Consider the following 60948-nt stretch of genomic DNA (forward strand, 5'->3'; position numbering starts at 1 on the left):
TAGCAGCGCACCCGGAACTACGCAGCCCCATCCCCAAGCCCCCCCCCCACCCCCCATTGGAACACGCCTTGCCCCTGTACAGTACCGTTTCTATTATACATAGGAAGCCTGAGCGGCGTGGCCTCAATGCAGCCCCTCTTCGCTGTGTTGTGTCTTTGTGCTGTGCTTGATCGTTACGTAGGTTGGGTGCGCAGCCAGACAGCCGCTACGAAGCCCCGCCAATGGCAGCTGAGCGCTTGACACAGGAGATGCAACACAGACTTTGTGTGTGTGTGTGTGCGCGCGCACGCCAGTGCGTCAACCATAACCATTGCGGCTTGCTTGGTCCTTTGTTAGTGGGGTGACGCTACCCCTCCTGATCCTCAACCAAGCATTTGCTTTGACAAGATCTTGGGGCTCTGGTGTGTGCGCTTTCATTTCGAAAGCAAGCGGCGCTAAACAAAGCATGCTGGCTCTTGAATGGAGTTGTTGGGTGGCTCTTAGAAGAGCCTTTGGGTTGTTTTTTTGAGCCGGGAGCTCGGGTCCCAGGGGGGCTCAGGCGGCCGCCCTCACTTGGCGCTGGTGTACTTGGTGACGGCCTTTGTGCCCTCGGACACAGCGTGCTTGGCCAGCTCACCCGGCAGCAGGAGGCGCACGGCGGTCTGGATCTCCCTGGAGGTGATGGTATGCCTCTTGTTGTAGAGTGTCAGGCGGGAGGCTTCCCCGGCGATGCGCTCAAAGATGTCATTGACAAAGGAGTTCATGATGCCCATGGCCTTGGAGGAGATGCCGGTGTCGGGGTGCACCTGCTTCATCACCTTGTAGATGTAGATAGCATAGCTCTCCTTCCTGCACCTCTTGCGCTTCTTCCCGTCCTTCTTGGGCGGCTTTGAGAGCGCTTTCTTGGAGCCCTTCTTGGGAGCTGGGGCGGACTTGGCTGGCTCAGGCATGGTCGGCAGCAACGATGTTCACTCTCTGGAAGAGCGGGAGAAACAAGTAAAGCCCTCCCCCAAACCGCTCTCTTTTATAGGGTGTGTGTGTTAATCGGCTGCTGCCGCTCCCTGCCTAACATTGGTCGGTATCGGTCGGCACGTACTGCCTGTGGGTGTGCCCCAGGCCCGCCCGCCCGCCCGCCTGAGCTCTGATTGGCTGACCGCAATCCTTCCCTCGACCAATGGGTGTTCACCCAGAGGCTAGGTGTCCTCCAATCGGAGCGTTCTGCCTAGTCTTTATATGCCCCGTCTCCCCGGGCCCAGGCATTATTTTCTCTTCGAACTGACAGAGAGTTCCCACTCGCATCAGCATGTCTGGACGTGGAAAGCAAGGAGGCAAGGCCCGCGCCAAGGCCAAGACTCGCTCCTCCCGGGCTGGCCTGCAGTTCCCAGTCGGCCGTGTGCACCGGCTGCTGCGGAAGGGGAACTACGCTGAACGGGTTGGGGCTGGCGCCCCCGTCTATCTGGCCGCCGTGCTCGAGTATCTGACTGCCGAAATCCTTGAGCTGGCCGGCAACGCCGCCCGAGACAACAAGAAGACACGTATCATCCCCAGACACCTGCAGCTCGCCATCCGCAATGACGAGGAGCTCAACAAGCTCCTGGGCAAGGTCACCATCGCCCAGGGAGGAGTGCTGCCCAACATCCAGGCCGTGCTGCTGCCCAAGAAGACCGAGGGCCACAAGGCAGGGGGCAAAGCCAGCAAGTAACCGCCCATCCTCGTAAAAAAAAAAAAAACACAACAACCAAAACCCCAAGGGCTCTTTTCAGAGCCGCCCACAAACTCTGCCAAAGAGCTCAGTATCTTGACCAGTAGCGTAGTCTGCTCTTTCGAAGTTGCCATTTTTGCTCTTTCTTTTCTTTCCAATACCCCGGGCACATTCAGTCACTGGCCTGGCTTCCTTGCCCGAGGGCTCAGCAACACTAACGGCTGGTGGGTGTGTGGGGGGGGGAGGGGAGGGAGGGGGGGGGGGGGGGGGAGAAAGAGAAAAGAAAATAATAAACACGCGCGCTTTGTTGCTTCCCCGAAGCATGCCGCCTGCTGGCTTCCACGGTGTCCTTCCATGCAGCGTTGGCAAAAAAGAGCACAGTGGGGGGCAGACCTTTCCACGGGTGCTTGGGTGGCAGCTTCCACCTAAGTAGTAGAAGAGAGAGCCTCGTGGCTTTCCTGTGTGTGGATAGACGCATTCCCGGGGTCGAAACGTCCGAATTCGGATGGCGTCTGCCAAAGCGCAAAAGGGCAGAAAAAAAGAAAACTGCCTTGGCACCTTTCCAGTCGCATGGGCAAGCTCTTTCGTTAGCAGGTCCTCAGACCTGAAAGAAGCGCGGGCTGGCGACAAACGGCTGGCAAGCGCGGGCATTTTGAAATGCTGAGGCCCGGCCCACACAAGGCCCGGCCCAGTCTGTGACGCGCAATTGAGCTGGTGTGTTGGGAGCTCTCCCCCTGGTCCGCCGGGGGCCTATATAAGTAGCTGATTCTGCCGTGCGATCACAGTCTCAGCTCGTTTGTGAGGGAGAGAAGAGCCATCATGTCTGGACGTGGCAAAGGAGGGAAAGGACTCGGCAAGGGCGGCGCCAAGAGGCACAGGAAAGTGCTCCGAGATAACATTCAGGGAATTACCAAGCCCGCCATCCGCCGCCTGGCTCGCCGTGGCGGAGTCAAGCGCATCTCCGGCCTCATCTACGAGGAGACCCGTGGGGTGCTGAAGGTCTTCCTGGAGAACGTGATCCGGGATGCCGTCACCTACACCGAGCACGCCAAGAGGAAGACGGTCACCGCAATGGATGTCGTCTATGCCCTGAAGCGCCAGGGTCGCACTCTTTACGGATTCGGGGGTTGAGGACACCCGCAGCAGCACCACCACCACCACCACCACAAACCCCAAAGGCTCTTTTAAGAGCCGCCCACACTATCATTAACAGAGCTGCATGCTTGCGTGTGTGTCAGGAGGAAATGCGCCCAGCAATGCCTGCTGCATTTTGGCCTCCCACTTGATAGCTGCTTGTTTGGCCCGTGAACGCACCCGTACGAGAGCATAGAAACACTTGTGTATCGGCGCGTTATAAATGCCACATCATATACCATATCATATATCATATCATATATAGGCCTATTTACGGATGGTCCGAGCGTTCCCGGGCCCACACACTCTGCTCGTTTTTGCCACTCCATTACATGGGTAGCAGAAGGAGGTGGCCTGTTGTGGTTTGGCCGACTGGAAGCCTGAGCGCAGGTAAAGTTCCCAAGAGGGGAACACTGCGAACACGGTTTGCTGCAAAAGTACCCATGCCCTTTCCTGGCCACGTGGAGGCTGGGCATGGGGACCCTGGCCCTGAATGTTGTCGGGTAAGCAGAGGCTGGCCGTACCTCTCACGGGGCATGTGGCGGTAGGTCAGCCTTGTGGAGACTTGCATTACCGGGTGCTGGCCACATCTGCTAGAGTTGGGAAATGTGGAGGATCCACAGTTGCCTCTGCTGGGTTTTACCTTCAGACCTTTCCGCCCTTCCACCACCACTACAGGCCCAATGTGCTTCGAAGGGCAGGCTTGAGCAATTCTGTTCAACCCAGGTCCTTGTGGGGAGGCCCAACCTCTGTGAATGTTTTCAGTGCTCTTTTATGTTGCTTTAACCCCGTCCCGTTGATGGTCGAGGGGCCTGAAGGGCTTTAAAATGTATTGTTTCGGCACCATTGCCCCCAGCAAAATGCCGGCCCCTTGTCTCCCTTCTGTTCAGCTGACTCTACACCACTGTGGGATGTAAGGTCACCCTGCTGCCCTCTCTTAACGGAAGAAGTTACTGCAGCCCAGCTGGCCAAGAGTGCAAGAGCCAGGGTTCTGCAGATAGCTGCCAGAAGAGATACATTGTACACCGTGTTCCAAGAAGGAATGGCAAGCGAGGGGAGGAGGCTGACTGGGGACTCCACTCATTACCCTAAGTGAGAAGCGCTGAGGCTGCTGGGAGGGAGGCACGAACATCAACCAAGGTTCCGGGAAAGGTCTGAACGCGATATCAAGACCGCCCGGCCCTCTCGCCCAAAAGGGCTCTCATTTCACCTTCCATGTTACTTTGGTCCTCAGGCTAAGACCTATTGCAAACCTCGCTCTAACTTGCCCAGGAGCTGTGCCCGTTGGGGCCTGCTGGGCCTTTGCCCGTCGGGCAAAGCCCGTCGGGCAAAGAACGGCGTTTGTCAGGCGTTCGTCAGAGGCGGTCGTCGGGGCAGGGGCCAAAGAACCCTGCTCCTTTCACCCAGAGGCCTACCCCGCTGTCTCTTGGAAAACCCTAACTTTCCCTATCTTCTAAGAGGGGTTTCCTTGTCTCACTACGGAGACTGTCGGGATGTCCAGGAAAAGAAAAAGTCTGCCGTCCTGTGTCAGACACCCATTTCCTTCCCCGACACCTATAACTAAACTAAAGGGCTTGTGAGTCTTCTCGGTGCAGAAGGGCGCCTCTCTTCTTCTGGAGAGAGGGCTCCCATTCCAATGAAGAAACAGGCTGTTCCTCGAGGGAATGGCTCCCTCCCTCAGGCCGCCATCCTTTTCCAAGGGGAACGAAAACAAAGTTCCAAGAAAAGAAGAGTCTTAAAGCGGACTACAAGTTCTTGGTTCAACTCAAAGTTAAAAAGAAACACCAGCATTCCTTAACGACCATGGTTGCTGTCTTCACACTTGGATGCCTGGAGAGGGTTTCCCCTCTTCAGGGGTGGTTCTACTTCTACCCTAGGGGGTTATGCCTCTCTTCCCCAGGATCTTGTTCAGGCTTCCTTCTGTGTGCTGTCCATCGCGTAACACCAGATAGGATGCCTTTTCAGCCCCGGCTAGGTGGTGGCGGGGGGCAGGGCGGGGGGGGCAGAGGGGGGGTAGGGGTAATCACATGCCCTTTGTCCCCTGGTTCAGGCTTCTCACAACGCCAGAGGAAATGGCTCCATTTCGCGACACCAGAGGGAAAAGCTCCCTTCCCCTGGTCTCTCTCAGGCTTCTCACGGTACCAGAGGAAATGACTCACTTCGCCCTGGCTCTTTCTCGGGCTACCCTGCTGATCGTGCGGCAGACCGGATTCACTAGCCTGCCCGGCACTGCTATGGCCAATATGCACTTGCTGTAACTCTTTTTCACCCCACTTGCCAGAGCCCAGCACAGCCCCATGTCGGCGCATGGTGTGGTTCGGAAAGCCGCCCACCAGCCCCAGCCCCAGCCCCCCCCTCCCTCACACACACAGACAGGCCCACATGATTTTATTTCTTGTTGATTCAATTCATCGAGGGCCTGCTGCCATCGGTTTGCTCTCCTTCCAGCTCCAGATGAAAGAGCCCATCGGGCAATCGGGGTGGCCGTGCAACATGGGGTCCGACCTCCACCCTGACACTGTGGCACCAGCCGGGCGAGCGCTTCGAAGTGGATGCAAGGGGACTCCCTAACAAGCCTTGCGCGTGTGCGCGTACACACACACTCACACTCATACACTCACTCACTCACTCACTCACACACACACACACACACACACACACACACACACCCCCTCCCCACACACCCCCCCACACATCTCCCCACACACACGCGCGCAACCCCCCGCACCCGCAGTAGTACCCCTACGGAACACACAGTGCTGCCCCTGCTACACACGCACCCCTGACTCACATGCAACTCTGCAAACTGCACTTGAATGGGCATTATTTACACTGGTATAGCAGCGCACCCGGAACTACGCAGCCCCATCCCCAAGCCCCCCCCCCACCCCCCATTGGAACACGCCTTGCCCCTGTACAGTACCGTTTCTATTATACATAGGAAGCCTGAGCGGCGTGGCCTCAATGCAGCCCCTCTTCGCTGTGTTGTGTCTTTGTGCTGTGCTTGATCGTTACGTAGGTTGGGTGCGCAGCCAGACAGCCGCTACGAAGCCCCGCCAATGGCAGCTGAGCGCTTGACACAGGAGATGCAACACAGACTTTGTGTGTGTGTGTGTGCGCGCGCACGCCAGTGCGTCAACCATAACCATTGCGGCTTGCTTGGTCCTTTGTTAGTGGGGTGACGCTACCCCTCCTGATCCTCAACCAAGCATTTGCTTTGACAAGATCTTGGGGCTCTGGTGTGTGCGCTTTCATTTCGAAAGCAAGCGGCGCTAAACAAAGCATGCTGGCTCTTGAATGGAGTTGTTGGGTGGCTCTTAGAAGAGCCTTTGGGTTGTTTTTTTGAGCCGGGAGCTCGGGTCCCAGGGGGGCTCAGGCGGCCGCCCTCACTTGGCGCTGGTGTACTTGGTGACGGCCTTTGTGCCCTCGGACACAGCGTGCTTGGCCAGCTCACCCGGCAGCAGGAGGCGCACGGCGGTCTGGATCTCCCTGGAGGTGATGGTATGCCTCTTGTTGTAGAGTGTCAGGCGGGAGGCTTCCCCGGCGATGCGCTCAAAGATGTCATTGACAAAGGAGTTCATGATGCCCATGGCCTTGGAGGAGATGCCGGTGTCGGGGTGCACCTGCTTCATCACCTTGTAGATGTAGATAGCATAGCTCTCCTTCCTGCACCTCTTGCGCTTCTTCCCGTCCTTCTTGGGCGGCTTTGAGAGCGCTTTCTTGGAGCCCTTCTTGGGAGCTGGGGCGGACTTGGCTGGCTCAGGCATGGTCGGCAGCAACGATGTTCACTCTCTGGAAGAGCGGGAGAAACAAGTAAAGCCCTCCCCCAAACCGCTCTCTTTTATAGGGTGTGTGTGTTAATCGGCTGCTGCCGCTCCCTGCCTAACATTGGTCGGTATCGGTCGGCACGTACTGCCTGTGGGTGTGCCCCAGGCCCGCCCGCCCGCCCGCCTGAGCTCTGATTGGCTGACCGCAATCCTTCCCTCGACCAATGGGTGTTCACCCAGAGGCTAGGTGTCCTCCAATCGGAGCGTTCTGCCTAGTCTTTATATGCCCCGTCTCCCCGGGCCCAGGCATTATTTTCTCTTCGAACTGACAGAGAGTTCCCACTCGCATCAGCATGTCTGGACGTGGAAAGCAAGGAGGCAAGGCCCGCGCCAAGGCCAAGACTCGCTCCTCCCGGGCTGGCCTGCAGTTCCCAGTCGGCCGTGTGCACCGGCTGCTGCGGAAGGGGAACTACGCTGAACGGGTTGGGGCTGGCGCCCCCGTCTATCTGGCCGCCGTGCTCGAGTATCTGACTGCCGAAATCCTTGAGCTGGCCGGCAACGCCGCCCGAGACAACAAGAAGACACGTATCATCCCCAGACACCTGCAGCTCGCCATCCGCAATGACGAGGAGCTCAACAAGCTCCTGGGCAAGGTCACCATCGCCCAGGGAGGAGTGCTGCCCAACATCCAGGCCGTGCTGCTGCCCAAGAAGACCGAGGGCCACAAGGCAGGGGGCAAAGCCAGCAAGTAACCGCCCATCCTCGTAAAAAAAAAAAAAACACAACAACCAAAACCCCAAGGGCTCTTTTCAGAGCCGCCCACAAACTCTGCCAAAGAGCTCAGTATCTTGACCAGTAGCGTAGTCTGCTCTTTCGAAGTTGCCATTTTTGCTCTTTCTTTTCTTTCCAATACCCCGGGCACATTCAGTCACTGGCCTGGCTTCCTTGCCCGAGGGCTCAGCAACACTAACGGCTGGTGGGTGTGTGGGGGGGGGAGGGGAGGGAGGCGGGGGGGGGGGGGGGGGGAGAAAGAGAAAAGAAAATAATAAACACGCGCGCTTTGTTGCTTCCCCGAAGCATGCCGCCTGCTGGCTTCCACGGTGTCCTTCCATGCAGCGTTGGCAAAAAAGAGCACAGTGGGGGGCAGACCTTTCCACGGGTGCTTGGGTGGCAGCTTCCACCTAAGTAGTAGAAGAGAGAGCCTCGTGGCTTTCCTGTGTGTGGATAGACGCATTCCCGGGGTCGAAACGTCCGAATTCGGATGGCGTCTGCCAAAGCGCAAAAGGGCAGAAAAAAAGCAAACTGCCTTGGCACCTTTCCAGTCGCATGGGCAAGCTCTTTCGTTAGCAGGTCCTCAGACCTGAAAGAAGCGCGGGCTGGCGACAAACGGCTGGCAAGCGCGGGCATTTTGAAATGCTGAGGCCCGGCCAACACAAGGCCCGGCCCAGTCTGTGACGCGCAATTGAGCTGGTGTGTTGGGAGCTCTCCCCCTGGTCCGCCGGGGGCCTATATAAGTAGCTGATTCTGCCGTGCCACCACAGTCTCAGCTCGTTTGTGAGGGAGAGAAGAGCCATCATGTCTGGACGTGGCAAAGGAGGGAAAGGACTCGGCAAGGGCGGCGCCAAGAGGCACAGGAAAGTGCTCCGAGATAACATTCAGGGAATTACCAAGCCCGCCATCCGCCGCCTGGCTCGCCGTGGCGGAGTCAAGCGCATCTCCGGCCTCATCTACGAGGAGACCCGTGGGGTGCTGAAGGTCTTCCTGGAGAACGTGATCCGGGATGCCGTCACCTACACCGAGCACGCCAAGAGGAAGACGGTCACCGCAATGGATGTCGTCTATGCCCTGAAGCGCCAGGGTCGCACTCTTTACGGATTCGGGGGTTGAGGACACCCGCAGCAGCACCACCACCACCACCACCACAAACCCCAAAGGCTCTTTTAAGAGCCGCCCACACTATCATTAACAGAGCTGCATGCTTGCGTGTGTGTCAGGAGGAAATGCGCCCAGCAATGCCTGCTGCATTTTGGCCTCCCACTTGATAGCTGCTTGTTTGGCCCGTGAACGCACCCGTACGAGAGCATAGAAACACTTGTGTATCGGCGCGTTATAAATGCCACATCATATACCATATCATATATCATATCATATATAGGCCTATTTACGGATGGTCCGAGCGTTCCCGGGCCCACACACTCTGCTCGTTTTTGCCACTCCATTACATGGGTAGCAGAAGGAGGTGGCCTGTTGTGGTTTGGCCGACTGGAAGCCTGAGCGCAGGTAAAGTTCCCAAGAGGGGAACACTGCGAACACGGTTTGCTGCAAAAGTACCCATGCCCTTTCCTGGCCACGTGGAGGCTGGGCATGGGGACCCTGGCCCTGAATGTTGTCGGGTAAGCAGAGGCTGGCCGTACCTCTCACGGGGCATGTGGCGGTAGGTCAGCCTTGTGGAGACTTGCATTACCGGGTGCTGGCCACATCTGCTAGAGTTGGGAAATGTGGAGGATCCACAGTTGCCTCTGCTGGGTTTTACCTTCAGACCTTTCCGCCCTTCCACCACCACTACAGGCCCAATGTGCTTCGAAGGGCAGGCTTGAGCAATTCTGTTCAACCCAGGTCCTTGTGGGGAGGCCCAACCTCTGTGAATGTTTTCAGTGCTCTTTTATGTTGCTTTAACCCCGTCCCGTTGATGGTCGAGGGGCCTGAAGGGCTTTAAAATGTATTGTTTCGGCACCATTGCCCCCAGCAAAATGCCGGCCCCTTGTCTCCCTTCTGTTCAGCTGACTCTACACCACTGTGGGATGTAAGGTCACCCTGCTGCCCTCTCTTAACGGAAGAAGTTACTGCAGCCCAGCTGGCCAAGAGTGCAAGAGCCAGGGTTCTGCAGATAGCTGCCAGAAGAGATACATTGTACACCGTGTTCCAAGAAGGAATGGCAAGCGAGGGGAGGAGGCTGACTGGGGACTCCACTCATTACCCTAAGTGAGAAGCGCTGAGGCTGCTGGGAGGGAGGCACGAACATCAACCAAGGTTCCGGGAAAGGTCTGAACGCGATATCAAGACCGCCCGGCCCTCTCGCCCAAAAGGGCTCTCATTTCACCTTCCATGTTACTTTGGTCCTCAGGCTAAGACCTATTGCAAACCTCGCTCTAACTTGCCCAGGAGCTGTGCCCGTTGGGGCCTGCTGGGCCTTTGCCCGTCGGGCAAAGCCCGTCGGGCAAAGAACGGCGTTTGTCAGGCGTTCGTCAGAGGCGGTCGTCGGGGCAGGGGCCAAAGAACCCTGCTCCTTTCACCCAGAGGCCTACCCCGCTGTCTCTTGGAAAACCCTAACTTTCCCTATCTTCTAAGAGGGGTTTCCTTGTCTCACTACGGAGACTGTCGGGATGTCCAGGAAAAGAAAAAGTCTGCCGTCCTGTGTCAGACACCCATTTCCTTCCCCGACACCTATAACTAAACTAAAGGGCTTGTGAGTCTTCTCGGTGCAGAAGGGCGCCTCTCTTCTTCTGGAGAGAGGGCTCCCATTCCAATGAAGAAACAGGCTGTTCCTCGAGGGAATGGCTCCCTCCCTCAGGCCGCCATCCTTTTCCAAGGGGAACGAAAACAAAGTTCCAAGAAAAGAAGAGTCTTAAAGCGGACTACAAGTTCTTGGTTCAACTCAAAGTTAAAAAGAAACACCAGCATTCCTTAACGACCATGGTTGCTGTCTTCACACTTGGATGCCTGGAGAGGGTTTCCCCTCTTCAGGGGTGGTTCTACTTCTACCCTAGGGGGTTATGCCTCTCTTCCCCAGGATCTTGTTCAGGCTTCCTTCTGTGTGCTGTCCATCGCGTAACACCAGATAGGATGCCTTTTCAGCCCCGGCTAGGTGGTGGCGGGGGGCAGGGCGGGGGGGGGGGGCAGAGGGGGGGTAGGGGTAATCACATGCCCTTTGTCCCCTGGTTCAGGCTTCTCACAACGCCAGAGGAAATGGCTCCATTTCGCGACACCAGAGGGAAAAGCTCCCTTCCCCTGGTCTCTCTCAGGCTTCTCACGGTACCAGAGGAAATGACTCACTTCGCCCTGGCTCTTTCTCGGGCTACCCTGCTGATCGTGCGGCAGACCGGATTCACTAGCCTGCCCGGCACTGCTATGGCCAATATGCACTTGCTGTAACTCTTTTTCACCCCACTTGCCAGAGCCCAGCACAGCCCCATGTCGGCGCATGGTGTGGTTCGGAAAGCCGCCCACCAGCCCCAGCCCCAGCCCCCCCCTCCCTCACACACACAGACAGGCCCACATGATTTTATTTCTTGTTGATTCAATTCATCGAGGGCCTGCTGCCATCGGTTTGCTCTCCTTCCAGCTCCAGATGAAAGAGCCCATCGGGCAATCGGGGTGGCCGTGCAACATGGGGTCCGACCTCCACCCTGACACTGTGGCACCAGCCGGGCGAGCGCTTCGAAGTGGATGCAAGGGGACTCCCTAACAAGCCTTGCGCGTGTGCGCGTACACACACACTCACACTCATACACTCACTCACTCACACACACACACACACACACACACACACACACACCCCCTCCCCACACACCCCCCCACACATCTCCCCACACACACGCGCGCAACCCCCCGCACCCGCAGTAGTACCCCTACGGAACACACAGTGCTGCCCCTGCTACACACGCACCCCTGACTCACATGCAACTCTGCAAACTGCACTTGAATGGGCATTATTTACACTGGTATAGCAGCGCACCCGGAACTACGCAGCCCCATCCCCAAGCCCCCCCCCCACCCCCCATTGGAACACGCCTTGCCCCTGTACAGTACCGTTTCTATTATACATAGGAAGCCTGAGCGGCGTGGCCTCAATGCAGCCCCTCTTCGCTGTGTTGTGTCTTTGTGCTGTGCTTGATCGTTACGTAGGTTGGGTGCGCAGCCAGACAGCCGCTACGAAGCCCCGCCAATGGCAGCTGAGCGCTTGACACAGGAGATGCAACACAGACTTTGTGTGTGTGTGTGTGCGCGCGCACGCCAGTGCGTCAACCATAACCATTGCGGCTTGCTTGGTCCTTTGTTAGTGGGGTGACGCTACCCCTCCTGATCCTCAACCAAGCATTTGCTTTGACAAGATCTTGGGGCTCTGGTGTGTGCGCTTTCATTTCGAAAGCAAGCGGCGCTAAACAAAGCATGCTGGCTCTTGAATGGAGTTGTTGGGTGGCTCTTAGAAGAGCCTTTGGGTTGTTTTTTTGAGCCGGGAGCTCGGGTCCCAGGGGGGCTCAGGCGGCCGCCCTCACTTGGCGCTGGTGTACTTGGTGACGGCCTTTGTGCCCTCGGACACAGCGTGCTTGGCCAGCTCACCCGGCAGCAGGAGGCGCACGGCGGTCTGGATCTCCCTGGAGGTGATGGTATGCCTCTTGTTGTAGAGTGTCAGGCGGGAGGCTTCCCCGGCGATGCGCTCAAAGATGTCATTGACAAAGGAGTTCATGATGCCCATGGCCTTGGAGGAGATGCCGGTGTCGGGGTGCACCTGCTTCATCACCTTGTAGATGTAGATAGCATAGCTCTCCTTCCTGCACCTCTTGCGCTTCTTCCCGTCCTTCTTGGGCGGCTTTGAGAGCGCTTTCTTGGAGCCCTTCTTGGGAGCTGGGGCGGACTTGGCTGGCTCAGGCATGGTCGGCAGCAACGATGTTCACTCTCTGGAAGAGCGGGAGAAACAAGTAAAGCCCTCCCCCAAACCGCTCTCTTTTATAGGGTGTGTGTGTTAATCGGCTGCTGCCGCTCCCTGCCTAACATTGGTCGGTATCGGTCGGCACGTACTGCCTGTGGGTGTGCCCCAGGCCCGCCCGCCCGCCCGCCTGAGCTCTGATTGGCTGACCGCAATCCTTCCCTCGACCAATGGGTGTTCACCCAGAGGCTAGGTGTCCTCCAATCGGAGCGTTCTGCCTAGTCTTTATATGCCCCGTCTCCCCGGGCCCAGGCATTATTTTCTCTTCGAACTGACAGAGAGTTCCCACTCGCATCAGCATGTCTGGACGTGGAAAGCAAGGAGGCAAGGCCCGCGCCAAGGCCAAGACTCGCTCCTCCCGGGCTGGCCTGCAGTTCCCAGTCGGCCGTGTGCACCGGCTGCTGCGGAAGGGGAACTACGCTGAACGGGTTGGGGCTGGCGCCCCCGTCTATCTGGCCGCCGTGCTCGAGTATCTGACTGCCGAAATCCTTGAGCTGGCCGGCAACGCCGCCCGAGACAACAAGAAGACACGTATCATCCCCAGACACCTGCAGCTCGCCATCCGCAATGACGAGGAGCTCAACAAGCTCCTGGGCAAGGTCACCATCGCCCAGGGAGGAGTGCTGCCCAACATCCAGGCCGTGCTGCTGCCCAAGAAGACCGAGGGCCACAAGGCAGGGGGCAAAGCCAGCAAGTAACCGCCCATCCTCGTAAAAAAAAAAAAAACACAACCAAAACCCCAAGGGCTCTTTTCAGAGCCGCCCACAAACTCTGCCAAAGAGCTCAGTATCTTGACCAGTAGCGTAGTCTGCTCTTTCGAAGTTGCCATTTTTGCTCTTTCTTTTCTTTCCAATACCCCGGGCACATTCAGTCACTGGCCTGGCTTCCTTGCCCGAGGGCTCAGCAACACTAACGGCTGGTGGGTGTGTGGGGGGGGGAGGGGAGGGAGGTGGGGGGGGGGGGGGGGGGGAGAAAGAGAAAAGAAAATAATAAACACGCGCGCTTTGTTGCTTCCCCGAAGCATGCCGCCTGCTGGCTTCCACGGTGTCCTTCCATGCAGCGTTGGCAAAAAAGAGCACAGTGGGGGGCAGACCTTTCCACGGGTGCTTGGGTGGCAGCTTCCACCTAAGTAGTAGAAGAGAGAGCCTCGTGGCTTTCCTGTGTGTGGATAGACGCATTCCCGGGGTCGAAACGTCCGAATTCGGATGGCGTCTGCCAAAGCGCAAAAGGGCAGAAAAAAAGAAAACTGCCTTGGCACCTTTCCAGTCGCATGGGCAAGCTCTTTCGTTAGCAGGTCCTCAGACCTGAAAGAAGCGCGGGCTGGCGACAAACGGCTGGCAAGCGCGGGCATTTTGAAATGCTGAGGCCCGGCCCACACAAGGCCCGGCCCAGTCTGTGACGCGCAATTGAGCTGGTGTGTTGGGAGCTCTCCCCCTGGTCCGCCGGGGGCCTATATAAGTAGCTGATTCTGCCGTGCCACCACAGTCTCAGCTCGTTTGTGAGGGAGAGAAGAGCCATCATGTCTGGACGTGGCAAAGGAGGGAAAGGACTCGGCAAGGGCGGCGCCAAGAGGCACAGGAAAGTGCTCCGAGATAACATTCAGGGAATTACCAAGCCCGCCATCCGCCGCCTGGCTCGCCGTGGCGGAGTCAAGCGCATCTCCGGCCTCATCTACGAGGAGACCCGTGGGGTGCTGAAGGTCTTCCTGGAGAACGTGATCCGGGATGCCGTCACCTACACCGAGCACGCCAAGAGGAAGACGGTCACCGCAATGGATGTCGTCTATGCCCTGAAGCGCCAGGGTCGCACTCTTTACGGATTCGGGGGTTGAGGACACCCGCAGCAGCACCACCACCACCACCACCACAAACCCCAAAGGCTCTTTTAAGAGCCGCCCACACTATCATTAACAGAGCTGCATGCTTGCGTGTGTGTCAGGAGGAAATGCGCCCAGCAATGCCTGCTGCATTTTGGCCTCCCACTTGATAGCTGCTTGTTTGGCCCGTGAACGCACCCGTACGAGAGCATAGAAACACTTGTGTATCGGCGCGTTATAAATGCCACATCATATACCATATCATATATCATATCATATATAGGCCTATTTACGGATGGTCCGAGCGTTCCCGGGCCCACACACTCTGCTCGTTTTTGCCACTCCATTACATGGGTAGCAGAAGGAGGTGGCCTGTTGTGGTTTGGCCGACTGGAAGCCTGAGCGCAGGTAAAGTTCCCAAGAGGGGAACACTGCGAACACGGTTTGCTGCAAAAGTACCCATGCCCTTTCCTGGCCACGTGGAGGCTGGGCATGGGGACCCTGGCCCTGAATGTTGTCGGGTAAGCAGAGGCTGGCCGTACCTCTCACGGGGCATGTGGCGGTAGGTCAGCCTTGTGGAGACTTGCATTACCGGGTGCTGGCCACATCTGCTAGAGTTGGGAAATGTGGAGGATCCACAGTTGCCTCTGCTGGGTTTTACCTTCAGACCTTTCCGCCCTTCCACCACCACTACAGGCCCAATGTGCTTCGAAGGGCAGGCTTGAGCAATTCTGTTCAACCCAGGTCCTTGTGGGGAGGCCCAACCTCTGTGAATGTTTTCAGTGCTCTTTTATGTTGCTTTAACCCCGTCCCGTTGATGGTCGAGGGGCCTGAAGGGCTTTAAAATGTATTGTTTCGGCACCATTGCCCCCAGCAAAATGCCGGCCCCTTGTCTCCCTTCTGTTCAGCTGACTCTACACCACTGTGGGATGTAAGGTCACCCTGCTGCCCTCTCTTAACGGAAGAAGTTACTGCAGCCCAGCTGGCCAAGAGTGCAAGAGCCAGGGTTCTGCAGATAGCTGCCAGAAGAGATACATTGTACACCGTGTTCCAAGAAGGAATGGCAAGCGAGGGGAGGAGGCTGACTGGGGACTCCACTCATTACCCTAAGTGAGAAGCGCTGAGGCTGCTGGGAGGGAGGCACGAACATCAACCAAGGTTCCGGGAAAGGTCTGAACGCGATATCAAGACCGCCCGGCCCTCTCGCCCAAAAGGGCTCTCATTTCACCTTCCATGTTACTTTGGTCCTCAGGCTAAGACCTATTGCAAACCTCGCTCTAACTTGCCCAGGAGCTGTGCCCGTTGGGGCCTGCTGGGCCTTTGCCCGTCGGGCAAAGCCCGTCGGGCAAAGAACGGCGTTTGTCAGGCGTTCGTCAGAGGCGGTCGTCGGGGCAGGGGCCAAAGAACCCTGCTCCTTTCACCCAGAGGCCTACCCCGCTGTCTCTTGGAAAACCCTAACTTTCCCTATCTTCTAAGAGGGGTTTCCTTGTCTCACTACGGAGACTGTCGGGATGTCCAGGAAAAGAAAAAGTCTGCCGTCCTGTGTCAGACACCCATTTCCTTCCCCGACACCTATAACTAAACTAAAGGGCTTGTGAGTCTTCTCGGTGCAGAAGGGCGCCTCTCTTCTTCTGGAGAGAGGGCTCCCATTCCAATGAAGAAACAGGCTGTTCCTCGAGGGAATGGCTCCCTCCCTCAGGCCGCCATCCTTTTCCAAGGGGAACGAAAACAAAGTTCCAAGAAAAGAAGAGTCTTAAAGCGGACTACAAGTTCTTGGTTCAACTCAAAGTTAAAAAGAAACACCAGCATTCCTTAACGACCATGGTTGCTGTCTTCACACTTGGATGCCTGGAGAGGGTTTCCCCTCTTCAGGGGTGGTTCTACTTCTACCCTAGGGGGTTATGCCTCTCTTCCCCAGGATCTTGTTCAGGCTTCCTTCTGTGTGCTGTCCATCGCGTAACACCAGATAGGATGCCTTTTCAGCCCCGGCTAGGTGGTGGCGGGGGGCAGGGCGGGGGGGGGGGGGCAGAGGGGGGGTAGGGGTAATCACATGCCCTTTGTCCCCTGGTTCAGGCTTCTCACAACGCCAGAGGAAATGGCTCCATTTCGCGACACCAGAGGGAAAAGCTCCCTTCCCCTGGTCTCTCTCAGGCTTCTCACGGTACCAGAGGAAATGACTCACTTCGCCCTGGCTCTTTCTCGGGCTACCCTGCTGATCGTGCGGCAGACCGGATTCACTAGCCTGCCCGGCACTGCTATGGCCAATATGCACTTGCTGTAACTCTTTTTCACCCCACTTGCCAGAGCCCAGCACAGCCCCATGTCGGCGCATGGTGTGGTTCGGAAAGCCGCCCACCAGCCCCAGCCCCAGCCCCCCCCTCCCTCACACACACAGACAGGCCCACATGATTTTATTTCTTGTTGATTCAATTCATCGAGGGCCTGCTGCCATCGGTTTGCTCTCCTTCCAGCTCCAGATGAAAGAGCCCATCGGGCAATCGGGGTGGCCGTGCAACATGGGGTCCGACCTCCACCCTGACACTGTGGCACCAGCCGGGCGAGCGCTTCGAAGTGGATGCAAGGGGACTCCCTAACAAGCCTTGCGCGTGTGCGCGTACACACACACTCACACTCATACACTCACTCACTCACACACACACACACACACACACACACACACACACCCCCTCCCCACACACCCCCCCACACATCTCCCCACACACACGCGCGCAACCCCCCGCACCCGCAGTAGTACCCCTACGGAACACACAGTGCTGCCCCTGCTACACACGCACCCCTGACTCACATGCAACTCTGCAAACTGCACTTGAATGGGCATTATTTACACTGGTATAGCAGCGCACCCGGAACTACGCAGCCCCATCCCCAAGCCCCCCCCCCACCCCCCATTGGAACACGCCTTGCCCCTGTACAGTACCGTTTCTATTATACATAGGAAGCCTGAGCGGCGTGGCCTCAATGCAGCCCCTCTTCGCTGTGTTGTGTCTTTGTGCTGTGCTTGATCGTTACGTAGGTTGGGTGCGCAGCCAGACAGCCGCTACGAAGCCCCGCCAATGGCAGCTGAGCGCTTGACACAGGAGATGCAACACAGACTTTGTGTGTGTGTGTGTGCGCGCGCACGCCAGTGCGTCAACCATAACCATTGCGGCTTGCTTGGTCCTTTGTTAGTGGGGTGACGCTACCCCTCCTGATCCTCAACCAAGCATTTGCTTTGACAAGATCTTGGGGCTCTGGTGTGTGCGCTTTCATTTCGAAAGCAAGCGGCGCTAAACAAAGCATGCTGGCTCTTGAATGGAGTTGTTGGGTGGCTCTTAGAAGAGCCTTTGGGTTGTTTTTTTGAGCCGGGAGCTCGGGTCCCAGGGGGGCTCAGGCGGCCGCCCTCACTTGGCGCTGGTGTACTTGGTGACGGCCTTTGTGCCCTCGGACACAGCGTGCTTGGCCAGCTCACCCGGCAGCAGGAGGCGCACGGCGGTCTGGATCTCCCTGGAGGTGATGGTATGCCTCTTGTTGTAGAGTGTCAGGCGGGAGGCTTCCCCGGCGATGCGCTCAAAGATGTCATTGACAAAGGAGTTCATGATGCCCATGGCCTTGGAGGAGATGCCGGTGTCGGGGTGCACCTGCTTCATCACCTTGTAGATGTAGATAGCATAGCTCTCCTTCCTGCACCTCTTGCGCTTCTTCCCGTCCTTCTTGGGCGGCTTTGAGAGCGCTTTCTTGGAGCCCTTCTTGGGAGCTGGGGCGGACTTGGCTGGCTCAGGCATGGTCGGCAGCAACGATGTTCACTCTCTGGAAGAGCGGGAGAAACAAGTAAAGCCCTCCCCCAAACCGCTCTCTTTTATAGGGTGTGTGTGTTAATCGGCTGCTGCCGCTCCCTGCCTAACATTGGTCGGTATCGGTCGGCACGTACTGCCTGTGGGTGTGCCCCAGGCCCGCCCGCCCGCCCGCCTGAGCTCTGATTGGCTGACCGCAATCCTTCCCTCGACCAATGGGTGTTCACCCAGAGGCTAGGTGTCCTCCAATCGGAGCGTTCTGCCTAGTCTTTATATGCCCCGTCTCCCCGGGCCCAGGCATTATTTTCTCTTCGAACTGACAGAGAGTTCCCACTCGCATCAGCATGTCTGGACGTGGAAAGCAAGGAGGCAAGGCCCGCGCCAAGGCCAAGACTCGCTCCTCCCGGGCTGGCCTGCAGTTCCCAGTCGGCCGTGTGCACCGGCTGCTGCGGAAGGGGAACTACGCTGAACGGGTTGGGGCTGGCGCCCCCGTCTATCTGGCCGCCGTGCTCGAGTATCTGACTGCCGAAATCCTTGAGCTGGCCGGCAACGCCGCCCGAGACAACAAGAAGACACGTATCATCCCCAGACACCTGCAGCTCGCCATCCGCAATGACGAGGAGCTCAACAAGCTCCTGGGCAAGGTCACCATCGCCCAGGGAGGAGTGCTGCCCAACATCCAGGCCGTGCTGCTGCCCAAGAAGACCGAGGGCCACAAGGCAGGGGGCAAAGCCAGCAAGTAACCGCCCATCCTCGTAAAAAAAAAAAAAACACAACCAAAACCCCAAGGGCTCTTTTCAGAGCCGCCCACAAACTCTGCCAAAGAGCTCAGTATCTTGACCAGTAGCGTAGTCTGCTCTTTCGAAGTTGCCATTTTTGCTCTTTCTTTTCTTTCCAATACCCCGGGCACATTCAGTCACTGGCCTGGCTTCCTTGCCCGAGGGCTCAGCAACACTAACGGCTGGTGGGTGTGTGGGGGGGGGAGGGGAGGGAGGTGGGGGGGGGGGGGGGGGGGAGAAAGAGAAAAGAAAATAATAAACACGCGCGCTTTGTTGCTTCCCCGAAGCATGCCGCCTGCTGGCTTCCACGGTGTCCTTCCATGCAGCGTTGGCAAAAAAGAGCACAGTGGGGGGCAGACCTTTCCACGGGTGCTTGGGTGGCAGCTTCCACCTAAGTAGTAGAAGAGAGAGCCTCGTGGCTTTCCTGTGTGTGGATAGACGCATTCCCGGGGTCGAAACGTCCGAATTCGGATGGCGTCTGCCAAAGCGCAAAAGGGCAGAAAAAAAGAAAACTGCCTTGGCACCTTTCCAGTCGCATGGGCAAGCTCTTTCGTTAGCAGGTCCTCAGACCTGAAAGAAGCGCGGGCTGGCGACAAACGGCTGGCAAGCGCGGGCATTTTGAAATGCTGAGGCCCGGCCCACACAAGGCCCGGCCCAGTCTGTGACGCGCAATTGAGCTGGTGTGTTGGGAGCTCTCCCCCTGGTCCGCCGGGGGCCTATATAAGTAGCTGATTCTGCCGTGCCACCACAGTCTCAGCTCGTTTGTGAGGGAGAGAAGAGCCATCATGTCTGGACGTGGCAAAGGAGGGAAAGGACTCGGCAAGGGCGGCGCCAAGAGGCACAGGAAAGTGCTCCGAGATAACATTCAGGGAATTACCAAGCCCGCCATCCGCCGCCTGGCTCGCCGTGGCGGAGTCAAGCGCATCTCCGGCCTCATCTACGAGGAGACCCGTGGGGTGCTGAAGGTCTTCCTGGAGAACGTGATCCGGGATGCCGTCACCTACACCGAGCACGCCAAGAGGAAGACGGTCACCGCAATGGATGTCGTCTATGCCCTGAAGCGCCAGGGTCGCACTCTTTACGGATTCGGGGGTTGAGGACACCCGCAGCAGCACCACCACCACCACCACCACAAACCCCAAAGGCTCTTTTAAGAGCCGCCCACACTATCATTAACAGAGCTGCATGCTTGCGTGTGTGTCAGGAGGAAATGCGCCCAGCAATGCCTGCTGCATTTTGGCCTCCCACTTGATAGCTGCTTGTTTGGCCCGTGAACGCACCCGTACGAGAGCATAGAAACACTTGTGTATCGGCGCGTTATAAATGCCACATCATATACCATATCATATATCATATCATATATAGGCCTATTTACGGATGGTCCGAGCGTTCCCGGGCCCACACACTCTGCTCGTTTTTGCCACTCCATTACATGGGTAGCAGAAGGAGGTGGCCTGTTGTGGTTTGGCCGACTGGAAGCCTGAGCGCAGGTAAAGTTCCCAAGAGGGGAACACTGCGAACACGGTTTGCTGCAAAAGTACCCATGCCCTTTCCTGGCCACGTGGAGGCTGGGCATGGGGACCCTGGCCCTGAATGTTGTCGGGTAAGCAGAGGCTGGCCGTACCTCTCACGGGGCATGTGGCGGTAGGTCAGCCTTGTGGAGACTTGCATTACCGGGTGCTGGCCACATCTGCTAGAGTTGGGAAATGTGGAGGATCCACAGTTGCCTCTGCTGGGTTTTACCTTCAGACCTTTCCGCCCTTCCACCACCACTACAGGCCCAATGTGCTTCGAAGGGCAGGCTTGAGCAATTCTGTTCAACCCAGGTCCTTGTGGGGAGGCCCAACCTCTGTGAATGTTTTCAGTGCTCTTTTATGTTGCTTTAACCCCGTCCCGTTGATGGTCGAGGGGCCTGAAGGGCTTTAAAATGTATTGTTTCGGCACCATTGCCCCCAGCAAAATGCCGGCCCCTTGTCTCCCTTCTGTTCAGCTGACTCTACACCACTGTGGGATGTAAGGTCACCCTGCTGCCCTCTCTTAACGGAAGAAGTTACTGCAGCCCAGCTGGCCAAGAGTGCAAGAGCCAGGGTTCTGCAGATAGCTGCCAGAAGAGATACATTGTACACCGTGTTCCAAGAAGGAATGGCAAGCGAGGGGAGGAGGCTGACTGGGGACTCCACTCATTACCCTAAGTGAGAAGCGCTGAGGCTGCTGGGAGGGAGGCACGAACATCAACCAAGGTTCCGGGAAAGGTCTGAACGCGATATCAAGACCGCCCGGCCCTCTCGCCCAAAAGGGCTCTCATTTCACCTTCCATGTTACTTTGGTCCTCAGGCTAAGACCTATTGCAAACCTCGCTCTAACTTGCCCAGGAGCTGTGCCCGTTGGGGCCTGCTGGGCCTTTGCCCGTCGGGCAAAGCCCGTCGGGCAAAGCCCGTCGGGCAAAGAACGGCGTTTGTCAGGCGTTCGTCAGAGGCGGTCGTCGGGGCAGGGGCCAAAGAACCCTGCTCCTTTCACCCAGAGGCCTACCCCGCTGTCTCTTAGAAAACCCTAACTTTCCCTATCTTCTAAGAGGGGTTTCCTTGTCTCACTACGGAGACTGTCGGGATGTCCAGGAAAAGAAAAAGTCTGCCGTCCTGTGTCAGACACCCATTTCCTTCCCCGACACCTATAACTAAACTAAAGGGCTTGTGAGTCTTCTCGGTGCAGAAGGGCGCCTCTCTTCTTCTGGAGAGAGGGCTCCCATTCCAATGAAGAAACAGGCTGTTCCTCGAGGGAATGGCTCCCTCCCTCAGGCCGCCATCCTTTTCCAAGGGGAACGAAAACAAAGTTCCAAGAAAAGAAGAGTCTTAAAGCGGACTACAAGTTCTTGGTTCAACTCAAAGTTAAAAAGAAACACCAGCATTCCTTAACGACCATGGTTGCTGTCTTCACACTTGGATGCCTGGAGAGGGTTTCCCCTCTTCAGGGGTGGTTCTACTTCTACCCTAGGGGGTTATGCCTCTCTTCCCCAGGATCTTGTTCAGGCTTCCTTCTGTGTGCTGTCCATCGCGTAACACCAGATAGGATGCCTTTTCAGCCCCGGCTAGGTGGTGGCGGGGGGCAGGGCGGGGGGGGGGCAGAGGGGGGGTAGGGGTAATCACATGCCCTTTGTCCCCTGGTTCAGGCTTCTCACAACGCCAGAGGAAATGGCTCCATTTCGCGACACCAGAGGGAAAAGCTCCCTTCCCCTGGTCTCTCTCAGGCTTCTCACGGTACCAGAGGAAATGACTCACTTCGCCCTGGCTCTTTCTCGGGCTACCCTGCTGATCGTGCGGCAGACCGGATTCACTAGCCTGCCCGGCACTGCTATGGCCAATATGCACTTGCTGTAACTCTTTTTCACCCCACTTGCCAGAGCCCAGCACAGCCCCATGTCGGCGCATGGTGTGGTTCGGAAAGCCGCCCACCAGCCCCAGCCCCAGCCCCAGCCCCCCCCTCCCTCACACACACAGACAGGCCCACATGATTTTATTTCTTGTTGATTCAATTCATCGAGGGCCTGCTGCCATCGGTTTGCTCTCCTTCCAGCTCCAGATGAAAGAGCCCATCGGGCAATCGGGGTGGCCGTGCAACATGGGGTCCGACCTCCACCCTGACACTGTGGCACCAGCCGGGCGAGCGCTTCGAAGTGGATGCAAGGGGACTCCCTAACAAGCCTTGCGCGTGTGCGCGTACACACACACTCACACTCATACACTCACTCACTCACTCACTCACACACACACACACACACACACACACACACACACCCCCTCCCCACACACCCCCCCACACATCTCCCCACACACACGCGCGCAACCCCCCGCACCCGCAGTAGTACCCCTACGGAACACACAGTGCTGCCCCTGCTACACACGCACCCCTGACTCACATGCAACTCTGCAAACTGCACTTGAATGGGCATTATTTACACTGGTATAGCAGCGCACCCGGAACTACGCAGCCCCATCCCCAAGCCCCCCCCCCACCCCCCATTGGAACACGCCTTGCCCCTGTACAGTACCGTTTCTATTATACATAGGAAGCCTGAGCGGCGTGGCCTCAATGCAGCCCCTCTTCGCTGTGTTGTGTCTTTGTGCTGTGCTTGATCGTTACGTAGGTTGGGTGCGCAGCCAGACAGCCGCTACGAAGCCCCGCCAATGGCAGCTGAGCGCTTGACACAGGAGATGCAACACAGACTTTGTGTGTGTGTGTGTGCGCGCGCACGCCAGTGCGTCAACCATAACCATTGCGGCTTGCTTGGTCCTTTGTTAGTGGGGTGACGCTACCCCTCCTGATCCTCAACCAAGCATTTGCTTTGACAAGATCTTGGGGCTCTGGTGTGTGCGCTTTCATTTCGAAAGCAAGCGGCGCTAAACAAAGCATGCTGGCTCTTGAATGGAGTTGTTGGGTGGCTCTTAGAAGAGCCTTTGGGTTGTTTTTTTGAGCCGGGAGCTCGGGTCCCAGGGGGGCTCAGGCGGCCGCCCTCACTTGGCGCTGGTGTACTTGGTGACGGCCTTTGTGCCCTCGGACACAGCGTGCTTGGCCAGCTCACCCGGCAGCAGGAGGCGCACGGCGGTCTGGATCTCCCTGGAGGTGATGGTATGCCTCTTGTTGTAGAGTGTCAGGCGGGAGGCTTCCCCGGCGATGCGCTCAAAGATGTCATTGACAAAGGAGTTCATGATGCCCATGGCCTTGGAGGAGATGCCGGTGTCGGGGTGCACCTGCTTCATCACCTTGTAGATGTAGATAGCATAGCTCTCCTTCCTGCACCTCTTGCGCTTCTTCCCGTCCTTCTTGGGCGGCTTTGAGAGCGCTTTCTTGGAGCCCTTCTTGGGAGCTGGGGCGGACTTGGCTGGCTCAGGCATGGTCGGCAGCAACGATGTTCACTCTCTGGAAGAGCGGGAGAAACAAGTAAAGCCCTCCCCCAAACCGCTCTCTTTTATAGGGTGTGTGTGTTAATCGGCTGCTGCCGCTCCCTGCCTAACATTGGTCGGTATCGGTCGGCACGTACTGCCTGTGGGTGTGCCCCAGGCCCGCCCGCCCGCCCGCCTGAGCTCTGATTGGCTGACCGCAATCCTTCCCTCGACCAATGGGTGTTCACCCAGAGGCTAGGTGTCCTCCAATCGGAGCGTTCTGCCTAGTCTTTATATGCCCCGTCTCCCCGGGCCCAGGCATTATTTTCTCTTCGAACTGACAGAGAGTTCCCACTCGCATCAGCATGTCTGGACGTGGAAAGCAAGGAGGCAAGGCCCGCGCCAAGGCCAAGACTCGCTCCTCCCGGGCTGGCCTGCAGTTCCCAGTCGGCCGTGTGCACCGGCTGCTGCGGAAGGGGAACTACGCTGAACGGGTTGGGGCTGGCGCCCCCGTCTATCTGGCCGCCGTGCTCGAGTATCTGACTGCCGAAATCCTTGAGCTGGCCGGCAACGCCGCCCGAGACAACAAGAAGACACGTATCATCCCCAGACACCTGCAGCTCGCCATCCGCAATGACGAGGAGCTCAACAAGCTCCTGGGCAAGGTCACCATCGCCCAGGGAGGAGTGCTGCCCAACATCCAGGCCGTGCTGCTGCCCAAGAAGACCGAGGGCCACAAGGCAGGGGGCAAAGCCAGCAAGTAACCGCCCATCCTCGTAAAAAAAAAAAAAACACAACAACCAAAACCCCAAGGGCTCTTTTCAGAGCCGCCCACAAACTCTGCCAAAGAGCTCAGTATCTTGACCAGTAGCGTAGTCTGCTCTTTCGAAGTTGCCATTTTTGCTCTTTCTTTTCTTTCCAATACCCCGGGCACATTCAGTCACTGGCCTGGCTTCCTTGCCCGAGGGCTCAGCAACACTAACGGCTGGTGGGTGTGTGGGGGGGGGAGGGGAGGGAGGCGGGGGGGGGGGGGGGGGGAGAAAGAGAAAAGAAAATAATAAACACGCGCGCTTTGTTGCTTCCCCGAAGCATGCCGCCTGCTGGCTTCCACGGTGTCCTTCCATGCAGCGTTGGCAAAAAAGAGCACAGTGGGGGGCAGACCTTTCCACGGGTGCTTGGGTGGCAGCTTCCACCTAAGTAGTAGAAGAGAGAGCCTCGTGGCTTTCCTGTGTGTGGATAGACGCATTCCCGGGGTCGAAACGTCCGAATTCGGATGGCGTCTGCCAAAGCGCAAAAGGGCAGAAAAAAAGCAAACTGCCTTGGCACCTTTCCAGTCGCATGGGCAAGCTCTTTCGTTAGCAGGTCCTCAGACCTGAAAGAAGCGCGGGCTGGCGACAAACGGCTGGCAAGCGCGGGCATTTTGAAATGCTGAGGCCCGGCCCACACAAGGCCCGGCCCAGTCTGTGACGCGCAATTGAGCTGGTGTGTTGGGAGCTCTCCCCCTGGTCCGCCGGGGGCCTATATAAGTAGCTGATTCTGCCGTGCCACCACAGTCTCAGCTCGTTTGTGAGGGAGAGAAGAGCCATCATGTCTGGACGTGGCAAAGGAGGGAAAGGACTCGGCAAGGGCGGCGCCAAGAGGCACAGGAAAGTGCTCCGAGATAACATTCAGGGAATTACCAAGCCCGCCATCCGCCGCCTGGCTCGCCGTGGCGGAGTCAAGCGCATCTCCGGCCTCATCTACGAGGAGACCCGTGGGGTGCTGAAGGTCTTCCTGGAGAACGTGATCCGGGATGCCGTCACCTACACCGAGCACGCCAAGAGGAAGACGGTCACCGCAATGGATGTCGTCTATGCCCTGAAGCGCCAGGGTCGCACTCTTTACGGATTCGGGGGTTGAGGACACCCGCAGCAGCACCACCACCACCACCACCACAAACCCCAAAGGCTCTTTTAAGAGCCGCCCACACTATCATTAACAGAGCTGCATGCTTGCGTGTGTGTCAGGAGGAAATGCGCCCAGCAATGCCTGCTGCATTTTGGCCTCCCACTTGATAGCTGCTTGTTTGGCCCGTGAACGCACCCGTACGAGAGCATAGAAACACTTGTGTATCGGCGCGTTATAAATGCCACATCATATACCATATCATATATCATATCATATATAGGCCTATTTACGGATGGTCCGAGCGTTCCCGGGCCCACACACTCTGCTCGTTTTTGCCACTCCATTACATGGGTAGCAGAAGGAGGTGGCCTGTTGTGGTTTGGCCGACTGGAAGCCTGAGCGCAGGTAAAGTTCCCAAGAGGGGAACACTGCGAACACGGTTTGCTGCAAAAGTACCCATGCCCTTTCCTGGCCACGTGGAGGCTGGGCATGGGGACCCTGGCCCTGAATGTTGTCGGGTAAGCAGAGGCTGGCCGTACCTCTCACGGGGCATGTGGCGGTAGGTCAGCCTTGTGGAGACTTGCATTACCGGGTGCTGGCCACATCTGCTAGAGTTGGGAAATGTGGAGGATCCACAGTTGCCTCTGCTGGGTTTTACCTTCAGACCTTTCCGCCCTTCCACCACCACTACAGGCCCAATGTGCTTCGAAGGGCAGGCTTGAGCAATTCTGTTCAACCCAGGTCCTTGTGGGGAGGCCCAACCTCTGTGAATGTTTTCAGTGCTCTTTTATGTTGCTTTAACCCCGTCCCGTTGATGGTCGAGGGGCCTGAAGGGCTTTAAAATGTATTGTTTCGGCACCATTGCCCCCAGCAAAATGCCGGCCCCTTGTCTCCCTTCTGTTCAGCTGACTCTACACCACTGTGGGATGTAAGGTCACCCTGCTGCCCTCTCTTAACGGAAGAAGTTACTGCAGCCCAGCTGGCCAAGAGTGCAAGAGCCAGGGTTCTGCAGATAGCTGCCAGAAGAGATACATTGTACACCGTGTTCCAAGAAGGAATGGCAAGCGAGGGGAGGAGGCTGACTGGGGACTCCACTCATTACCCTAAGTGAGAAGCGCTGAGGCTGCTGGGAGGGAGGCACGAACATCAACCAAGGTTCCGGGAAAGGTCTGAACGCGATATCAAGACCGCCCGGCCCTCTCGCCCAAAAGGGCTCTCATTTCACCTTCCATGTTACTTTGGTCCTCAGGCTAAGACCTATTGCAAACCTCGCTCTAACTTGCCCAGGAGCTGTGCCCGTTGGGGCCTGCTGGGCCTTTGCCCGTCGGGCAAAGCCCGTCGGGCAAAGAACGGCGTTTGTCAGGCGTTCGTCAGAGGCGGTCGTCGGGGCAGGGGCCAAAGAACCCTGCTCCTTTCACCCAGAGGCCTACCCCGCTGTCTCTTGGAAAACCCTAACTTTCCCTATCTTCTAAGAGGGGTTTCCTTGTCTCACTACGGAGACTGTCGGGATGTCCAGGAAAAGAAAAAGTCTGCCGTCCTGTGTCAGACACCCATTTCCTTCCCCGACACCTATAACTAAACTAAAGGGCTTGTGAGTCTTCTCGGGGCAGAAGGGCGCCTCTCTTCTTCTGGAGAGAGGGCTCCCATTCCAATGAAGAAACAGGCTGTTCCTCGAGGGAATGGCTCCCTCCCTCAGGCCGCCATCCTTTTCCAAGGGGAACGAAAACAAAGTTCCAAGAAAAGAAGAGTCTTAAAGCGGACTACAAGTTCTTGGTTCAACTCAAAGTTAAAAAGAAACACCAGCATTCCTTAACGACCATGGTTGCTGTCTTCACACTTGGATGCCTGGAGAGGGTTTCCCCTCTTCAGGGGTGGTTCTACTTCTACCCTAGGGGGTTATGCCTCTCTTCCCCAGGATCTTGTTCAGGCTTCCTTCTGTGTGCTGTCCATCGCGTAACACCAGATAGGATGCCTTTTCAGCCCCGGCTAGGTGGTGGCGGGGGGCAGGGCGGGGGGGGGGGGCAGAGGGGGGGTAGGGGTAATCACATGCCCTTTGTCCCCTGGTTCAGGCTTCTCACAACGCCAGAGGAAATGGCTCCATTTCGCGACACCAGAGGGAAAAGCTCCCTTCCCCTGGTCTCTCTCAGGCTTCTCACGGTACCAGAGGAAATGACTCACTTCGCCCTGGCTCTTTCTCGGGCTACCCTGCTGATCGTGCGGCAGACCGGATTCACTAGCCTGCCCGGCACTGCTATGGCCAATATGCACTTGCTGTAACTCTTTTTCACCCCACTTGCCAGAGCCCAGCACAGCCCCATGTCGGCGCATGGTGTGGTTCGGAAAGCCGCCCACCAGCCCCAGCCCCAGCCCCCCCCTCCCTCACACACACAGACAGGCCCACATGATTTTATTTCTTGTTGATTCAATTCATCGAGGGCCTGCTGCCATCGGTTTGCTCTCCTTCCAGCTCCAGATGAAAGAGCCCATCGGGCAATCGGGGTGGCCGTGCAACATGGGGTCCGACCTCCACCCTGACACTGTGGCACCAGCCGGGCGAGCGCTTCGAAGTGGATGCAAGGGGACTCCCTAACAAGCCTTGCGCGTGTGCGCGTACACACACACTCACACTCATACACTCACTCACTCACTCACACACACACACACACACACACACACACACACACACACACACCCCCTCCCCACACACCCCCCCACACATCTCCCCACACACACGCGCGCAACCCCCCGCACCCGCAGTAGTACCCCTACGGAACACACAGTGCTGCCCCTGCTACACACGCACCCCTGACTCACATGCAACTCTGCAAACTGCACTTGAATGGGCATTATTTACACTGGTATAGCAGCGCACCCGGAACTACGCAGCCCCATCCCCAAGCCCCCCCCCCACCCCCCATTGGAACACGCCTTGCCCCTGTACAGTACCGTTTCTATTATACATAGGAAGCCTGAGCGGCGTGGCCTCAATGCAGCCCCTCTTCGCTGTGTTGTGTCTTTGTGCTGTGCTTGATCGTTACGTAGGTTGGGTGCGCAGCCAGACAGCCGCTACGAAGCCCCGCCAATGGCAGCTGAGCGCTTGACACAGGAGATGCAACACAGACTTTGTGTGTGTGTGTGTGCGCGCGCACGCCAGTGCGTCAACCATAACCATTGCGGCTTGCTTGGTCCTTTGTTAGTGGGGTGACGCTACCCCTCCTGATCCTCAACCAAGCATTTGCTTTGACAAGATCTTGGGGCTCTGGTGTGTGCGCTTTCATTTCGAAAGCAAGCGGCGCTAAACAAAGCATGCTGGCTCTTGAATGGAGTTGTTGGGTGGCTCTTAGAAGAGCCTTTGGGTTGTTTTTTTGAGCCGGGAGCTCGGGTCCCAGGGGGGCTCAGGCGGCCGCCCTCACTTGGCGCTGGTGTACTTGGTGACGGCCTTTGTGCCCTCGGACACAGCGTGCTTGGCCAGCTCACCCGGCAGCAGGAGGCGCACGGCGGTCTGGATCTCCCTGGAGGTGATGGTATGCCTCTTGTTGTAGAGTGTCAGGCGGGAGGCTTCCCCGGCGATGCGCTCAAAGATGTCATTGACAAAGGAGTTCATGATGCCCATGGCCTTGGAGGAGATGCCGGTGTCGGGGTGCACCTGCTTCATCACCTTGTAGATGTAGATAGCATAGCTCTCCTTCCTGCACCTCTTGCGCTTCTTCCCGTCCTTCTTGGGCGGCTTTGAGAGCGCTTTCTTGGAGCCCTTCTTGGGAGCTGGGGCGGACTTGGCTGGCTCAGGCATGGTCGGCAGCAACGATGTTCACTCTCTGGAAGAGCGGGAGAAACAAGTAAAGCCCTCCCCCAAACCGCTCTCTTTTATAGGGTGTGTGTGTTAATCGGCTGCTGCCGCTCCCTGCCTAACATTGGTCGGTATCGGTCGGCACGTACTGCCTGTGGGTGTGCCCCAGGCCCGCCCGCCCGCCCGCCTGAGCTCTGATTGGCTGACCGCAATCCTTCCCTCGACCAATGGGTGTTCACCCAGAGGCTAGGTGTCCTCCAATCGGAGCGTTCTGCCTAGTCTTTATATGCCCCGTCTCCCCGGGCCCAGGCATTATTTTCTCTTCGAACTGACAGAGAGTTCCCACTCGCATCAGCATGTCTGGACGTGGAAAGCAAGGAGGCAAGGCCCGCGCCAAGGCCAAGACTCGCTCCTCCCGGGCTGGCCTGCAGTTCCCAGTCGGCCGTGTGCACCGGCTGCTGCGGAAGGGGAACTACGCTGAACGGGTTGGGGCTGGCGCCCCCGTCTATCTGGCCGCCGTGCTCGAGTATCTGACTGCCGAAATCCTTGAGCTGGCCGGCAACGCCGCCCGAGACAACAAGAAGACACGTATCATCCCCAGACACCTGCAGCTCGCCATCCGCAATGACGAGGAGCTCAACAAGCTCCTGGGCAAGGTCACCATCGCCCAGGGAGGAGTGCTGCCCAACATCCAGGCCGTGCTGCTGCCCAAGAAGACCGAGGGCCACAAGGCAGGGGGCAAAGCCAGCAAGTAACCGCCCATCCTCGTAAAAAAAAAAAAAAACACAACAACCAAAACCCCAAGGGCTCTTTTCAGAGCCGCCCACAAACTCTGCCAAAGAGCTCAGTATCTTGACCAGTAGCGTAGTCTGCTCTTTCGAAGTTGCCATTTTTGCTCTTTCTTTTCTTTCCAATACCCCGGGCACATTCAGTCACTGGCCTGGCTTCCTTGCCCGAGGGCTCAGCAACACTAACGGCTGGTGGGTGTGTGGGGGGGGGAGGGGAGGGAGGGGGGGGGGGGGGGGGGAGAAAGAGAAAAGAAAATAATAAACACGCGCGCTTTGTTGCTTCCCCGAAGCATGCCGCCTGCTGGCTTCCACGGTGTCCTTCCATGCAGCGTTGGCAAAAAAGAGCACAGTGGGGGGCAGACCTTTCCACGGGTGCTTGGGTGGCAGCTTCCACCTAAGTAGTAGAAGAGAGAGCCTCGTGGCTTTCCTGTGTGTGGATAGACGCATTCCCGGGGTCGAAACGTCCGAATTCGGATGGCGTCTGCCAAAGCGCAAAAGGGCAGAAAAAAAGCAAACTGCCTTGGCACCTTTCCAGTCGCATGGGCAAGCTCTTTCGTTAGCAGGTCCTCAGACCTGAAAGAAGCGCGGGCTGGCGACAAACGGCTGGCAAGCGCGGGCATTTTGAAATGCTGAGGCCCGGCCCACACAAGGCCCGGCCCAGTCTGTGACGCGCAATTGAGCTGGTGTGTTGGGAGCTCTCCCCCTGGTCCGCCGGGGGCCTATATAAGTAGCTGATTCTGCCGTGCCACCACAGTCTCAGCTCGTTTGTGAGGGAGAGAAGAGCCATCATGTCTGGACGTGGCAAAGGAGGGAAAGGACTCGGCAAGGGCGGCGCCAAGAGGCACAGGAAAGTGCTCCGAGATAACATTCAGGGAATTACCAAGCCCGCCATCCGCCGCCTGGCTCGCCGTGGCGGAGTCAAGCGCATCTCCGGCCTCATCTACGAGGAGACCCGTGGGGTGCTGAAGGTCTTCCTGGAGAACGTGATCCGGGATGCCGTCACCTACACCGAGCACGCCAAGAGGAAGACGGTCACCGCAATGGATGTCGTCTATGCCCTGAAGCGCCAGGGTCGCACTCTTTACGGATTCGGGGGTTGAGGACACCCGCAGCAGCACCACCACCACCACCACCACAAACCCCAAAGGCTCTTTTAAGAGCCGCCCACACTATCATTAACAGAGCTGCATGCTTGCGTGTGTGTCAGGAGGAAATGCGCCCAGCAATGCCTGCTGCATTTTGGCCTCCCACTTGATAGCTGCTTGTTTGGCCCGTGAACGCACCCGTACGAGAGCATAGAAACACTTGTGTATCGGCGCGTTATAAATGCCACATCATATACCATATCATATATCATATCATATATAGGCCTATTTACGGATGGTCCGAGCGTTCCCGGGCCCACACACTCTGCTCGTTTTTGCCACTCCATTACATGGGTAGCAGAAGGAGGTGGCCTGTTGTGGTTTGGCCGACTGGAAGCCTGAGCGCAGGTAAAGTTCCCAAGAGGGGAACACTGCGAACACGGTTTGCTGCAAAAGTACCCATGCCCTTTCCTGGCCACGTGGAGGCTGGGCATGGGGACCCTGGCCCTGAATGTTGTCGGGTAAGCAGAGGCTGGCCGTACCTCTCACGGGGCATGTGGCGGTAGGTCAGCCTTGTGGAGACTTGCATTACCGGGTGCTGGCCACATCTGCTAGAGTTGGGAAATGTGGAGGATCCACAGTTGCCTCTGCTGGGTTTTACCTTCAGACCTTTCCGCCCTTCCACCACCACTACAGGCCCAATGTGCTTCGAAGGGCAGGCTTGAGCAATTCTGTTCAACCCAGGTCCTTGTGGGGAGGCCCAACCTCTGTGAATGTTTTCAGTGCTCTTTTATGTTGCTTTAACCCCGTCCCGTTGATGGTCGAGGGGCCTGAAGGGCTTTAAAATGTATTGTTTCGGCACCATTGCCCCCAGCAAAATGCCGGCCCCTTGTCTCCCTTCTGTTCAGCTGACTCTACACCACTGTGGGATGTAAGGTCACCCTGCTGCCCTCTCTTAACGGAAGAAGTTACTGCAGCCCAGCTGGCCAAGAGTGCAAGAGCCAGGGTTCTGCAGATAGCTGCCAGAAGAGATACATTGTACACCGTGTTCCAAGAAGGAATGGCAAGCGAGGGGAGGAGGCTGACTGGGGACTCCACTCATTACCCTAAGTGAGAAGCGCTGAGGCTGCTGGGAGGGAGGCACGAACATCAACCAAGGTTCCGGGAAAGGTCTGAACGCGATATCAAGACCGCCCGGCCCTCTCGCCCAAAAGGGCTCTCATTTCACCTTCCATGTTACTTTGGTCCTCAGGCTAAGACCTATTGCAAACCTCGCTCTAACTTGCCCAGGAGCTGTGCCCGTTGGGGCCTGCTGGGCCTTTGCCCGTCGGGCAAAGCCCGTCGGGCAAAGAACGGCGTTTGTCAGGCGTTCGTCAGAGGCGGTCGTCGGGGCAGGGGCCAAAGAACCCTGCTCCTTTCACCCAGAGGCCTACCCCGCTGTCTCTTGGAAAACCCTAACTTTCCCTATCTTCTAAGAGGGGTTTCCTTGTCTCACTACGGAGACTGTCGGGATGTCCAGGAAAAGAAAAAGTCTGCCGTCCTGTGTCAGACACCCATTTCCTTCCCCGACACCTATAACTAAACTAAAGGGCTTGTGAGTCTTCTCGGTGCAGAAGGGCGCCTCTCTTCTTCTGGAGAGAGGGCTCCCATTCCAATGAAGAAACAGGCTGTTCCTCGAGGGAATGGCTCCCTCCCTCAGGCCGCCATCCTTTTCCAAGGGGAACGAAAACAAAGTTCCAAGAAAAGAAGAGTCTTAAAGCGGACTACAAGTTCTTGGTTCAACTCAAAGTTAAAAAGAAACACCAGCATTCCTTAACGACCATGGTTGCTGTCTTCACACTTGGATGCCTGGAGAGGGTTTCCCCTCTTCAGGGGTGGTTCTACTTCTACCCTAGGGGGTTATGCCTCTCTTCCCCAGGATCTTGTTCAGGCTTCCTTCTGTGTGCTGTCCATCGCGTAACACCAGATAGGATGCCTTTTCAGCCCCGGCTAGGTGGTGGCGGGGGGCAGGGCGGGGGGGGGGGGGAGAGGGGGGGTAGGGGTAATCACATGCCCTTTGTCCCCTGGTTCAGGCTTCTCACAACGCCAGAGGAAATGGCTCCATTTCGCGACACCAGAGGGAAAAGCTCCCTTCCCCTGGTCTCTCTCAGGCTTCTCACGGTACCAGAGGAAATGACTCACTTCGCCCTGGCTCTTTCTCGGGCTACCCTGCTGATCGTGCGGCAGACCGGATTCACTAGCCTGCCCGGCACTGCTATGGCCAATATGCACTTGCTGTAACTCTTTTTCACCCCACTTGCCAGAGCCCAGCACAGCCCCATGTCGGCGCATGGTGTGGTTCGGAAAGCCGCCCACCAGCCCCAGCCCCAGCCCCAGCCCCCCCCTCCCTCACACACACAGACAGGCCCACATGATTTTATTTCTTGTTGATTCAATTCATCGAGGGCCTGCTGCCATCGGTTTGCTCTCCTTCCAGCTCCAGATGAAAGAGCCCATCGGGCAATCGGGGTGGCCGTGCAACATGGGGTCCGACCTCCACCCTGACACTGTGGCACCAGCCGGGCGAGCGCTTCGAAGTGGATGCAAGGGGACTCCCTAACAAGCCTTGCGCGTGTGCGCGTACACACACACTCACACTCATACACTCACTCACTCACTCACTCACACACACACACACACACACACACACACACACCCTCCCCACACACCCCCCCACACATCTCCCCACACACACGCGCGCAACCCCCCGCACCCGCAGTAGTACCCCTACGGAACACACAGTGCTGCCCCTGCTACACACGCACCCCTGACTCACATGCAACTCTGCAAACTGCACTTGAATGGGCATTATTTACACTGGTATAGCAGCGCACCCGGAACTACGCAGCCCCATCCCCAAGCCCCCCCCCCACCCCCCATTGGAACACGCCTTGCCCCTGTACAGTACCGTTTCTATTATACATAGGAAGCCTGAGCGGCGTGGCCTCAATGCAGCCCCTCTTCGCTGTGTTGTGTCTTTGTGCTGTGCTTGATCGTTACGTAGGTTGGGTGCGCAGCCAGACAGCCGCTACGAAGCCCCGCCAATGGCAGCTGAGCGCTTGACACAGGAGATGCAACACAGACTTTGTGTGTGTGTGTGTGCGCGCGCACGCCAGTGCGTCAACCATAACCATTGCGGCTTGCTTGGTCCTTTGTTAGTGGGGTGACGCTACCCCTCCTGATCCTCAACCAAGCATTTGCTTTGACAAGATCTTGGGGCTCTGGTGTGTGCGCTTTCATTTCGAAAGCAAGCGGCGCTAAACAAAGCATGCTGGCTCTTGAATGGAGTTGTTGGGTGGCTCTTAGAAGAGCCTTTGGGTTGTTTTTTTGAGCCGGGAGCTCGGGTCCCAGGGGGGCTCAGGCGGCCGCCCTCACTTGGCGCTGGTGTACTTGGTGACGGCCTTTGTGCCCTCGGACACAGCGTGCTTGGCCAGCTCACCCGGCAGCAGGAGGCGCACGGCGGTCTGGATCTCCCTGGAGGTGATGGTATGCCTCTTGTTGTAGAGTGTCAGGCGGGAGGCTTCCCCGGCGATGCGCTCAAAGATGTCATTGACAAAGGAGTTCATGATGCCCATGGCCTTGGAGGAGATGCCGGTGTCGGGGTGCACCTGCTTCATCACCTTGTAGATGTAGATAGCATAGCTCTCCTTCCTGCACCTCTTGCGCTTCTTCCCGTCCTTCTTGGGCGGCTTTGAGAGCGCTTTCTTGGAGCCCTTCTTGGGAGCTGGGGCGGACTTGGCTGGCTCAGGCATGGTCGGCAGCAACGATGTTCACTCTCTGGAAGAGCGGGAGAAACAAGTAAAGCCCTCCCCCAAACCGCTCTCTTTTATAGGGTGTGTGTGTTAATCGGCTGCTGCCGCTCCCTGCCTAACATTGGTCGGTATCGGTCGGCACGTACTGCCTGTGGGTGTGCCCCAGGCCCGCCCGCCCGCCCGCCTGAGCTCTGATTGGCTGACCGCAATCCTTCCCTCGACCAATGGGTGTTCACCCAGAGGCTAGGTGTCCTCCAATCGGAGCGTTCTGCCTAGTCTTTATATGCCCCGTCTCCCCGGGCCCAGGCATTATTTTCTCTTCGAACTGACAGAGAGTTCCCACTCGCATCAGCATGTCTGGACGTGGAAAGCAAGGAGGCAAGGCCCGCGCCAAGGCCAAGACTCGCTCCTCCCGGGCTGGCCTGCAGTTCCCAGTCGGCCGTGTGCACCGGCTGCTGCGGAAGGGGAACTACGCTGAACGGGTTGGGGCTGGCGCCCCCGTCTATCTGGCCGCCGTGCTCGAGTATCTGACTGCCGAAATCCTTGAGCTGGCCGGCAACGCCGCCCGAGACAACAAGAAGACACGTATCATCCCCAGACACCTGCAGCTCGCCATCCGCAATGACGAGGAGCTCAACAAGCTCCTGGGCAAGGTCACCATCGCCCAGGGAGGAGTGCTGCCCAACATCCAGGCCGTGCTGCTGCCCAAGAAGACCGAGGGCCACAAGGCAGGGGGCAAAGCCAGCAAGTAACCGCCCATCCTCGTAAAAAAAAAAAAAACACAACAACCAAAACCCCAAGGGCTCTTTTCAGAGCCGCCCACAAACTCTGCCAAAGAGCTCAGTATCTTGACCAGTAGCGTAGTCTGCTCTTTCGAAGTTGCCATTTTTGCTCTTTCTTTTCTTTCCAATACCCCGGGCACATTCAGTCACTGGCCTGGCTTCCTTGCCCGAGGGCTCAGCAACACTAACGGCTGGTGGGTGTGTGGGGGGGGGAGGGGAGGGAGGGGGGCGGGGGGGGGGGGGAGAAAGAGAAAAGAAAATAATAAACACGCGCGCTTTGTTGCTTCCCCGAAGCATGCCGCCTGCTGGCTTCCACGGTGTCCTTCCATGCAGCGTTGGCAAAAAAGAGCACAGTGGGGGGCAGACCTTTCCACGGGTGCTTGGGTGGCAGCTTCCACCTAAGTAGTAGAAGAGAGAGCCTCGTGGCTTTCCTGTGTGTGGATAGACGCATTCCCGGGGTCGAAACGTCCGAATTCGGATGGCGTCTGCCAAAGCGCAAAAGGGCAGAAAAAAAGCAAACTGCCTTGGCACCTTTCCAGTCGCATGGGCAAGCTCTTTCGTTAGCAGGTCCTCAGACCTGAAAGAAGCGCGGGCTGGCGACAAACGGCTGGCAAGCGCGGGCATTTTGAAATGCTGAGGCCCGGCCCACACAAGGCCCGGCCCAGTCTGTGACGCGCAATTGAGCTGGTGTGTTGGGAGCTCTCCCCCTGGTCCGCCGGGGGCCTATATAAGTAGCTGATTCTGCCGTGCCACCACAGTCTCAGCTCGTTTGTGAGGGAGAGAAGAGCCATCATGTCTGGACGTGGCAAAGGAGGGAAAGGACTCGGCAAGGGCGGCGCCAAGAGGCACAGGAAAGTGCTCCGAGATAACATTCAGGGAATTACCAAGCCCGCCATCCGCCGCCTGGCTCGCCGTGGCGGAGTCAAGCGCATCTCCGGCCTCATCTACGAGGAGACCCGTGGGGTGCTGAAGGTCTTCCTGGAGAACGTGATCCGGGATGCCGTCACCTACACCGAGCACGCCAAGAGGAAGACGGTCACCGCAATGGATGTCGTCTATGCCCTGAAGCGCCAGGGTCGCACTCTTTACGGATTCGGGGGTTGAGGACACCCGCAGCAGCACCACCACCACCACCACCACCACAAACCCCAAAGGCTCTTTTAAGAGCCGCCCACACTATCATTAACAGAGCTGCATGCTTGCGTGTGTGTCAGGAGGAAATGCGCCCAGCAATGCCTGCTGCATTTTGGCCTCCCACTTGATAGCTGCTTGTTTGGCCCGTGAACGCACCCGTACGAGAGCATAGAAACACTTGTGTATCGGCGCGTTATAAATGCCACATCATATACCATATCATATATCATATCATATCATATATAGGCCTATTTACGGATGGTCCGAGCGTTCCCGGGCCCACACACTCTGCTCGTTTTTGCCACTCCATTACATGGGTAGCAGAAGGAGGTGGCCTGTTGTGGTTTGGCCGACTGGAAGCCTGAGCGCAGGTAAAGTTCCCAAGAGGGGAACACTGCGAACACGGTTTGCTGCAAAAGTACCCATGCCCTTTCCTGGCCACGTGGAGGCTGGGCATGGGGACCCTGGCCCTGAATGTTGTCGGGTAAGCAGAGGCTGGCCGTACCTCTCACGGGGCATGTGGCGGTAGGTCAGCCTTGTGGAGACTTGCATTACCGGGTGCTGGCCACATCTGCTAGAGTTGGGAAATGTGGAGGATCCACAGTTGCCTCTGCTGGGTTTTACCTTCAGACCTTTCCGCCCTTCCACCACCACTACAGGCCCAATGTGCTTCGAAGGGCAGGCTTGAGCAATTCTGTTCAACCCAGGTCCTTGTGGGGAGGCCCAACCTCTGTGAATGTTTTCAGTGCTCTTTTATGTTGCTTTAACCCCGTCCCGTTGATGGTCGAGGGGCCTGAAGGGCTTTAAAATGTATTGTTTCGGCACCATTGCCCCCAGCAAAATGCCGGCCCCTTGTCTCCCTTCTGTTCAGCTGACTCTACACCACTGTGGGATGTAAGGTCACCCTGCTGCCCTCTCTTAACGGAAGAAGTTACTGCAGCCCAGCTGGCCAAGAGTGCAAGAGCCAGGGTTCTGCAGATAGCTGCCAGAAGAGATACATTGTACACCGTGTTCCAAGAAGGAATGGCAAGCGAGGGGAGGAGGCTGACTGGGGACTCCACTCATTACCCTAAGTGAGAAGCGCTGAGGCTGCTGGGAGGGAGGCACGAACATCAACCAAGGTTCCGGGAAAGGTCTGAACGCGATATCAAGACCGCCCGGCCCTCTCGCCCAAAAGGGCTCTCATTTCACCTTCCATGTTACTTTGGTCCTCAGGCTAAGACCTATTGCAAACCTCGCTCTAACTTGCCCAGGAGCTGTGCCCGTTGGGGCCTGCTGGGCCTTTGCCCGTCGGGCAAAGCCCGTCGGGCAAAGAACGGCGTTTGTCAGGCGTTCGTCAGAGGCGGTCGTCGGGGCAGGGGCCAAAGAACCCTGCTCCTTTCACCCAGAGGCCTACCCCGCTGTCTCTTGGAAAACCCTAACTTTCCCTATCTTCTAAGAGGGGTTTCCTTGTCTCACTACGGAGACTGTCGGGATGTCCAGGAAAAGAAAAAGTCTGCCGTCCTGTGTCAGACACCCATTTCCTTCCCCGACACCTATAACTAAACTAAAGGGCTTGTGAGTCTTCTCGGTGCAGAAGGGCGCCTCTCTTCTTCTGGAGAGAGGGCTCCCATTCCAATGAAGAAACAGGCTGTTCCTCGAGGGAATGGCTCCCTCCCTCAGGCCGCCATCCTTTTCCAAGGGGAACGAAAACAAAGTTCCAAGAAAAGAAGAGTCTTAAAGCGGACTACAAGTTCTTGGTTCAACTCAAAGTTAAAAAGAAACACCAGCATTCCTTAACGACCATGGTTGCTGTCTTCACACTTGGATGCCTGGAGAGGGTTTCCCCTCTTCAGGGGTGGTTCTACTTCTACCCTAGGGGGTTATGCCTCTCTTCCCCAGGATCTTGTTCAGGCTTCCTTCTGTGTGCTGTCCATCGCGTAACACCAGATAGGATGCCTTTTCAGCCCCGGCTAGGTGGTGGCGGGGGGCAGGGCGGGGGGGGGGGGCAGAGGGGGGGTAGGGGTAATCACATGCCCTTTGTCCCCTGGTTCAGGCTTCTCACAACGCCAGAGGAAATGGCTCCATTTCGCGACACCAGAGGGAAAAGCTCCCTTCCCCTGGTCTCTCTCAGGCTTCTCACGGTACCAGAGGAAATGACTCACTTCGCCCTGGCTCTTTCTCGGGCTACCCTGCTGATCGTGCGGCAGACCGGATTCACTAGCCTGCCCGGCACTGCTATGGCCAATATGCACTTGCTGTAACTCTTTTTCACCCCACTTGCCAGAGCCCAGCACAGCCCCATGTCGGCGCATGGTGTGGTTCGGAAAGCCGCCCACCAGCCCCAGCCCCAGCCCCAGCCCCCCCCTCCCTCACACACACAGACAGGCCCACATGATTTTATTTCTTGTTGATTCAATTCATCGAGGGCCTGCTGCCATCGGTTTGCTCTCCTTCCAGCTCCAGATGAAAGAGCCCATCGGGCAATCGGGGTGGCCGTGCAACATGGGGTCCGACCTCCACCCTGACACTGTGGCACCAGCCGGGCGAGCGCTTCGAAGTGGATGCAAGGGGACTCCCTAACAAGCCTTGCGCGTGTGCGCGTACACACACACTCACACTCATACACTCACTCACTCACTCACTCACACACACACACACACACACACACACACACACACACACACACACACACACACACACACACCTCCCCACACACCCCCCCACACATCTCCCCACACACACGCGCGCAACCCCCCGCACCCGCAGTAGTACCCCTACGGAACACACAGTGCTGCCCCTGCTACACACGCACCCCTGACTCACATGCAACTCTGCAAACTGCACTTGAATGGGCATTATTTACACTGGTATAGCAGCGCACCCGGAACTACGCAGCCCCATCCCCAAGCCCCCCCCCCACCCCCCATTGGAACACGCCTTGCCCCTGTACAGTACCGTTTCTATTATACATAGGAAGCCTGAGCGGCGTGGCCTCAATGCAGCCCCTCTTCGCTGTGTTGTGTCTTTGTGCTGTGCTTGATCGTTACGTAGGTTGGGTGCGCAGCCAGACAGCCGCTACGAAGCCCCGCCAATGGCAGCTGAGCGCTTGACACAGGAGATGCAACACAGACTTTGTGTGTGTGTGTGTGCGCGCGCACGCCAGTGCGTCAACCATAACCATTGCGGCTTGCTTGGTCCTTTGTTAGTGGGGTGACGCTACCCCTCCTGATCCTCAACCAAGCATTTGCTTTGACAAGATCTTGGGGCTCTGGTGTGTGCGCTTTCATTTCGAAAGCAAGCGGCGCTAAACAAAGCATGCTGGCTCTTGAATGGAGTTGTTGGGTGGCTCTTAGAAGAGCCTTTGGGTTGTTTTTTTGAGCCGGGAGCTCGGGTCCCAGGGGGGCTCAGGCGGCCGCCCTCACTTGGCGCTGGTGTACTTGGTGACGGCCTTTGTGCCCTCGGACACAGCGTGCTTGGCCAGCTCACCCGGCAGCAGGAGGCGCACGGCGGTCTGGATCTCCCTGGAGGTGATGGTATGCCTCTTGTTGTAGAGTGTCAGGCGGGAGGCTTCCCCGGCGATGCGCTCAAAGATGTCATTGACAAAGGAGTTCATGATGCCCATGGCCTTGGAGGAGATGCCGGTGTCGGGGTGCACCTGCTTCATCACCTTGTAGATGTAGATAGCATAGCTCTCCTTCCTGCACCTCTTGCGCTTCTTCCCGTCCTTCTTGGGCGGCTTTGAGAGCGCTTTCTTGGAGCCCTTCTTGGGAGCTGGGGCGGACTTGGCTGGCTCAGGCATGGTCGGCAGCAACGATGTTCACTCTCTGGAAGAGCGGGAGAAACAAGTAAAGCCCTCCCCCAAACCGCTCTCTTTTATAGGGTGTGTGTGTTAATCGGCTGCTGCCGCTCCCTGCCTAACATTGGTCGGTATCGGTCGGCACGTACTGCCTGTGGGTGTGCCCCAGGCCCGCCCGCCCGCCCGCCTGAGCTCTGATTGGCTGACCGCAATCCTTCCCTCGACCAATGGGTGTTCACCCAGAGGCTAGGTGTCCTCCAATCGGAGCGTTCTGCCTAGTCTTTATATGCCCCGTCTCCCCGGGCCCAGGCATTATTTTCTCTTCGAACTGACAGAGAGTTCCCACTCGCATCAGCATGTCTGGACGTGGAAAGCAAGGAGGCAAGGCCCGCGCCAAGGCCAAGACTCGCTCCTCCCGGGCTGGCCTGCAGTTCCCAGTCGGCCGTGTGCACCGGCTGCTGCGGAAGGGGAACTACGCTGAACGGGTTGGGGCTGGCGCCCCCGTCTATCTGGCCGCCGTGCTCGAGTATCTGACTGCCGAAATCCTTGAGCTGGCCGGCAACGCCGCCCGAGACAACAAGAAGACACGTATCATCCCCAGACACCTGCAGCTCGCCATCCGCAATGACGAGGAGCTCAACAAGCTCCTGGGCAAGGTCACCATCGCCCAGGGAGGAGTGCTGCCCAACATCCAGGCCGTGCTGCTGCCCAAGAAGACCGAGGGCCACAAGGCAGGGGGCAAAGCCAGCAAGTAACCGCCCATCCTCGTAAAAAAAAAAAAAACACAACAACCAAAACCCCAAGGGCTCTTTTCAGAGCCGCCCACAAACTCTGCCAAAGAGCTCAGTATCTTGACCAGTAGCGTAGTCTGCTCTTTCGAAGTTGCCATTTTTGCTCTTTCTTTTCTTTCCAATACCCCGGGCACATTCAGTCACTGGCCTGGCTTCCTTGCCCGAGGGCTCAGCAACACTAACGGCTGGTGGGTGTGTGGGGGGGGGAGGGGAGGGAGGGGGGGGGGGGGGGAGAAAGAGAAAAGAAAATAATAAACACGCGCGCTTTGTTGCTTCCCCGAAGCATGCCGCCTGCTGGCTTCCACGGTGTCCTTCCATGCAGCGTTGGCAAAAAAGAGCACAGTGGGGGGCAGACCTTTCCACGGGTGCTTGGGTGGCAGCTTCCACCTAAGTAGTAGAAGAGAGAGCCTCGTGGCTTTCCTGTGTGTGGATAGACGCATTCCCGGGGTCGAAACGTCCGAATTCGGATGGCGTCTGCCAAAGCGCAAAAGGGCAGAAAAAAAGCAAACTGCCTTGGCACCTTTCCAGTCGCATGGGCAAGCTCTTTCGTTAGCAGGTCCTCAGACCTGAAAGAAGCGCGGGCTGGCGACAAACGGCTGGCAAGCGCGGGCATTTTGAAATGCTGAGGCCCGGCCCACACAAGGCCCGGCCCAGTCTGTGACGCGCAATTGAGCTGGTGTGTTGGGAGCTCTCCCCCTGGTCCGCCGGGGGCCTATATAAGTAGCTGATTCTGCCGTGCCACCACAGTCTCAGCTCGTTTGTGAGGGAGAGAAGAGCCATCATGTCTGGACGTGGCAAAGGAGGGAAAGGACTCGGCAAGGGCGGCGCCAAGAGGCACAGGAAAGTGCTCCGAGATAACATTCAGGGAATTACCAAGCCCGCCATCCGCCGCCTGGCTCGCCGTGGCGGAGTCAAGCGCATCTACGAGGAGACCCGTGGGGTGCTGAAGGTCTTCCTGGAGAACGTGATCCGGGATGCCGTCACCTACACCGAGCACGCCAAGAGGAAGACGGTCACCGCAATGGATGTCGTCTATGCCCTGAAGCGCCAGGGTCGCACTCTTTACGGATTCGGGGGTTGAGGACACCCGCAGCAGCACCACCACCACCACCACCACAAACCCCAAAGGCTCTTTTAAGAGCCGCCCACACTATCATTAACAGAGCTGCATGCTTGCGTGTGTGTCAGGAGGAAATGCGCCCAGCAATGCCTGCTGCATTTTGGCCTCCCACTTGATAGCTGCTTGTTTGGCCCGTGAACGCACCCGTACGAGAGCATAGAAACACTTGTGTATCGGCGCGTTATAAATGCCACATCATATACCATATCATATATCATATCATATATAGGCCTATTTACGGATGGTCCGAGCGTTCCCGGGCCCACACACTCTGCTCGTTTTTGCCACTCCATTACATGGGTAGCAGAAGGAGGTGGCCTGTTGTGGTTTGGCCGACTGGAAGCCTGAGCGCAGGTAAAGTTCCCAAGAGGGGAACACTGCGAACACGGTTTGCTGCAAAAGTACCCATGCCCTTTCCTGGCCACGTGGAGGCTGGGCATGGGGACCCTGGCCCTGAATGTTGTCGGGTAAGCAGAGGCTGGCCGTACCTCTCACGGGGCATGTGGCGGTAGGTCAGCCTTGTGGAGACTTGCATTACCGGGTGCTGGCCACATCTGCTAGAGTTGGGAAATGTGGAGGATCCACAGTTGCCTCTGCTGGGTTTTACCTTCAGACCTTTCCGCCCTTCCACCACCACTACAGGCCCAATGTGCTTCGAAGGGCAGGCTTGAGCAATTCTGTTCAACCCAGGTCCTTGTGGGGAGGCCCAACCTCTGTGAATGTTTTCAGTGCTCTTTTATGTTGCTTTAACCCCGTCCCGTTGATGGTCGAGGGGCCTGAAGGGCTTTAAAATGTATTGTTTCGGCACCATTGCCCCCAGCAAAATGCCGGCCCCTTGTCTCCCTTCTGTTCAGCTGACTCTACACCACTGTGGGATGTAAGGTCACCCTGCTGCCCTCTCTTAACGGAAGAAGTTACTGCAGCCCAGCTGGCCAAGAGTGCAAGAGCCAGGGTTCTGCAGATAGCTGCCAGAAGAGATACATTGTACACCGTGTTCCAAGAAGGAATGGCAAGCGAGGGGAGGAGGCTGACTGGGGACTCCACTCATTACCCTAAGTGAGAAGCGCTGAGGCTGCTGGGAGGGAGGCACGAACATCAACCAAGGTTCCGGGAAAGGTCTGAACGCGATATCAAGACCGCCCGGCCCTCTCGCCCAAAAGGGCTCTCATTTCACCTTCCATGTTACTTTGGTCCTCAGGCTAAGACCTATTGCAAACCTCGCTCTAACTTGCCCAGGAGCTGTGCCCGTTGGGGCCTGCTGGGCCTTTGCCCGTCGGGCAAAGCCCGTCGGGCAAAGAACGGCGTTTGTCAGGCGTTCGTCAGAGGCGGTCGTCGGGGCAGGGGCCAAAGAACCCTGCTCCTTTCACCCAGAGGCCTACCCCGCTGTCTCTTGGAAAACCCTAACTTTCCCTATCTTCTAAGAGGGGTTTCCTTGTCTCACTACGGAGACTGTCGGGATGTCCAGGAAAAGAAAAAGTCTGCCGTCCTGTGTCAGACACCCATTTCCTTCCCCGACACCTATAACTAAACTAAAGGGCTTGTGAGTCTTCTCGGTGCAGAAGGGCGCCTCTCTTCTTCTGGAGAGAGGGCTCCCATTCCAATGAAGAAACAGGCTGTTCCTCGAGGGAATGGCTCCCTCCCTCAGGCCGCCATCCTTTTCCAAGGGGAACGAAAACAAAGTTCCAAGAAAAGAAGAGTCTTAAAGCGGACTACAAGTTCTTGGTTCAACTCAAAGTTAAAAAGAAACACCAGCATTCCTTAACGACCATGGTTGCTGTCTTCACACTTGGATGCCTGGAGAGGGTTTCCCCTCTTCAGGGGTGGTTCTACTTCTACCCTAGGGGGTTATGCCTCTCTTCCCCAGGATCTTGTTCAGGCTTCCTTCTGTGTGCTGTCCATCGCGTAACACCAGATAGGATGCCTTTTCAGCCCCGGCTAGGTGGTGGCGGGGGGCAGGGCGGGGGGGGGGGGGCAGAGGGGGGGTAGGGGTAATCACATGCCCTTTGTCCCCTGGTTCAGGCTTCTCACAACGCCAGAGGAAATGGCTCCATTTCGCGACACCAGAGGGAAAAGCTCCCTTCCCCTGGTCTCTCTCAGGCTTCTCACGGTACCAGAGGAAATGACTCACTTCGCCCTGGCTCTTTCTCGGGCTACCCTGCTGATCGTGCGGCAGACCGGATTCACTAGCCTGCCCGGCACTGCTATGGCCAATATGCACTTGCTGTAACTCTTTTTCACCCCACTTGCCAGAGCCCAGCACAGCCCCATGTCGGCGCATGGTGTGGTTCGGAAAGCCGCCCACCAGCCCCAGCCCCAGCCCCAGCCCCCCCCTCCCTCACACACACAGACAGGCCCACATGATTTTATTTCTTGTTGATTCAATTCATCGAGGGCCTGCTGCCATCGGTTTGCTCTCCTTCCAGCTCCAGATGAAAGAGCCCATCGGGCAATCGGGGTGGCCGTGCAACATGGGGTCCGACCTCCACCCTGACACTGTGGCACCAGCCGGGCGAGCGCTTCGAAGTGGATGCAAGGGGACTCCCTAACAAGCCTTGCGCGTGTGCGCGTACACACACACTCACACTCATACACTCACTCACTCACTCACACACACACACACACACACACACACACACCCCCTCCCCACACACCCCCCCACACATCTCCCCACACACACGCGCGCAACCCCCCGCACCCGCAGTAGTACCCCTACGGAACACACAGTGCTGCCCCTGCTACACACGCACCCCTGACTCACATGCAACTCTGCAAACTGCACTTGAATGGGCATTATTTACACTGGTATAGCAGCGCACCCGGAACTACGCAGCCCCATCCCCAAGCCCCCCCCCCACCCCTCATTGGAACACGCCTTGCCCCTGTACAGTACCGTTTCTATTATACATAGGAAGCCTGAGCGGCGTGGCCTCAATGCAGCCCCTCTTCGCTGTGTTGTGTCTTTGTGCTGTGCTTGATCGTTACGTAGGTTGGGTGCGCAGCCAGACAGCCGCTACGAAGCCCCGCCAATGGCAGCTGAGCGCTTGACACAGGAGATGCAACACAGACTTTGTGTGTGTGTGTGTGCGCGCGCACGCCAGTGCGTCAACCATAACCATTGCGGCTTGCTTGGTCCTTTGTTAGTGGGGTGACGCTACCCCTCCTGATCCTCAACCAAGCATTTGCTTTGACAAGATCTTGGGGCTCTGGTGTGTGCGCTTTCATTTCGAAAGCAAGCGGCGCTAAACAAAGCATGCTGGCTCTTGAATGGAGTTGTTGGGTGGCTCTTAGAAGAGCCTTTGGGTTGTTTTTTTGAGCCGGGAGCTCGGGTCCCAGGGGGGCTCAGGCGGCCGCCCTCACTTGGCGCTGGTGTACTTGGTGACGGCCTTTGTGCCCTCGGACACAGCGTGCTTGGCCAGCTCACCCGGCAGCAGGAGGCGCACGGCGGTCTGGATCTCCCTGGAGGTGATGGTATGCCTCTTGTTGTAGAGTGTCAGGCGGGAGGCTTCCCCGGCGATGCGCTCAAAGATGTCATTGACAAAGGAGTTCATGATGCCCATGGCCTTGGAGGAGATGCCGGTGTCGGGGTGCACCTGCTTCATCACCTTGTAGATGTAGATAGCATAGCTCTCCTTCCTGCACCTCTTGCGCTTCTTCCCGTCCTTCTTGGGCGGCTTTGAGAGCGCTTTCTTGGAGCCCTTCTTGGGAGCTGGGGCGGACTTGGCTGGCTCAGGCATGGTCGGCAGCAACGATGTTCACTCTCTGGAAGAGCGGGAGAAACAAGTAAAGCCCTCCCCCAAACCGCTCTCTTTTATAGGGTGTGTGTGTTAATCGGCTGCTGCCGCTCCCTGCCTAACATTGGTCGGTATCGGTCGGCACGTACTGCCTGTGGGTGTGCCCCAGGCCCGCCCGCCCGCCCGCCTGAGCTCTGATTGGCTGACCGCAATCCTTCCCTCGACCAATGGGTGTTCACCCAGAGGCTAGGTGTCCTCCAATCGGAGCGTTCTGCCTAGTCTTTATATGCCCCGTCTCCCCGGGCCCAGGCATTATTTTCTCTTCGAACTGACAGAGAGTTCCCACTCGCATCAGCATGTCTGGACGTGGAAAGCAAGGAGGCAAGGCCCGCGCCAAGGCCAAGACTCGCTCCTCCCGGGCTGGCCTGCAGTTCCCAGTCGGCCGTGTGCACCGGCTGCTGCGGAAGGGGAACTACGCTGAACGGGTTGGGGCTGGCGCCCCCGTCTATCTGGCCGCCGTGCTCGAGTATCTGACTGCCGAAATCCTTGAGCTGGCCGGCAACGCCGCCCGAGACAACAAGAAGACACGTATCATCCCCAGACACCTGCAGCTCGCCATCCGCAATGACGAGGAGCTCAACAAGCTCCTGGGCAAGGTCACCATCGCCCAGGGAGGAGTGCTGCCCAACATCCAGGCCGTGCTGCTGCCCAAGAAGACCGAGGGCCACAAGGCAGGGGGCAAAGCCAGCAAGTAACCGCCCATCCTCGTAAAAAAAAAAAAAACACAACAACCAAAACCCCAAGGGCTCTTTTCAGAGCCGCCCACAAACTCTGCCAAAGAGCTCAGTATCTTGACCAGTAGCGTAGTCTGCTCTTTCGAAGTTGCCATTTTTGCTCTTTCTTTTCTTTCCAATACCCCGGGCACATTCAGTCACTGGCCTGGCTTCCTTGCCCGAGGGCTCAGCAACACTAACGGCTGGTGGGTGTGTGGGGGGGGAGGGGAGGGAGGGGGGGGGGGGGGGAGAAAGAGAAAAGAAAATAATAAACACGCGCGCTTTGTTGCTTCCCCGAAGCATGCCGCCTGCTGGCTTCCACGGTGTCCTTCCATGCAGCGTTGGCAAAAAAGAGCACAGTGGGGGGCAGACCTTTCCACGGGTGCTTGGGTGGCAGCTTCCACCTAAGTAGTAGAAGAGAGAGCCTCGTGGCTTTCCTGTGTGTGGATAGACGCATTCCCGGGGTCGAAACGTCCGAATTCGGATGGCGTCTGCCAAAGCGCAAAAGGGCAGAAAAAAAGCAAACTGCCTTGGCACCTTTCCAGTCGCATGGGCAAGCTCTTTCGTTAGCAGGTCCTCAGACCTGAAAGAAGCGCGGGCTGGCGACAAACGGCTGGCAAGCGCGGGCATTTTGAAATGCTGAGGCCCGGCCCACACAAGGCCCGGCCCAGTCTGTGACGCGCAATTGAGCTGGTGTGTTGGGAGCTCTCCCCCTGGTCCGCCGGGGGCCTATATAAGTAGCTGATTCTGCCGTGCCACCACAGTCTCAGCTCGTTTGTGAGGGAGAGAAGAGCCATCATGTCTGGACGTGGCAAAGGAGGGAAAGGACTCGGCAAGGGCGGCGCCAAGAGGCACAGGAAAGTGCTCCGAGATAACATTCAGGGAATTACCAAGCCCGCCATCCGCCGCCTGGCTCGCCGTGGCGGAGTCAAGCGCATCTCCGGCCTCATCTACGAGGAGACCCGTGGGGTGCTGAAGGTCTTCCTGGAGAACGTGATCCGGGATGCCGTCACCTACACCGAGCACGCCAAGAGGAAGACGGTCACCGCAATGGATGTCGTCTATGCCCTGAAGCGCCAGGGTCGCACTCTTTACGGATTCGGGGGTTGAGGACACCCGCAGCAGCACCACCACCACCACCACCACAAACCCCAAAGGCTCTTTTAAGAGCCGCCCACACTATCATTAACAGAGCTGCATGCTTGCGTGTGTGTCAGGAGGAAATGCGCCCAGCAATGCCTGCTGCATTTTGGCCTCCCACTTGATAGCTGCTTGTTTGGCCCGTGAACGCACCCGTACGAGAGCATAGAAACACTTGTGTATCGGCGCGTTATAAATGCCACATCATATACCATATCATATATCATATCATATATAGGCCTATTTACGGATGGTCCGAGCGTTCCCGGGCCCACACACTCTGCTCGTTTTTGCCACTCCATTACATGGGTAGCAGAAGGAGGTGGCCTGTTGTGGTTTGGCCGACTGGAAGCCTGAGCGCAGGTAAAGTTCCCAAGAGGGGAACACTGCGAACACGGTTTGCTGCAAAAGTACCCATGCCCTTTCCTGGCCACGTGGAGGCTGGGCATGGGGACCCTGGCCCTGAATGTTGTCGGGTAAGCAGAGGCTGGCCGTACCTCTCACGGGGCATGTGGCGGTAGGTCAGCCTTGTGGAGACTTGCATTACCGGGTGCTGGCCACATCTGCTAGAGTTGGGAAATGTGGAGGATCCACAGTTGCCTCTGCTGGGTTTTACCTTCAGACCTTTCCGCCCTTCCACCACCACTACAGGCCCAATGTGCTTCGAAGGGCAGGCTTGAGCAATTCTGTTCAACCCAGGTCCTTGTGGGGAGGCCCAACCTCTGTGAATGTTTTCAGTGCTCTTTTATGTTGCTTTAACCCCGTCCCGTTGATGGTCGAGGGGCCTGAAGGGCTTTAAAATGTATTGTTTCGGCACCATTGCCCCCAGCAAAATGCCGGCCCCTTGTCTCCCTTCTGTTCAGCTGACTCTACACCACTGTGGGATGTAAGGTCACCCTGCTGCCCTCTCTTAACGGAAGAAGTTACTGCAGCCCAGCTGGCCAAGAGTGCAAGAGCCAGGGTTCTGCAGATAGCTGCCAGAAGAGATACATTGTACACCGTGTTCCAAGAAGGAATGGCAAGCGAGGGGAGGAGGCTGACTGGGGACTCCACTCATTACCCTAAGTGAGAAGCGCTGAGGCTGCTGGGAGGGAGGCACGAACATCAACCAAGGTTCCGGGAAAGGTCTGAACGCGATATCAAGACCGCCCGGCCCTCTCGCCCAAAAGGGCTCTCATTTCACCTTCCATGTTACTTTGGTCCTCAGGCTAAGACCTATTGCAAACCTCGCTCTAACTTGCCCAGGAGCTGTGCCCGTTGGGGCCTGCTGGGCCTTTGCCCGTCGGGCAAAGCCCGTCGGGCAAAGAACGGCGTTTGTCAGGCGTTCGTCAGAGGCGGTCGTCGGGGCAGGGGCCAAAGAACCCTGCTCCTTTCACCCAGAGGCCTACCCCGCTGTCTCTTGGAAAACCCTAACTTTCCCTATCTTCTAAGAGGGGTTTCCTTGTCTCACTACGGAGACTGTCGGGATGTCCAGGAAAAGAAAAAGTCTGCCGTCCTGTGTCAGACACCCATTTCCTTCCCCGACACCTATAACTAAACTAAAGGGCTTGTGAGTCTTCTCGGTGCAGAAGGGCGCCTCTCTTCTTCTGGAGAGAGGGCTCCCATTCCAATGAAGAAACAGGCTGTTCCTCGAGGGAATGGCTCCCTCCCTCAGGCCGCCATCCTTTTCCAAGGGGAACGAAAACAAAGTTCCAAGAAAAGAAGAGTCTTAAAGCGGACTACAAGTTCTTGGTTCAACTCAAAGTTAAAAAGAAACACCAGCATTCCTTAACGACCATGGTTGCTGTCTTCACACTTGGATGCCTGGAGAGGGTTTCCCCTCTTCAGGGGTGGTTCTACTTCTACCCTAGGGGGTTATGCCTCTCTTCCCCAGGATCTTGTTCAGGCTTCCTTCTGTGTGCTGTCCATCGCGTAACACCAGATAGGATGCCTTTTCAGCCCCGGCTAGGTGGTGGCGGGGGGCAGGGCGGGGGGGGGGCAGAGGGGGGGTAGGGGTAATCACATGCCCTTTGTCCCCTGGTTCAGGCTTCTCACAACGCCAGAGGAAATGGCTCCATTTCGCGACACCAGAGGGAAAAGCTCCCTTCCCCTGGTCTCTCTCAGGCTTCTCACGGTACCAGAGGAAATGACTCACTTCGCCCTGGCTCTTTCTCGGGCTACCCTGCTGATCGTGCGGCAGACCGGATTCACTAGCCTGCCCGGCACTGCTATGGCCAATATGCACTTGCTGTAACTCTTTTTCACCCCACTTGCCAGAGCCCAGCACAGCCCCATGTCGGCGCATGGTGTGGTTCGGAAAGCCGCCCACCAGCCCCAGCCCCAGCCCCAGCCCCCCCCTCCCTCACACACACAGACAGGCCCACATGATTTTATTTCTTGTTGATTCAATTCATCGAGGGCCTGCTGCCATCGGTTTGCTCTCCTTCCAGCTCCAGATGAAAGAGCCCATCGGGCAATCGGGGTGGCCGTGCAACATGGGGTCCGACCTCCACCCTGACACTGTGGCACCAGCCGGGCGAGCGCTTCGAAGTGGATGCAAGGGGACTCCCTAACAAGCCTTGCGCGTGTGCGCGTACACACACACTCACACTCATACACTCACTCACTCACTCACTCACACACACACACACACACACACACACACACACACACACACACACCCTCCCCACACACCCCCCCACACATCTCCCCACACACACGCGCGCAACCCCCCGCACCCGCAGTAGTACCCCTACGGAACACACAGTGCTGCCCCTGCTACACACGCACCCCTGACTCACATGCAACTCTGCAAACTGCACTTGAATGGGCATTATTTACACTGGTATAGCAGCGCACCCGGAACTACGCAGCCCCATCCCCAAGCCCCCCCCCCACCCCCCATTGGAACACGCCTTGCCCCTGTACAGTACCGTTTCTATTATACATAGGAAGCCTGAGCGGCGTGGCCTCAATGCAGCCCCTCTTCGCTGTGTTGTGTCTTTGTGCTGTGCTTGATCGTTACGTAGGTTGGGTGCGCAGCCAGACAGCCGCTACGAAGCCCCGCCAATGGCAGCTGAGCGCTTGACACAGGAGATGCAACACAGACTTTGTGTGTGTGTGTGTGCGCGCGCACGCCAGTGCGTCAACCATAACCATTGCGGCTTGCTTGGTCCTTTGTTAGTGGGGTGACGCTACCCCTCCTGATCCTCAACCAAGCATTTGCTTTGACAAGATCTTGGGGCTCTGGTGTGTGCGCTTTCATTTCGAAAGCAAGCGGCGCTAAACAAAGCATGCTGGCTCTTGAATGGAGTTGTTGGGTGGCTCTTAGAAGAGCCTTTGGGTTGTTTTTTTGAGCCGGGAGCTCGGGTCCCAGGGGGGCTCAGGCGGCCGCCCTCACTTGGCGCTGGTGTACTTGGTGACGGCCTTTGTGCCCTCAGACACAGCGTGCTTGGCCAGCTCACCCGGCAGCAGGAGGCGCACGGCGGTCTGGATCTCCCTGGAGGTGATGGTATGCCTCTTGTTGTAGAGTGTCAGGCGGGAGGCTTCCCCGGCGATGCGCTCAAAGATGTCATTGACAAAGGAGTTCATGATGCCCATGGCCTTGGAGGAGATGCCGGTGTCGGGGTGCACCTGCTTCATCACCTTGTAGATGTAGATAGCATAGCTCTCCTTCCTGCACCTCTTGCGCTTCTTCCCGTCCTTCTTGGGCGGCTTTGAGAGCGCTTTCTTGGAGCCCTTCTTGGGAGCTGGGGCGGACTTGGCTGGCTCAGGCATGGTCGGCAGCAACGATGTTCACTCTCTGGAAGAGCGGGAGAAACAAGTAAAGCCCTCCCCCAAACCGCTCTCTTTTATAGGGTGTGTGTGTTAATCGGCTGCTGCCGCTCCCTGCCTAACATTGGTCGGTATCGGTCGGCACGTACTGCCTGTGGGTGTGCCCCAGGCCCGCCCGCCCGCCCGCCTGAGCTCTGATTGGCTGACCGCAATCCTTCCCTCGACCAATGGGTGTTCACCCAGAGGCTAGGTGTCCTCCAATCGGAGCGTTCTGCCTAGTCTTTATATGCCCCGTCTCCCCGGGCCCAGGCATTATTTTCTCTTCGAACTGACAGAGAGTTCCCACTCGCATCAGCATGTCTGGACGTGGAAAGCAAGGAGGCAAGGCCCGCGCCAAGGCCAAGACTCGCTCCTCCCGGGCTGGCCTGCAGTTCCCAGTCGGCCGTGTGCACCGGCTGCTGCGGAAGGGGAACTACGCTGAACGGGTTGGGGCTGGCGCCCCCGTCTATCTGGCCGCCGTGCTCGAGTATCTGACTGCCGAAATCCTTGAGCTGGCCGGCAACGCCGCCCGAGACAACAAGAAGACACGTATCATCCCCAGACACCTGCAGCTCGCCATCCGCAATGACGAGGAGCTCAACAAGCTCCTGGGCAAGGTCACCATCGCCCAGGGAGGAGTGCTGCCCAACATCCAGGCCGTGCTGCTGCCCAAGAAGACCGAGGGCCACAAGGCAGGGGGCAAAGCCAGCAAGTAACCGCCCATCCTCGTAAAAAAAAAAAAAACACAACAACCAAAACCCCAAGGGCTCTTTTCAGAGCCGCCCACAAACTCTGCCAAAGAGCTCAGTATCTTGACCAGTAGCGTAGTCTGCTCTTTCGAAGTTGCCATTTTTGCTCTTTCTTTTCTTTCCAATACCCCGGGCACATTCAGTCACTGGCCTGGCTTCCTTGCCCGAGGGCTCAGCAACACTAACGGCTGGTGGGTGTGTGGGGGGGGGAGGGGAGGGAGGGGGGGGGGGGGGGGAGAAAGAGAAAAGAAAATAATAAACACGCGCGCTTTGTTGCTTCCCCGAAGCATGCCGCCTGCTGGCTTCCACGGTGTCCTTCCATGCAGCGTTGGCAAAAAAGAGCACAGTGGGGGGCAGACCTTTCCACGGGTGCTTGGGTGGCAGCTTCCACCTAAGTAGTAGAAGAGAGAGCCTCGTGGCTTTCCTGTGTGTGGATAGACGCATTCCCGGGGTCGAAACGTCCGAATTCGGATGGCGTCTGCCAAAGCGCAAAAGGGCAGAAAAAAAGCAAACTGCCTTGGCACCTTTCCAGTCGCATGGGCAAGCTCTTTCGTTAGCAGGTCCTCAGACCTGAAAGAAGCGCGGGCTGGCGACAAACGGCTGGCAAGCGCGGGCATTTTGAAATGCTGAGGCCCGGCCCACACAAGGCCCGGCCCAGTCTGTGACGCGCAATTGAGCTGGTGTGTTGGGAGCTCTCCCCCTGGTCCGCCGGGGGCCTATATAAGTAGCTGATTCTGCCGTGCCACCACAGTCTCAGCTCGTTTGTGAGGGAGAGAAGAGCCATCATGTCTGGACGTGGCAAAGGAGGGAAAGGACTCGGCAAGGGCGGCGCCAAGAGGCACAGGAAAGTGCTCCGAGATAACATTCAGGGAATTACCAAGCCCGCCATCCGCCGCCTGGCTCGCCGTGGCGGAGTCAAGCGCATCTACGAGGAGACCCGTGGGGTGCTGAAGGTCTTCCTGGAGAACGTGATCCGGGATGCCGTCACCTACACCGAGCACGCCAAGAGGAAGACGGTCACCGCAATGGATGTCGTCTATGCCCTGAAGCGCCAGGGTCGCACTCTTTACGGATTCGGGGGTTGAGGACACCCGCAGCAGCACCACCACCACCACCACCACAAACCCCAAAGGCTCTTTTAAGAGCCGCCCACACTATCATTAACAGAGCTGCATGCTTGCGTGTGTGTCAGGAGGAAATGCGCCCAGCAATGCCTGCTGCATTTTGGCCTCCCACTTGATAGCTGCTTGTTTGGCCCGTGAACGCACCCGTACGAGAGCATAGAAACACTTGTGTATCGGCGCGTTATAAATGCCACATCATATACCATATCATATATCATATCATATATAGGCCTATTTACGGATGGTCCGAGCGTTCCCGGGCCCACACACTCTGCTCGTTTTTGCCACTCCATTACATGGGTAGCAGAAGGAGGTGGCCTGTTGTGGTTTGGCCGACTGGAAGCCTGAGCGCAGGTAAAGTTCCCAAGAGGGGAACACTGCGAACACGGTTTGCTGCAAAAGTACCCATGCCCTTTCCTGGCCACGTGGAGGCTGGGCATGGGGACCCTGGCCCTGAATGTTGTCGGGTAAGCAGAGGCTGGCCGTACCTCTCACGGGGCATGTGGCGGTAGGTCAGCCTTGTGGAGACTTGCATTACCGGGTGCTGGCCACATCTGCTAGAGTTGGGAAATGTGGAGGATCCACAGTTGCCTCTGCTGGGTTTTACCTTCAGACCTTTCCGCCCTTCCACCACCACTACAGGCCCAATGTGCTTCGAAGGGCAGGCTTGAGCAATTCTGTTCAACCCAGGTCCTTGTGGGGAGGCCCAACCTCTGTGAATGTTTTCAGTGCTCTTTTATGTTGCTTTAACCCCGTCCCGTTGATGGTCGAGGGGCCTGAAGGGCTTTAAAATGTATTGTTTCGGCACCATTGCCCCCAGCAAAATGCCGGCCCCTTGTCTCCCTTCTGTTCAGCTGACTCTACACCACTGTGGGATGTAAGGTCACCCTGCTGCCCTCTCTTAACGGAAGAAGTTACTGCAGCCCAGCTGGCCAAGAGTGCAAGAGCCAGGGTTCTGCAGATAGCTGCCAGAAGAGATACATTGTACACCGTGTTCCAAGAAGGAATGGCAAGCGAGGGGAGGAGGCTGACTGGGGACTCCACTCATTACCCTAAGTGAGAAGCGCTGAGGCTGCTGGGAGGGAGGCACGAACATCAACCAAGGTTCCGGGAAAGGTCTGAACGCGATATCAAGACCGCCCGGCCCTCTCGCCCAAAAGGGCTCTCATTTCACCTTCCATGTTACTTTGGTCCTCAGGCTAAGACCTATTGCAAACCTCGCTCTAACTTGCCCAGGAGCTGTGCCCGTTGGGGCCTGCTGGGCCTTTGCCCGTCGGGCAAAGCCCGTCGGGCAAAGAACGGCGTTTGTCAGGCGTTCGTCAGAGGCGGTCGTCGGGGCAGGGGCCAAAGAACCCTGCTCCTTTCACCCAGAGGCCTACCCCGCTGTCTCTTGGAAAACCCTAACTTTCCCTATCTTCTAAGAGGGGTTTCCTTGTCTCACTACGGAGACTGTCGGGATGTCCAGGAAAAGAAAAAGTCTGCCGTCCTGTGTCAGACACCCATTTCCTTCCCCGACACCTATAACTAAACTAAAGGGCTTGTGAGTCTTCTCGGTGCAGAAGGGCGCCTCTCTTCTTCTGGAGAGAGGGCTCCCATTCCAATGAAGAAACAGGCTGTTCCTCGAGGGAATGGCTCCCTCCCTCAGGCCGCCATCCTTTTCCAAGGGGAACGAAAACAAAGTTCCAAGAAAAGAAGAGTCTTAAAGCGGACTACAAGTTCTTGGTTCAACTCAAAGTTAAAAAGAAACACCAGCATTCCTTAACGACCATGGTTGCTGTCTTCACACTTGGATGCCTGGAGAGGGTTTCCCCTCTTCAGGGGTGGTTCTACTTCTACCCTAGGGGGTTATGCCTCTCTTCCCCAGGATCTTGTTCAGGCTTCCTTCTGTGTGCTGTCCATCGCGTAACACCAGATAGGATGCCTTTTCAGCCCCGGCTAGGTGGTGGCGGGGGGCAGGGCGGGGGGGGGGGCAGAGGGGGGGTAGGGGTAATCACATGCCCTTTGTCCCCTGGTTCAGGCTTCTCACAACGCCAGAGGAAATGGCTCCATTTCGCGACACCAGAGGGAAAAGCTCCCTTCCCCTGGTCTCTCTCAGGCTTCTCACGGTACCAGAGGAAATGACTCACTTCGCCCTGGCTCTTTCTCGGGCTACCCTGCTGATCGTGCGGCAGACCGGATTCACTAGCCTGCCCGGCACTGCTATGGCCAATATGCACTTGCTGTAACTCTTTTTCACCCCACTTGCCAGAGCCCAGCACAGCCCCATGTCGGCGCATGGTGTGGTTCGGAAAGCCGCCCACCAGCCCCAGCCCCAGCCCCAGCCCCCCCCTCCCTCACACACACAGACAGGCCCACATGATTTTATTTCTTGTTGATTCAATTCATCGAGGGCCTGCTGCCATCGGTTTGCTCTCCTTCCAGCTCCAGATGAAAGAGCCCATCGGGCAATCGGGGTGGCCGTGCAACATGGGGTCCGACCTCCACCCTGACACTGTGGCACCAGCCGGGCGAGCGCTTCGAAGTGGATGCAAGGGGACTCCCTAACAAGCCTTGCGCGTGTGCGCGTACACACACACTCACACTCATACACTCACTCACTCACTCACTCACACACACACACACACACACACACACACACACACACACACACACACCCCCTCCCCACACACCCCCCCACACATCTCCCCACACACACGCGCGCAACCCCCCGCACCCGCAGTAGTACCCCTACGGAACACACAGTGCTGCCCCTGCTACACACGCACCCCTGACTCACATGCAACTCTGCAAACTGCACTTGAATGGGCATTATTTACACTGGTATAGCAGCGCACCCGGAACTACGCAGCCCCATCCCCAAGCCCCCCCCCCACCCCTCATTGGAACACGCCTTGCCCCTGTACAGTACCGTTTCTATTATACATAGGAAGCCTGAGCGGCGTGGCCTCAATGCAGCCCCTCTTCGCTGTGTTGTGTCTTTGTGCTGTGCTTGATCGTTACGTAGGTTGGGTGCGCAGCCAGACAGCCGCTACGAAGCCCCGCCAATGGCAGCTGAGCGCTTGACACAGGAGATGCAACACAGACTTTGTGTGTGTGTGTGTGCGCGCGCACGCCAGTGCGTCAACCATAACCATTGCGGCTTGCTTGGTCCTTTGTTAGTGGGGTGACGCTACCCCTCCTGATCCTCAACCAAGCATTTGCTTTGACAAGATCTTGGGGCTCTGGTGTGTGCGCTTTCATTTCGAAAGCAAGCGGCGCTAAACAAAGCATGCTGGCTCTTGAATGGAGTTGTTGGGTGGCTCTTAGAAGAGCCTTTGGGTTGTTTTTTTGAGCCGGGAGCTCGGGTCCCAGGGGGGCTCAGGCGGCCGCCCTCACTTGGCGCTGGTGTACTTGGTGACGGCCTTTGTGCCCTCGGACACAGCGTGCTTGGCCAGCTCACCCGGCAGCAGGAGGCGCACGGCGGTCTGGATCTCCCTGGAGGTGATGGTATGCCTCTTGTTGTAGAGTGTCAGGCGGGAGGCTTCCCCGGCGATGCGCTCAAAGATGTCATTGACAAAGGAGTTCATGATGCCCATGGCCTTGGAGGAGATGCCGGTGTCGGGGTGCACCTGCTTCATCACCTTGTAGATGTAGATAGCATAGCTCTCCTTCCTGCACCTCTTGCGCTTCTTCCCGTCCTTCTTGGGCGGCTTTGAGAGCGCTTTCTTGGAGCCCTTCTTGGGAGCTGGGGCGGACTTGGCTGGCTCAGGCATGGTCGGCAGCAACGATGTTCACTCTCTGGAAGAGCGGGAGAAACAAGTAAAGCCCTCCCCCAAACCGCTCTCTTTTATAGGGTGTGTGTGTTAATCGGCTGCTGCCGCTCCCTGCCTAACATTGGTCGGTATCGGTCGGCACGTACTGCCTGTGGGTGTGCCCCAGGCCCGCCCGCCCGCCCGCCTGAGCTCTGATTGGCTGACCGCAATCCTTCCCTCGACCAATGGGTGTTCACCCAGAGGCTAGGTGTCCTCCAATCGGAGCGTTCTGCCTAGTCTTTATATGCCCCGTCTCCCCGGGCCCAGGCATTATTTTCTCTTCGAACTGACAGAGAGTTCCCACTCGCATCAGCATGTCTGGACGTGGAAAGCAAGGAGGCAAGGCCCGCGCCAAGGCCAAGACTCGCTCCTCCCGGGCTGGCCTGCAGTTCCCAGTCGGCCGTGTGCACCGGCTGCTGCGGAAGGGGAACTACGCTGAACGGGTTGGGGCTGGCGCCCCCGTCTATCTGGCCGCCGTGCTCGAGTATCTGACTGCCGAAATCCTTGAGCTGGCCGGCAACGCCGCCCGAGACAACAAGAAGACACGTATCATCCCCAGACACCTGCAGCTCGCCATCCGCAATGACGAGGAGCTCAACAAGCTCCTGGGCAAGGTCACCATCGCCCAGGGAGGAGTGCTGCCCAACATCCAGGCCGTGCTGCTGCCCAAGAAGACCGAGGGCCACAAGGCAGGGGGCAAAGCCAGCAAGTAACCGCCCATCCTCGTAAAAAAAAAAAAAACACAACAACCAAAACCCCAAGGGCTCTTTTCAGAGCCGCCCACAAACTCTGCCAAAGAGCTCAGTATCTTGACCAGTAGCGTAGTCTGCTCTTTCGAAGTTGCCATTTTTGCTCTTTCTTTTCTTTCCAATACCCCGGGCACATTCAGTCACTGGCCTGGCTTCCTTGCCCGAGGGCTCAGCAACACTAACGGCTGGTGGGTGTGTGGGGGGGGGAGGGGAGGGAGGGGGGGGGGGGGGGAGAAAGAGAAAAGAAAATAATAAACACGCGCGCTTTGTTGCTTCCCCGAAGCATGCCGCCTGCTGGCTTCCACGGTGTCCTTCCATGCAGCGTTGGCAAAAAAGAGCACAGTGGGGGGCAGACCTTTCCACGGGTGCTTGGGTGGCAGCTTCCACCTAAGTAGTAGAAGAGAGAGCCTCGTGGCTTTCCTGTGTGTGGATAGACGCATTCCCGGGGTCGAAACGTCCGAATTCGGATGGCGTCTGCCAAAGCGCAAAAGGGCAGAAAAAAAGCAAACTGCCTTGGCACCTTTCCAGTCGCATGGGCAAGCTCTTTCGTTAGCAGGTCCTCAGACCTGAAAGAAGCGCGGGCTGGCGACAAACGGCTGGCAAGCGCGGGCATTTTGAAATGCTGAGGCCCGGCCCACACAAGGCCCGGCCCAGTCTGTGACGCGCAATTGAGCTGGTGTGTTGGGAGCTCTCCCCCTGGTCCGCCGGGGGCCTATATAAGTAGCTGATTCTGCCGTGCCACCACAGTCTCAGCTCGTTTGTGAGGGAGAGAAGAGCCATCATGTCTGGACGTGGCAAAGGAGGGAAAGGACTCGGCAAGGGCGGCGCCAAGAGGCACAGGAAAGTGCTCCGAGATAACATTCAGGGAATTACCAAGCCCGCCATCCGCCGCCTGGCTCGCCGTGGCGGAGTCAAGCGCATCTCCGGCCTCATCTACGAGGAGACCCGTGGGGTGCTGAAGGTCTTCCTGGAGAACGTGATCCGGGATGCCGTCACCTACACCGAGCACGCCAAGAGGAAGACGGTCACCGCAATGGATGTCGTCTATGCCCTGAAGCGCCAGGGTCGCACTCTTTACGGATTCGGGGATTGAGGACACCCGCAGCAGCACCACCACCACCACCACCACAAACCCCAAAGGCTCTTTTAAGAGCCGCCCACACTATCATTAACAGAGCTGCATGCTTGCGTGTGTGTCAGGAGGAAATGCGCCCAGCAATGCCTGCTGCATTTTGGCCTCCCACTTGATAGCTGCTTGTTTGGCCCGTGAACGCACCCGTACGAGAGCATAGAAACACTTGTGTATCGGCGCGTTATAAATGCCACATCATATACCATATCATATATCATATCATATATAGGCCTATTTACGGATGGTCCGAGCGTTCCCGGGCCCACACACTCTGCTCGTTTTTGCCACTCCATTACATGGGTAGCAGAAGGAGGTGGCCTGTTGTGGTTTGGCCGACTGGAAGCCTGAGCGCAGGTAAAGTTCCCAAGAGGGGAACACTGCGAACACGGTTTGCTGCAAAAGTACCCATGCCCTTTCCTGGCCACGTGGAGGCTGGGCATGGGGACCCTGGCCCTGAATGTTGTCGGGTAAGCAGAGGCTGGCCGTACCTCTCACGGGGCATGTGGCGGTAGGTCAGCCTTGTGGAGACTTGCATTACCGGGTGCTGGCCACATCTGCTAGAGTTGGGAAATGTGGAGGATCCACAGTTGCCTCTGCTGGGTTTTACCTTCAGACCTTTCCGCCCTTCCACCACCACTACAGGCCCAATGTGCTTCGAAGGGCAGGCTTGAGCAATTCTGTTCAACCCAGGTCCTTGTGGGGAGGCCCAACCTCTGTGAATGTTTTCAGTGCTCTTTTATGTTGCTTTAACCCCGTCCCGTTGATGGTCGAGGGGCCTGAAGGGCTTTAAAATGTATTGTTTCGGCACCATTGCCCCCAGCAAAATGCCGGCCCCTTGTCTCCCTTCTGTTCAGCTGACTCTACACCACTGTGGGATGTAAGGTCACCCTGCTGCCCTCTCTTAACGGAAGAAGTTACTGCAGCCCAGCTGGCCAAGAGTGCAAGAGCCAGGGTTCTGCAGATAGCTGCCAGAAGAGATACATTGTACACCGTGTTCCAAGAAGGAATGGCAAGCGAGGGGAGGAGGCTGACTGGGGACTCCACTCATTACCCTAAGTGAGAAGCGCTGAGGCTGCTGGGAGGGAGGCACGAACATCAACCAAGGTTCCGGGAAAGGTCTGAACGCGATATCAAGACCGCCCGGCCCTCTCGCCCAAAAGGGCTCTCATTTCACCTTCCATGTTACTTTGGTCCTCAGGCTAAGACCTATTGCAAACCTCGCTCTAACTTGCCCAGGAGCTGTGCCCGTTGGGGCCTGCTGGGCCTTTGCCCGTCGGGCAAAGCCCGTCGGGCAAAGAACGGCGTTTGTCAGGCGTTCGTCAGAGGCGGTCGTCGGGGCAGGGGCCAAAGAACCCTGCTCCTTTCACCCAGAGGCCTACCCCGCTGTCTCTTGGAAAACCCTAACTTTCCCTATCTTCTAAGAGGGGTTTCCTTGTCTCACTACGGAGACTGTCGGGATGTCCAGGAAAAGA

The 60948-nt window shown here is 57.4% G+C and overlaps 11 protein-coding genes across 11 annotated transcripts; all 11 read left to right on the forward strand.

Annotated features, from left to right (window-relative positions):
* Positions 1-1270: 1270 nt before the first annotated feature.
* LOC138520194 (histone H2A type 2-C) lies at positions 1271-1718 on the forward strand. The gene has a single exon (XM_069632666.1). It carries the CDS (start codon positions 1283-1285, stop codon positions 1679-1681), a length of 399 nt encoding a protein of 132 aa, XP_069488767.1. The 5' UTR covers positions 1271-1282; the 3' UTR covers positions 1682-1718.
* A 5205-nt stretch (positions 1719-6923) lies between these two features.
* Positions 6924-7371, forward strand: LOC138520195 (histone H2A type 2-C). The gene has a single exon (XM_069632667.1). The coding sequence runs from the start codon at positions 6936-6938 to the stop codon at positions 7332-7334; it is 399 nt and encodes a 132-aa protein (XP_069488768.1). The 5' UTR covers positions 6924-6935; the 3' UTR covers positions 7335-7371.
* A 5205-nt stretch (positions 7372-12576) lies between these two features.
* On the forward strand, positions 12577-13012 carry LOC138520196 (histone H2A type 2-C). Its single transcript, XM_069632668.1, has one exon. The coding sequence runs from the start codon at positions 12589-12591 to the stop codon at positions 12985-12987; it is 399 nt and encodes a 132-aa protein (XP_069488769.1). The 5' UTR covers positions 12577-12588; the 3' UTR covers positions 12988-13012.
* Positions 13013-18228: 5216 nt separating this feature from the next.
* Positions 18229-18664, forward strand: LOC138520198 (histone H2A type 2-C). The gene has a single exon (XM_069632669.1). It carries the CDS (start codon positions 18241-18243, stop codon positions 18637-18639), a length of 399 nt encoding a protein of 132 aa, XP_069488770.1. The 5' UTR covers positions 18229-18240; the 3' UTR covers positions 18640-18664.
* A 5241-nt stretch (positions 18665-23905) lies between these two features.
* On the forward strand, positions 23906-24353 carry LOC138520199 (histone H2A type 2-C). The gene has a single exon (XM_069632670.1). The coding sequence runs from the start codon at positions 23918-23920 to the stop codon at positions 24314-24316; it is 399 nt and encodes a 132-aa protein (XP_069488771.1). The 5' UTR covers positions 23906-23917; the 3' UTR covers positions 24317-24353.
* Positions 24354-29570: 5217 nt separating this feature from the next.
* Positions 29571-30012, forward strand: LOC138520200 (histone H2A type 2-C). The gene has a single exon (XM_069632671.1). The coding sequence runs from the start codon at positions 29583-29585 to the stop codon at positions 29979-29981; it is 399 nt and encodes a 132-aa protein (XP_069488772.1). The 5' UTR covers positions 29571-29582; the 3' UTR covers positions 29982-30012.
* A 5219-nt stretch (positions 30013-35231) lies between these two features.
* Positions 35232-35679, forward strand: LOC138520201 (histone H2A type 2-C). Its single transcript, XM_069632672.1, has one exon. It carries the CDS (start codon positions 35244-35246, stop codon positions 35640-35642), a length of 399 nt encoding a protein of 132 aa, XP_069488773.1. The 5' UTR covers positions 35232-35243; the 3' UTR covers positions 35643-35679.
* A 5249-nt stretch (positions 35680-40928) lies between these two features.
* LOC138520202 (histone H2A type 2-C) lies at positions 40929-41376 on the forward strand. The gene has a single exon (XM_069632673.1). It carries the CDS (start codon positions 40941-40943, stop codon positions 41337-41339), a length of 399 nt encoding a protein of 132 aa, XP_069488774.1. The 5' UTR covers positions 40929-40940; the 3' UTR covers positions 41340-41376.
* A 5194-nt stretch (positions 41377-46570) lies between these two features.
* LOC138520203 (histone H2A type 2-C) lies at positions 46571-47018 on the forward strand. Its single transcript, XM_069632674.1, has one exon. It carries the CDS (start codon positions 46583-46585, stop codon positions 46979-46981), a length of 399 nt encoding a protein of 132 aa, XP_069488775.1. The 5' UTR covers positions 46571-46582; the 3' UTR covers positions 46982-47018.
* Positions 47019-52236: 5218 nt separating this feature from the next.
* On the forward strand, positions 52237-52684 carry LOC138520204 (histone H2A type 2-C). Its single transcript, XM_069632675.1, has one exon. It carries the CDS (start codon positions 52249-52251, stop codon positions 52645-52647), a length of 399 nt encoding a protein of 132 aa, XP_069488776.1. The 5' UTR covers positions 52237-52248; the 3' UTR covers positions 52648-52684.
* Positions 52685-57897: 5213 nt separating this feature from the next.
* LOC138520206 (histone H2A type 2-C) lies at positions 57898-58345 on the forward strand. The gene has a single exon (XM_069632676.1). It carries the CDS (start codon positions 57910-57912, stop codon positions 58306-58308), a length of 399 nt encoding a protein of 132 aa, XP_069488777.1. The 5' UTR covers positions 57898-57909; the 3' UTR covers positions 58309-58345.
* The last annotated feature ends 2603 nt before the right edge of the window (positions 58346-60948 follow it).

Source organism: Ambystoma mexicanum, chromosome 13 (genome assembly GCF_040938575.1).
Source record: "Ambystoma mexicanum isolate Mex_15411 chromosome 13, UKY_AmexF1_1, whole genome shotgun sequence".
In the NCBI taxonomy this organism is placed as follows: domain Eukaryota; kingdom Metazoa; phylum Chordata; class Amphibia; order Caudata; family Ambystomatidae; genus Ambystoma; species Ambystoma mexicanum.

Excerpts from the sequence above, each read along its gene's own strand:
- LOC138520198 (XM_069632669.1), top strand. The coding sequence starts at position 18,241 with ATGTCTGGACGTGGAAAGCAAGGAGGCAAGGCCCGCGCCAAGGCCAAG.
- LOC138520199 (XM_069632670.1), top strand. The coding sequence starts at position 23,918 with ATGTCTGGACGTGGAAAGCAAGGAGGCAAGGCCCGCGCCAAGGCCAAG.
- LOC138520194 (XM_069632666.1), top strand. The coding sequence starts at position 1,283 with ATGTCTGGACGTGGAAAGCAAGGAGGCAAGGCCCGCGCCAAGGCCAAG.
- LOC138520196 (XM_069632668.1), top strand. The coding sequence starts at position 12,589 with ATGTCTGGACGTGGAAAGCAAGGAGGCAAGGCCCGCGCCAAGGCCAAG.
- LOC138520204 (XM_069632675.1), top strand. The coding sequence starts at position 52,249 with ATGTCTGGACGTGGAAAGCAAGGAGGCAAGGCCCGCGCCAAGGCCAAG.
- LOC138520200 (XM_069632671.1), top strand. The coding sequence starts at position 29,583 with ATGTCTGGACGTGGAAAGCAAGGAGGCAAGGCCCGCGCCAAGGCCAAG.
- LOC138520206 (XM_069632676.1), top strand. The coding sequence starts at position 57,910 with ATGTCTGGACGTGGAAAGCAAGGAGGCAAGGCCCGCGCCAAGGCCAAG.
- LOC138520203 (XM_069632674.1), top strand. The coding sequence starts at position 46,583 with ATGTCTGGACGTGGAAAGCAAGGAGGCAAGGCCCGCGCCAAGGCCAAG.
- LOC138520195 (XM_069632667.1), top strand. The coding sequence starts at position 6,936 with ATGTCTGGACGTGGAAAGCAAGGAGGCAAGGCCCGCGCCAAGGCCAAG.
- LOC138520201 (XM_069632672.1), top strand. The coding sequence starts at position 35,244 with ATGTCTGGACGTGGAAAGCAAGGAGGCAAGGCCCGCGCCAAGGCCAAG.
- LOC138520202 (XM_069632673.1), top strand. The coding sequence starts at position 40,941 with ATGTCTGGACGTGGAAAGCAAGGAGGCAAGGCCCGCGCCAAGGCCAAG.